At 42.4% G+C, this 72,089-nt stretch overlaps 13 non-coding genes across 13 annotated transcripts; 1 reads left to right on the top strand and 12 right to left on the bottom strand.

Moving 5' to 3' along the window:
- Nucleotides 1–33,283: 33,283 nt before the first annotated feature.
- trnal-caa (transfer RNA leucine (anticodon CAA)) lies at nucleotides 33,284–33,398 on the bottom strand. The gene is made up of 2 exons: nucleotides 33,361–33,398; nucleotides 33,284–33,329 (listed from the first exon to the last, which is right to left on the bottom strand). It is a non-coding gene; the product is annotated as a tRNA-Leu (tRNA).
- Nucleotides 33,399–34,608: 1,210 nt separating this feature from the next.
- Nucleotides 34,609–34,723, bottom strand: trnal-caa (transfer RNA leucine (anticodon CAA)). Its single transcript has 2 exons — nucleotides 34,686–34,723; nucleotides 34,609–34,654 (listed from the first exon to the last, which is right to left on the bottom strand). It is a non-coding gene; the product is annotated as a tRNA-Leu (tRNA).
- Nucleotides 34,724–36,094: 1,371 nt separating this feature from the next.
- Nucleotides 36,095–36,209, bottom strand: trnal-caa (transfer RNA leucine (anticodon CAA)). The gene is made up of 2 exons: nucleotides 36,172–36,209; nucleotides 36,095–36,140 (listed from the first exon to the last, which is right to left on the bottom strand). It is a non-coding gene; the product is annotated as a tRNA-Leu (tRNA).
- Nucleotides 36,210–37,581: 1,372 nt separating this feature from the next.
- On the bottom strand, nucleotides 37,582–37,696 carry trnal-caa (transfer RNA leucine (anticodon CAA)). Its single transcript has 2 exons — nucleotides 37,659–37,696; nucleotides 37,582–37,627 (listed from the first exon to the last, which is right to left on the bottom strand). It is a non-coding gene; the product is annotated as a tRNA-Leu (tRNA).
- Nucleotides 37,697–39,067: 1,371 nt separating this feature from the next.
- trnal-caa (transfer RNA leucine (anticodon CAA)) lies at nucleotides 39,068–39,182 on the bottom strand. Its single transcript has 2 exons — nucleotides 39,145–39,182; nucleotides 39,068–39,113 (listed from the first exon to the last, which is right to left on the bottom strand). It is a non-coding gene; the product is annotated as a tRNA-Leu (tRNA).
- A 1,371-nt stretch (nucleotides 39,183–40,553) lies between these two features.
- On the bottom strand, nucleotides 40,554–40,668 carry trnal-caa (transfer RNA leucine (anticodon CAA)). The gene is made up of 2 exons: nucleotides 40,631–40,668; nucleotides 40,554–40,599 (listed from the first exon to the last, which is right to left on the bottom strand). It is a non-coding gene; the product is annotated as a tRNA-Leu (tRNA).
- Nucleotides 40,669–42,039: 1,371 nt separating this feature from the next.
- On the bottom strand, nucleotides 42,040–42,154 carry trnal-caa (transfer RNA leucine (anticodon CAA)). The gene is made up of 2 exons: nucleotides 42,117–42,154; nucleotides 42,040–42,085 (listed from the first exon to the last, which is right to left on the bottom strand). It is a non-coding gene; the product is annotated as a tRNA-Leu (tRNA).
- Nucleotides 42,155–43,526: 1,372 nt separating this feature from the next.
- trnal-caa (transfer RNA leucine (anticodon CAA)) lies at nucleotides 43,527–43,641 on the bottom strand. The gene is made up of 2 exons: nucleotides 43,604–43,641; nucleotides 43,527–43,572 (listed from the first exon to the last, which is right to left on the bottom strand). It is a non-coding gene; the product is annotated as a tRNA-Leu (tRNA).
- A 1,371-nt stretch (nucleotides 43,642–45,012) lies between these two features.
- trnal-caa (transfer RNA leucine (anticodon CAA)) lies at nucleotides 45,013–45,127 on the bottom strand. Its single transcript has 2 exons — nucleotides 45,090–45,127; nucleotides 45,013–45,058 (listed from the first exon to the last, which is right to left on the bottom strand). It is a non-coding gene; the product is annotated as a tRNA-Leu (tRNA).
- Nucleotides 45,128–46,498: 1,371 nt separating this feature from the next.
- trnal-caa (transfer RNA leucine (anticodon CAA)) lies at nucleotides 46,499–46,613 on the bottom strand. Its single transcript has 2 exons — nucleotides 46,576–46,613; nucleotides 46,499–46,544 (listed from the first exon to the last, which is right to left on the bottom strand). It is a non-coding gene; the product is annotated as a tRNA-Leu (tRNA).
- A 1,372-nt stretch (nucleotides 46,614–47,985) lies between these two features.
- trnal-caa (transfer RNA leucine (anticodon CAA)) lies at nucleotides 47,986–48,100 on the bottom strand. Its single transcript has 2 exons — nucleotides 48,063–48,100; nucleotides 47,986–48,031 (listed from the first exon to the last, which is right to left on the bottom strand). It is a non-coding gene; the product is annotated as a tRNA-Leu (tRNA).
- Nucleotides 48,101–49,334: 1,234 nt separating this feature from the next.
- Nucleotides 49,335–49,408, bottom strand: trnai-aau (transfer RNA isoleucine (anticodon AAU)). The gene has a single exon. It is a non-coding gene; the product is annotated as a tRNA-Ile (tRNA).
- A 6,036-nt stretch (nucleotides 49,409–55,444) lies between these two features.
- Nucleotides 55,445–55,535, top strand: trnar-ucu (transfer RNA arginine (anticodon UCU)). The gene is given in 2 exon segments: nucleotides 55,445–55,481; nucleotides 55,500–55,535. It is a non-coding gene; the product is annotated as a tRNA-Arg (tRNA).
- Nucleotides 55,536–72,089: the final 16,554 nt, after the last annotated feature.

Here is a 72,089-nt window from a genome sequence, read left to right as displayed (position 1 = left end):
GAGGTATCTTGCAGTCAAGTGCCTCGCTGACGCCTTCACTTCTTACTTTTCTGGAATGCCAACTTTGTCCCAAATCCTTGCTTGACTATCAAGACCTCATACCCTGCTTCTTTTCCTAGCCACTGTCACTGTACCAGTCCCCCTCCGTGTCAGTTGCATCTCCGGGAACAGCTGGATCAGGTGGCCTTGTACTTAAGGCCATGGACTACTAAGCCGTTGTGTTTTGCACACGTGGCTTTCTATCCCACCTTCGTCGTGGGCATTCCTTGATTGACATTTCTTGACGAGTGACGCCGTGTACGTCCAATGGACAGTTCCAAGATTCACAAGACAGAGCTACTTGTGCATTATTGCCCGCTTAACCTGGCTGCCTCTCGAGTGAGCAAAGCATGGAAAGTGGCTGCAACAGAAATCAAGACGGTGGAATCGGACAGAGTATACACCACGCTCGTCGGGAGGGATGGGCCTGCAAGATCTTGCCTAACCCTGCAGGGACAGGCTGGAAAGCATACCCATTGCACTTGCTTGCAAGCTGAAGACTCAAGTCAACATGAGCCGCTTGTACCAAATAGAAGAACCCATCATTTCCATCCGTCTCAATATCAATGAGACAGGGATTTAAAAAACACAGCTGTAAATGCTACTTGTCAAATCACACTGAGACACCCGGTCATCTGCAGGCATGCAGAAGAGTACCTTCGTCGTACAGTTTTGTGGTTCTGTGCCACAATGGATAGTGTGCTGGACTTCTAGTGACACACACACACACACACACACACACACACACACACACACACACACACACACACACACACACACACACACACACACACACACACACACACACAGCAATTAAATATTCAATGTGCAAACAAGTTTAACCTTAAGATACAGAACTCTCTCAATCAAGAAATCATGAATATACATTATAAATCGATTCAGAATTTGCATAATACCATTGTATATTTACTGCGTTCCCATCTCTGCACTCTCTCATTCATCCAATCTTGCCCAGTCAGCGAGAGAAGCCACGTACATGCTTTGCCTTCCTCTCCCTCTCCCTTCACTGCCAGTTCAGCGATGACATCTCAGAACTCTCTCACAGCTGACTTCTATGACTTCACAGAGCGCATAAATTCCGTGGCTTCCCGTCTCTCGCCACACTGTCAGGGTTGACTTTCTCACTCACTATGCCAGCTTTCCCAGAAACACTGCAATACGTGGATGAGTTTGTACCACTTTTGGAGGTTTTGCCCACCTGGGGCGAGGCTGTGATCCAGCTGAAAAGCAATTCGGGCATGTGGGCAGGGAAAGATGTATTTGTGATGAAGAGAAACCCAGGTCGATGATGTTTCCAACCAGCCCCAACGGTCCAGCCACAGACACACACACAGACAGCCACAAGCACAGACTGCAACAGACACACAGACAGCCACAGATAGACACACAGACAGACACACACACACAGACAGACTGCCACAGACACAAAGACAGCCACAGATAAACAGACAAACACACAGTGTGCCTGACAAATACTTCCCCTCACAGTCAAGTCAACATGAGTCGCATTATCTAAAAGAAGAACCATTCATTTCCTTTCGTCTCAATATCAGCGAGACAGGGATTAAAAAAACACATCTGTAAATGCTACTTGTACAAGCACGCTGAGATGCCCCGTCATCAGTAGGCGTGCAGAACAGTATGGCGATAAATGTCTTGTGGGGCTCTGTGGCGCAATGGATAGCGCATTGGACTTCTAGTGAAAAGGGCAGTGGTCATTCAAAGGTTGTGGGTTTGAGTCCGACCAGAGTCAGTGCTCACTTCATGAAACTTACAGCTTGCTGGGCTTCCTTGTGACAGCCAGAGGTATCTTGCAGTCAAGTGCCTCGCTGACGCCTTCACTTCTTACTTTTCTGGAATGCCAACTTTGTCCCAAATCCTTGCTTGACTATCAAGACCTCATACCCTGCTTCTTTTCCTAGCCACTGTCACTGTACCAGTCCCCCTCCGTGTCAGTTGCATCTCCGGGAACAGCTGGATCAGGTGGCCTTGTACTTAAGGCCATGGACTACTAAGCCGTTGTGTTTTGCACACGTGGCTTTCTATCCCACGTGTCGGTTAAAGTGGAGAGTTTCCCCAGCAGCGGCAATGATGACAATAACTAAGGAAGTGACGAGTGCCACAGAGAAGGTGACCTCAGACTACCACTCGGGCTCCACCTCGGTCTAAGAGAGCAGCACCTGGGACGCCCAGCACGCCCCCCCCACCCTGGATCCAGCGATAATATAGAGAGCACAGAATTAAAGCGAGAAAAGTAAATTCGGATACTTGTGAAAGTCTACAGAAGCCCCCGCACTGCGACTGTCTGTTTACTCTGATGGTGCTCAATTCATGTTGCCGTTCTAGACAAGCGGCCTGTGTCATTAATGCTGGCTGAACACGGCTGATCGTGGCACAGAGCGCCAGCAATTGTGAAAAGGCACATTAAATCGGTTATGGTTCCTTTCATCACTTAGCTGGCTTGCCCTGTGTGATAAATGTCTGAGCTTTTATCGAGATCATGTATTCTACAATTTATGACAGTTGAGCAATAACATATAAACTGTTTTGCAGGTGCCTGATTTTGTGTGCCAGCCTGTTCCAGCATGGCAGCAGCTACCCAGGAATAAGTGTGTTCTGTACATAGCATAGTGCTTTGCCAAACATAGTGCATTGTTTCTCTGACAGCAGATGGTGAAAGTTATCTAATATGTAAACATTGGTACAGGATTAAGTTAGTAACTCAAAGGTGTTGCCCTTTGGGTCAGATTGCAACACATGTGGAGGATACGCACTAAATTGCAGCCTAGTATATAATTTCCTGGGGGATTGTACGCACCTGGGGAGCCCTGTGAGCACATTCTGCTTCTTATTTTGAAAATGGAAATGGAAAGCTTGTTAAGCTTGTGAAGAGCTCTGTTGAGGTGCACCACTACACAGTTAACATGTTTATGCTGTCAAAGACTCTCCATTTAGCAATCTACACAACATTACTGAGAGGGTATCGAATTTCTGTAGCAAATTAACTGAACCACCAGTTTTTTTTTAAAAAGGACAAATTAATAAAATCGTCTTGAATGGTTCAAAAACTGTACTCCTTGGTTATAGTACATTTGAAGAAAGTACTAAGAGCAACAGGTGACCAAGTCTTGGATGGATATCATATGTATAATCACCAAATATGTATTATCAATAAACAAATGGTTCTTTCATTAGAATATAAAAACGTGACTCTTCAGAGCACCGGTCGGGCTGCAGCCTCGCAGTCCTACACTGCAGTCTGCCTGAACTCCCAGCATAACCTGACCCCGATCGTAGATCCATGCCTGGGGGCATCGAATAAATCACATAATCCTGAAATTGAATCTTATACAAACAAAATGAATAGTTATCCTATTAAAACAGTAATTTTTCATTGGCTTGGAGAGACCTGGTTAAGACCAGACGACACTATTCCATTAGTAGAAGCCTCCCCTATTGACTTCTCTTAATGCCAGAAGGCCCGTACAACAGGCTGTGGGGGGGGCCTAGCCACCATCTACCGCACAGACTACTAAGCCATTTGACAGCTTCACATCTTTTGAAATTCACCAGGTTTAGGCTTAATCCACCTTCAGCTTATAGCTGTTTATAGGCCATCAGGCCCCTATTCCTGTATTATGACCGAATTTAGCGATCTCTTATCTGACTTAGCCATTCACCATGGTAAACTCTGGTAAAATGTTTTGGGGGACTTTAACATACATATTGACATTAAAGACGACCCCCTCAGTGTTAGTTTCTTGTCCCTATTGGAGTCTGTAGGCTTCACTCAGCATGTGTCAGGACCCACACATCATCACAATCACACACTGGATCTAGTTATTAGCCATGGGGTACAGATTCACAACTTAATAATATCACCCCAGAACCAGATGATTTCTGACCACTGCCTTATTACATTTGAGCTGCCTGGAGTAGAATCAGACACACAGGAGAGGAACATAGAAACTTGCTGCCTAAATCCTACTGCTATTCATAAGTGTACTACTCTGTTGCCAAATGCTAGCTTTATCAAAACGGGATCTGTAGATGAATTATTAAATAATTTCAACAATACACTAAGCACTGCTTTAGATACAGTAGCTCCATTAAGGACACGACAGATTAAAGCAACAAACCACTCACCATGGTTTAACGAACACACTCGCTCACTTTAAACAGGATGCCGTAGATATGAACGTAAATGGAGAGCAACAAAACTTCCATATGGCATTATAAAAAGATACAAGCAAGCCCTGTCCTCTGCTAGGTCTGCCTACTACTCTAATTGAATAGAGACGCATAAGAATAACCCGCGTTTTCTTTTTAATACAATATCGACACTTACTAATCAGCATTTAAAGCCTTCAGAGGTTATCCCCCCCAATATTACCTGCAATGACTTCATGGATCATTTCAATAGCAAAGTTAACGGCATTAGAAAACAGACAGAAGTGGAAGCACACACAAATGCTATAGCCGATGTCTGCAGTCCTTCACAGCCCCTGCCTACCTTGGACTCATTTAACGCAGTAAATCACCAGGAATTGGTCTCCTTAATTACTAAAATGAATACTACAACCTGCGCACTAGACCCTATATCCACTAAACTGCTAAAACAATCTCTGCCATTCATTATTCACATAATACACAATATTATTAATTCATTATTAGTTTTTGGTTTTTCTCTCCTCCGTGCCTAAATGGTTTATTTATTTAAATGTTCACTTACTTTATTTTAGATCATGTAAACTGTTTACAGGTCTATATTTATTTTACTTATTTTACTTGTATTTACGTATTATTTTATTTTGCTGTACATTTGTTGTGTTTACCACTCTGTAAAGCACTCTGTGGCTACCCTGTGATTATTGATTGAATAAACTAAACCAAAAGAAGTCCAATGACACTGGTGCTTTAGTATAGGATGGCACAATTGGTGAAGTCAGCATATGTTTGCTTCGAACGTGTCCAGTGCAGAGAGTTTCTTTTACAGACTTTACTATATTTTCTGGATTGTCTGTTACATAACCAAGCTATACATATGGCTTGATTTTGTTTTCCCTTGCCTTGCCTTATACCATTTCCTAATATTTTGGTTAGGTACTGTGTTATTTTATGAGGGGTAAAAAATACATTACATTTCCTATTAAAAGTAAGATAAGACAGAGTTGAGAAAATAAAGTAAAATTAAATGTAATTTGTATATTTTGTTTAATTGTGAATGTATTGTATACAAATTACAGATTGTTTTGTTGAATTTTGTAACTTTCGGTGACAATCATGTTACACAGTTAATTTGTTTTATTTAAACTATTTGAATTCTTCTGATTAAAATATAAAAATGTAATTCTAGTAGTCCCACAGTTGGTTAGTACAATTCCTAACAGAAACTACATCATTAAATCAAATCCGGAATAAGGTTCTTTAAAAGCACCAATCAGGGGTAGGAAATAAGAACGTTTCCAAGGCATTGAATATCCCCTGGAACACAGTAAAGGCCATTATTAAGAAATGGAGATAAAATGTCAAGACTGTGAATCTGCCTAGATCAGGTCATCCTCAAAAACTGAGTATCTGGGCGAGAAGGGCACTAGTCACAGAGGCCACCAAGAGTTACAGTCTTCCACGGCTGAGCTGGGAGACACAGTGCAGACTGCAGCAATAGCCTGGGTGCTTCACAAAAGTGGCCTTCATGGGAGAGTGGCAAAACGAAAGCCATTGTTGAAACAAACTCACATCAAATCTCGGCTAGATGAGTCTGATAAGACCAAAATAGAGCTTTTTGGCCTCAACGCCAAGCACTATGTTTAGCGCAAGCCTAACACTGCACATCATCCTGAGAACACCATCCCTACCGTGAAGCATGGTGCTGGCAGCATCATGCTATGGGGATGCTCTGCATCAGGACAAATACAGGGCAAAATGGATGCAGCAAAGTACAGAGAAACCCTGGAAGAAAACCTGCTGGAGTCTGCAAGAGACCTAGGACTTGGGAGAAGATTCACCTTCCAGCAGGACAATGACCCCAAACATACAGTCAAAGCCACACTGGAGTGACTTAAAAACAAAAAGGTGAATGTCCTGGAATGGCCCAGTCAAAGCCAGGGCCTCAATCCAATTGAGAATATGTGGAAAGATTTGAACATTGATGTTCACCAAAGGTCCCCATCCAACTTGATGGAGCTTGAGCAATTTTACAAACAATGGGCAAACATTGCTGTTTCCAGATGTGCAAAGCTGGTAGAGACTTATCCACATAGACTCATGGCTGTAATTGCTGCCAAAGGTGCCTCTACCAAATATTGACTGAAGTGGGTGATTACTTATGCATTCAATTATTTTCTGTTTTGTATTTGTAATTCATTTAGAACAATTTGCAGTTTTCACTTTGACATTATGGACATTTTCTGTGTTGATCAGTGGCAAAAACTACAAAAACTGATTTCCTGTTGTAACACAAGGAAATGTGGAAAAGTCCAAGGGGAGTGAATACTTTTGAGAGCCACTGTATACAGTGTATATATATGTGTGTGTGTGTTTGTGTGTGTGTGTATATATATATATATATATATATATATATATATATATATATACACACACACAAGTTAAATATAAAAACAATAGCACTAGTCAGCAACTTACAACCTACTTTTATTTTTCTATTTGCAGGGTTCACACAAACATATATATATATATATATATATATATATATATATATATATATATATATATATATAATCGTTTAATTCTATAATATTTAAATATAATAGCCTACATTTAAAAATAAAATAAAAATATGACTTACCTGTACTACTCACCCATTCCCAGTCACCTCTCCCAGCTCCCTTCATTCAATCATTCAATCACATTTCTGAAACCCATGTGCACTTCCACAATGCCCCTCTGCTGCCATTCACCCTGCACCTCCCAACCTGGTTTTCTGTTCCACTTATAAACCCCTCACTGTCTCTCACACATTCTGAAGTTCTGTCAGCTCTTTCTACAATTCCAAGCATTCTTTCTTGTTTAGCATTGTCTCAGCCTTGCTTCCTTGACTTCCCGACCACGACCTTGCTCTTCCCCTGTTTGCCTGATCGCCTGACTCTTGCCTGTGACCACGACCACGTCTTTGCCTTGCCCTTGATTGCCCTGATCTGATCGTATCTGACCCACGACTGTCTGACCACTTCTACCACGCACTGCAATTGGTTCCCGTGTTCCTGTGCCCCACGGTACGTTACAGAAACTTTACCTGCTTCTTAGAGATTTGAAACGCTCTTCATTGTAACGCGTGCAGGTTACCTGCAGGTGACGGCGAGTAGTTAAGAGAAATAACCCACACGCTGGGTTGAGATCTCAGAGCAGTAAGAAACTAGACTCAACACACAACCCAATGATTGGGTTCAAATTATTACCCAGCACATTTCAGAGTGTAGACTCAGGGTAGAAAAGGCTACTCTCCATGCATGCTGGGAGAGGCTTAGAGCAAGGAGTGCTGTTTTACTCTTCTGTGTTCAACTCTCAATAAAGGAATTTAATTAAAAAACATAACATTTTGTATTTATATATTTTATTATTATTTTTAAATGACAATGCTGGAGATTTATGGGAATTTGCATATCAAATACACAAGAAAACATGAGCTATAACACAGGGAATAAAGGCTATTTAAGATTGTGGAGAACAATAATAGCAGATTATAAAATAATTGGGATTTTAAACCTGACTCTCGTGTATTATTGATAAGTGCATGCAACTTCATAATTGATCACTAATAACCACCTTGAGCATACATTGCTTTAGATCTTGATCAAGGCTGAAAGAAAGATCATCTCATTGCCAGTTTAGCTGGTCACTTTAGCCAGGTTTAGCCAGGTTACATGGTCAACCAACCAGCTTGACCAAGTTGGTCTTTCAAATGACCATCTCCCAGCATCATATTGTCATTTACCAGCTTTACCAGCATCAAACCAGCTAAACCAACTTGGACCAGCAATAGACCAGCATTGCCCATCATGAACCACCTTAGACCATCTTGGAATTGAAGCTGGTCTGAGCTGATTTTCTCAGCAGGGCAGGGAGACAGTAGACAGGTGAAATTGATAATTAAATTATTAGAAGGGAAACCACAAAACTTGAGACAGGGGTGACAGCTAGCGGTGATCTGGGGAATCCATGCAGCAGGTCCGACAACGAGACACTTGGCACCGGCAGCACATGCTTCAGTGCTCTGGGAGTGTTTATAGCCTGTGAGTTTAACACTTCATGACTGACAGCTGCCCTTCATGCCAACACAATACACATCAACAATGACTTTCATCACCATGTTAATCTGGACACTCTGCACTCAGGGTGGGAATTATTTTGATTTTATTATTTCCATTTTGTATGTATTTCTTTGTAATATCTAAACAGGCACACATCAAACTCATAGACCAAATCAGATTGTTTTCATGTATATTACATATATATGTAAGCATTATTTTTATTCTTCGTTTCCAGAATCCAGCGGACAGTATACTGTGACTCAGACTCCATCAGTGAAATCTGTTCAGCCAGGAGAGACACTCACTGTGACCTGTAAACCCAGCAGTGCAGTGTATATTAACAACATCCTACACTGAGACCAACAGAAAACTATTTTGCCACTACCCGTCAGTCTGGGATCCCCATTATAGTGTTGGGCTGTGGTGAATGAGGGCCCAGAGTGTGAGCCATCTCTGAGTGACTGTGCTACACTGCTCCACAATATCACAATATGTACTGCTGGTCATAGCAATACAACAATAACAATACCCTGCACACAACACATGCCCTTAATAAGCTCCTTCTCTGTCAGAGGGCAGCCTGAGACACGTCTTGGAATCCAGCATGACTTCACTATTGACAAATAGTACATAGATTAAAAAAAAAAAGTTTCTACCTACTTTAGTCAGCTAATGTGTCACCTCACCCCTTTCTAGAAAATAAAATGATATTTGTTACATCAGTAATACTTGCATATCATATGAAAGAGGCAGACTGGGACACAGATTAATGTGATTAGACATTAGTATTAAACTGGGATCTCTGAAAGGGGTAAAAATAGAAGAAAACCAGGAAAGTGTCCCACCCCTATCAAGTCCCACCTGTGTTCACAGCTCCCAACTCATCTAACTGTCTGTGACAGGATTTGGATGAAGGAAGCTGCTCTGCATACCTGTCCTCCCCGAGGTAACTGTATTTAAACTGCATTTTAGGTAACTTTTGTTTAATCATTCTGACAATGGATTTTATGTATTTTTTGCTTTGTTTTTATCCATCTTTAAACTACTGTTATATTATGATTTGTAACGTACAATAGTTTTAAAAGTCATCTGTCTAATTGCCACTTGGTGAACGGGTAGTTGGGGTTTCTTATTTGAATGGTTTCTTTTTTGGAGTTGAGTTGTTACAATGATTACGATTTGTTTTCACATTGAGAGTTTGGTTTTTAGTGTGGTTTATTTGTTAATTTTACTTCACTAACCCCAGTTCGCCTGTGGCATTTAAGATGAATAATTATTGAATCGTTTATTGCATATCCTGCTTTTATTCTTGGATTTTTCCTTGTAATAAACTGTTAAACATTTTGTACAATTTATTCCGGTCTCTGCTTACTTTTATTTGATTAAAAAGATCTTGTAGGGGGAAACCTGAGTTGTGCGCATTATATCTAAAACTATTTGGGTGAAACGAGTGGCATGGTCAGTAATTTAGCCAAGGGTAAATTATTATGATGCACAAGACAATATGCATTATTGTGAAAAAATATATATAGAGAGAGAGTCTGCCCATGATGACATCTGTCTAGGTCACTCACAGCAATAATTGCCCTCATAGAAATCTTGCACAGCGTCAGGGGCGGCGGCGGGGTATGGCTTGGTTAGGCTACAGCCCCACCTTAGCACCACCATGGAACAACCAAGAATATCACCGAGCAGAAAAAGTGCCAGCCAGTTCCATTTGCGTCACTGCGTCATTGCTGCGTGAAACTGCGGGCGTTAGCATGCAGTGTAGTGATGCAGCGCATCACACATTACACTGATCTGAGTCAAATTAGTTAACGCTAGCTAGCTAAGTAATTTGGGAAATTGGAACATTGTTAGCATTATTATGGATCGATCCAACCACGACAACCGGCAGATTGTGCTCCTTTGAAAACGTAAATGCCGAGTTTGAATATATTTTAAATAATAGGGTCGATTTGGAAACTGTGCTGACTTTGTCGTGTTTTGTGTGGCCTCGGCGGCCACCTCTCGTGCTCCGTTAATTACTGTAGCGCTCTCTCTCTCTATCTGTCTCTCTCGGTGTCTCTCTATCTCTTACTTTGTGTGCGTGTGTGTGAGGGGAGTGTGACGCGTGATGTACAATCCGCTGGGTTTGACAGACAATGTGAACGACTTTAAATAGCATGCATAGTAATTATTGCCTGAACTCAGTAGTAGTGACCGTCCACGTCTGTTGCTCTCGATGTAATTTTGCGTGTGAAAAAAGGAGTCAGTGCAATCGTCTAACCCAGTGGTTTTCAAACCGGTCCTGGAGTACCCCCTGCCCTGCTGGTTTTTGTTCCAACTGCAGCGTACATTTTGTTGTCTCAAATTTGCATAGCAGTTATGCTAATCAAATATAATTTTGCTTAGCAACACCAGTTGCTTGATTAGCAACTTAAATTGGTCTACCAATTATCAAAAGTGGTGATTATGATTTGTTCTCATGACATATGATATGTGCATTCGTATCTACATTACTTTGCATGCATTTTAGATTGTGAAATGCATTTTACAGATATTTGCATTGTTGTTTAATGATTGCATGTTGCAGGTGTGTGACTGTAGATAATATCCTGCCCTATGCTCATCCCTGTACCCAAGTTATACCACCAAGACTTCCATGCTTCTCCTGTAGTATGTAGTCAAGCCTTTCCAGAATCCTGCACAGTACTATCCATCTCTGCTCACAGACTCTGACTGCATTGTCTACTTATTAAATAATGCCTGCATTCACCATTGCATAGGAGAGGAACTGGTGTGCTAATACAAGTTTGAAACTCTATAGATGCATAACATTCAGCATCAGACTGAATGCAGATCATAATATCTGTCTTGACTAATACAGTTATGCAATTGACTTTCAATACAACTTCTTTATTTAACCCACTGAGGCCCCACATTTTTGCCTGATTTTACTGTTGTCATATAACTCTGTAACTACAAGGGCTAGAGGCAAGTATCTTATATGGAAACACTCAGCACAAAATGGAAATTCGGAAAATAACAAATAATTGTGTTTGCCCCACCAGAGTTAATACAGAACTCACAAAAGTGAAGAAAATCAAAAGCGCTTATAAGAAAAAATTAATTTATTGTAAATATAACACTTTTTTAGTACTCCAGGTAGACTTTTGACACTGGACAGTGAAACTTCGAAGTCTTATGAACTTGTGTAAAAATAACTACTCAAATCTGACCTCCAGAACAGAAATTACAGCCATTTATATTAGACTACCACCAGCCGGAATAACTATATACAAGTACATAAGAATGCTAAACAGGGAAACAGAATTCCAAACATCTGGCTTTTGAATATTGTCACTTCAGGCCTTACATAGACACAGGCTATTCTTTACAAGAGCTCCTATCTATGTTGATGCAGTAACTCATCCCAGCTACCACGCCGCCCTGGCGTTTTATTCTTGCAAACAACACACTGTCAGTGGCTTTCATAGTGCTGTAAACAGACTCCGCATGTATGATTTGTTTCTGAAAGCTGATTTGTTTTATTTATTTTGTCAGATTGCATTTTTTCTATTTGTATTTGTTTTTTCGTGCTGTATGGCGTCTTTCTGCTGTCTGTGAATCGCCTCTATTCTGTGTGCGCCCCGTCTTCCCCATGTGCGCTCTGTGCCTCTCACACAAACACGCAGCGCAGCCAAGTGCTCGGATATGGGCGTGTCTGGTGTAATTGGAAAGCTACAGCCCTGCCCTGTATGAGTGACAGACCCGCTGGCCAATGAGGGACGGGATTCGGGTAACAGGGCACGGAGTGCGGGCCGCCTCTCGGGCGTCACAATAAAAAAATAAAAAACGCGTTTCTTAAAGGGGAGGTACCTCAGCATTGCTTATAAGCATTTTCGATGCTTGATTTGGGTCGGAAAAACGTATTTTAATGCATCGTAGAATCAACGAATCGATGAAGAAAATACATCGCAAATGGAGGTGAATTTGTCTCACTTTTTGCGATGTGAACCCTGACAAAATGTTCACTGCAACTGGGGTCTTAAATTGCTTAATTGAATCCTTAATTGACCTAACAAAGCAATATACCATTCAATTAAGTAATTAAAACCTAAATTGGAACAAAAACCAGCAGGGCAGGGGGTACTCCAGGACCGGTTTGAAAACCCATGATCTAACTCATAGCAGCCTAATGCGTGGTATTTCTAGCTACTGGGAAGGGTGCTATTTTATTGTATATGTATTCACACTGAAATTCAGACGATGCATTACGGGTTCGCCATCCCTGCCATAGTGTGTGTGTGTGTGTGTGTGTGTGTGTGTGTGTGTGTGTGTGTGTGTGTGTGTGTGTGTGTGTGTGTGTGTGTGTGTGTGTGTGTGTGTGTCTGTCAGTCCGACAGAGCAGAGCAGCGGCTGCAGCTGCGTGATTTCCAATGACACCGACACGTTCAAAAGAACCGTAACGTCGGAGCTCATCAATACTACAGTCTTTAATCATTTAGCACCGGGGCCCGTTTAATACCGGGTTGGTACACAGCCCTTCTCATGGCCAGTGAAGCAGTGTTTTTTTTTTCTTATCTAGTGAAGTGAATGTGCTAACGTTACTTAAAGGTTAAGCTTTCTAGCTGACGTTTTATTTGCTAGTCTACCAGCTCCTCACTTTTGCCATGTTCAGCTTCGCCTATCATACCTGGTGTTCATGCTTTGCAAGAAATGTGGCCATTGCCTCTCTGCTTCTTTCGATTCCTTTTCCTCTCTGTCCCCTGATTTTTGCCTTTGGTGAGGCATTTTGACTCGCTAGTCAGTTTCCGCTTTGCTGAGCTGCAAAATGCACATCAGTGTGTTCCGCACATCTGACTGGCCAAGTGTTTCGACCGCACCATTTTCACAATAACAGCGGGGGAGTGGGGTATCAGATGTCCCGCTGCGTGAGGCTTCCTCTAGTTCAACTGCGTGTTGAGCTTTCTTTTCATACTTTCCCTGCCATGGAAGATACTCTCAAAAAGTGGATACAAAATATTTGGTGTGAGCAGTTCAGCATAACCCCTCATACTAGCGTCTGCAGTCGCCACTTTCAAGAGGAAGATTTGAGTGAGCCTAAGCTCCAGCCTAAACGGTCCCGAATTAATAAATTGGACAGTTTACTGTACAACCATGATAATAAGAAATCAATTCTGTACAACATGAAAAACAGGACAAAAACAATTTCACTGATGAACAGGGGTGATTTCTAGGATTTTGAAAATGGGGTGGGGGCCATAAGGAGGCCATGATTATTACAGAGAGGTCTGCTAGGGGGGTCTGGGGGCATGCTTTTAAAATTGATTTTAAAAACTCAGTTTGTAAGTCAAGATTGAAGCAAATTACAAGGATAGCTGAGCTATTCATAACAATCCAGCATTAATGTACCACCATATTTGCTACCATTTGCTAGTGACAAATGTATTTTAAAATGAACACAATAGACAACGGTGATGCCTTCTTGCCATGAACACAAGACAATACAGACAACTTTTCCACCCGCCTCACCCCCAAAAGTGCTTCAATATGGACACATTCCTTGAGCATGTGTTCAGTGCAAGAGGGAATGGTATTAGTGAACAAAATAGGGTCCCCTTAATATGCAAAAACAAAGAAAATGCCTGACTGGAGAGAATGGGTACACAACTCCCCCCAACATCACTAGAATGCATCTTTAACACTGTATGTTAAGAAGTCCCTTTTACAACAAAGTGTTATGACCTCAAACAAGTATTTACATGCAAAACAAAATCTATGTATTAATGTCTGAACAATAAGTTATGAGTGTAACATTCAATCCCTGGACCCTTATGTAACATTATATACTGTGCAAATATATACAAATAGGTCAAATACAAAACAGCACTTCTTTGTTCAATACATGGCAAAAAGGTGCTAAAATGCTTTACCAAGAAAAGAACACAAAAACTTGTGAGCTAAAACATATTTTTTTAACAATCAATAACAAACAATAAATAACATTAACGATTAGTATTATTTTTACTAAAAAGAATATCATATTTGTTTTAGTTAATATGATTAATGTATATAAAAATTATTTACTTTGAAAAACCACACTATTAAATGAAAATACATTTTAACACTATAACAAGGTAATATAGTACAAATATAACTGAAGAAACAGTAACAGCTAAACACTCAAAGATAGAGGAGGAGCAACCTCCTCTGCCTCTGTGGACCAGCCTCCTCTGATGTATGGTAACCCTAAACTAGCTATCACCATTCATCAAATTGTCAGTGTCATAGCAGAAATAAAATCCAGCACAGCAAGAGTATTTCAATGGTCAACTTACTGCGCACTGTCTGGTTCTGAGACTGACCTGCAGTGCGCATTGGAGAGCAGAGCGCAGCAGCAGGTGTGTTTGATCCAGAACTGCTCTCTCGCACCTCTATGCACCAGCCTCCTCTGGTATGTAGGAAGGTAGCAGTGGCCACACTGAACACAGGGCCCGATCTGTAATCAATGTATACCAGTGATGGCACCAGTGACTTTTATAGTCTTAAACCCCCCCACCAAGAATTGGGTCTGAGTTCATGGTCATTGTGCCTGTACATTAGTTGAACTAGTTTAAGTGTATGCGTACAGTTACAATGTTACAGTATCCTTGTATGTACTCGCTTTGCTTTGTGGAATGATGTTCTTTGCTTTATTGTTGTGTGTTTCAGATGATCATTTTATCATTTTCAGAGTTAGCATAACTAAAGTTTCAGCAATAGTTTGGTGTTCATATGTGTGTAGTGTTATCGCTTTTCAATATAGTGTGCCCAGTGTGCATAATGAGAAACATGTTCAGCTCATCTGCTGTGATGTTACGGATATCAAAAATGTCAACCCTCCACAGACACACACACACAGAGACACAGACACAGACGCACTGATAGGGACAAATTTTACTCCCTTAATAAACAGGCGGACAAGGAATAATCAGGACCTGATTTAACTGAAATAATACCAAAAAAGTTTATTGAGCTACAACGAAGCGCTCCGGAGATGGTCACTGGGCAAGACACATCTAAAGTTTTTCTAAAGAACTTGCTATCATATACAAAAGGACTCCCTTTGGTTTCTGGGCAACTAGATGATGGTAATGAGGTACCTCAAACTTTAACACACACGTCTCCTGTGTCTTACATTATGTTCTTTCTATGTCCTTGGATGAAAATGTTTTTCTAAAAATCACCTGCACAGAACTACTGTACCTGTCCTCTCCGGAGCCATACACAAAGCTTAAATTCATATATGGGTTACACAATCTTGCTGCAACAATGGTGGGAATATAATATATTTGGCACTCAGACAGGGCACTGTCCCACATCACACACAGAGACACACACACACAAGCACAGACACACACAGACAGCCACAGATAGACAGACAGACACACAGACAGTGTGCTTGACAAATACTTCCCCTCACAGTCAAGTCAACATGAGCCGCATAATCTAAAAGAAGAACCCATCATTTCCTTTTGTGTCAATATCAGCGAGACAGGGATTGAAAAACACATCTGAAAATGCTACTTGTACAAGCACGCTGAGATGCCCCGTCATCAGTAGGCGTGCAGAAGAGCATCATCACCAGTTGTTCATGTGGCTCTGTGGTGCAATGTATAGTGTGTTGGACAGCCAGAAGTATCTTGCAGTCAAGTGCCTTGCTGAGACCTTCACTTCTTACTTTTCTGGAATGCTGACTTTGTCCCAAATCCTTGCCTGACTCTCAAGACCTCATACGCTGCTTCTTTTCCTAGCCAATGTCACTGTACCAGTCCCCCTCCGTGTCAGTTGCATCTCCGGGAACAGCTGGATCAGGTGGCCTTGTACTTAAGGCCATGGACTACTAAGCCGTTGTGTTTTGCACACGTGGCTTTCTATCCCACCTTCGTCGTGGGCATTCCTTGTTTGACATTTCTTGACGACTGACGCCGTGTACGTCCAATGGACAGTTCCAAGATTCGCAAGACAGAGCTACTTGTGCATTATTGCCCGCTTAACCTGGCTGCCTCTCGAGTGAGCAAAGCATGGAAAGTGGCTGCAACAGAAATCAAGACGGTGGAATCGGACAGAGTATAAACCATGCTTGTCGGGAGGGATGGGCTTGCAAGATCTTGCCTAACCCTGCTGGCACGGGCTGGAAAGCATACCCATTGCACTTGCTTGCAAGCTGAAGACTCAAGTCAACATGAGCCGCTTTTACCAAATAGAAGAACCCATCATTTCCATTCGTCTCAATATCAGCGAGACAGGGATTAAAAAAACACAGCTGTAAATGCTACTTGTCAAATCACGCTGAGACGCCCGGTCATCTGCAGGCATGCAGAAGAGAATCTTCGTCGTACAGTTTTGTGGTTCTGTGCCACAATGGATAGTGTGCTGGACTTCTAGTGACACACACACACACACACACACACACACACACACACACACACACACACACACACACACACACACACACACACACACACACACACACACACACACACACACTACAATTCAATATTCAATGTACAAACAAGTTTAGCCAGAAGAAACAGAACTCTTTCAATCAATAAATCATTAATATACATTACATATCGATTCAGAATATGCATAATACAATGTAAAAGCCAGACACAGGGAGGGAGAGAATCTCTGGTTCCGTTGGTGTCCGGGCTTTATTGTGGTTCACAGGGTAAACGGGACAAAATACAAGGGGTAAAAACAACCAAAACGAAACGTCCACACAAAACAGGGTGCTCCGGGCAGTCAGGGTTGGGAGTGTCAGTCATCCTTCTCGGCGGGTTAGCTGCCTCCGTCTGGGAAGGAGAGGGATTAAATAGAGAAGGCACAGCTGCCACTGACGTCACAATGGCCTCGGTGCTCATTGTCCGCAACCGTGAGTCCACAGCCTGTTAGCGAGGCAGCGACAACACAGCTGTGGCACATGAGCACCTCATCAGTAGACGTCAGCAGCAGCCGTGCCGTGACAGACAGCGGCCTGTCACATACAATTGTATATTTCCTGCGTTCCGTTCCTGCACTCTCTCATTCACCCATTCCAGCTGAGGCAGCCAGTGAGCCCACATACGTGCTATCCCTTCCTCTTCCTCTCACTTCACTGCTATATCAGCGATGACATAATAGAAATCGAAAGATGTATTCGTAATGAAGAGAAACCCAGGTCCAACCCTCCGGTCCAGCCACAGACAGCCACAGAAGTAGTATAGATGGCGGCATCACTTATTGTGACAGCTGGAAGTCTCGCCCTCCCTATGTACCTTTGAACCGAAACTCCTCTCTCCTTCCCAGCACCCCCCTTAGGTTATCATTTGACCCTCCCTTGTCAGCCATCTTGGATGATATTGGCTATTTTGGATGTCAGCCATCTTGGCTGACATCGGCCATTTGTAAGGTCATAGGTCATCTGGTAAGATGGTAGCTATTTTGTTAGGGTGACATCCATCATGGTGAGTGTCCAAGTGCACCTCACCCTGCTGGTGTGGAGATGTAATGTTTAATAGCGTAAACTGTGTTTTTAAGGTTATATTGTTTTATGATACTGTGTTGGAAGATTAAGAAATAAGAAAATAAAAGTTTTAAATATTTTAGGTTATAATGTTTTATGATACTGTTTAAGTAAATAAAAAGAATAAGAAAAGTTATATATATATACACTCACCTAAAGGATTATTAGGAACACCTGTTCAATTTCTCATTAATGCAATTATCTAACCAACCAATCACATGGCAGTTGCTTCAATGCATTTAGGGGTGTGGTCCTGGTCAAGACAATCTCCTGAACTCCAAACTGAATGTCTGAATGGGAAAGAAAGGTGATTTAAGCAATTTTGAGCGTGGCATGGTTGTTGGTGCCAGGTGGGCCGGTCTGAGTATTTCACAATCTGCTCAGTTACTGGGATTTTCACGCACAACCATTTCTAGGGTTTACAAAGAATGGTGTGAAAAGGGAAAAACATCCAGTATGCGGCAGTCCTGTGGGCGAAAATGCCTTGTTGATGCTAGAGGTCAGAGGAGAATGGGCCGACTGATTCAAGCTGATAGAAGAGCAACTTTGACTGAAATAACCACTCGTTACAACCGAGGTATGCAGCAAAGCATTTGTGAAGCCACAACACCTACAACCTTGAGGCGGATGGGCTACAACAGCAGAAGACCCCACCGGGTACCACTCATCTCCACTACAAATAGGAAAAAGAGGCTACAATTTGCACAAGCTCACCAAAATTGGACAGTTGAAGACTGGAAAAATGTTGCCTGGTCTGATGAGTCTCGATTTCTGTTGAGACATTCAGATAGTAGAGTCAGAATTTGGCGTAAACAGAATGAGAACATGGATGCATCATGCCTTGTTACCACTGTGCAGGCTGGTGGTGGTGGTGTAATGGTGTGGGGGATGTTTTCTTGGCACACTTTAGGCCCCTTAGTGCCAATTGGGCATCGTTTAAATGCCACGGCCTACCTGAGCATTGTTTCTGACCATGTCAATCCCTTTATGACCACCATGTACCCATCCTCTGATGGCTACTTCCAGCAGGATAATGCACCATGTCACAAAGGTCGAATCATTTCAAATTGGTTTCTTGAACATGACAATGAGTTCACTGTACTAAACTGGCCCCCACAGTCACCAGATCTCAACCCAATAGAGCATCTTTGGGATGTGGTGGAACGGGAGCTTCGTGCCCTGGATGTGCATCCCACAAATCTCCATCAACTGCAAGATGCTATCCTATCAATATGGGCCAACATTTCTAAAGAATGCTTTCAGCACCTTGTTGAATCAATGCCACATAGACTTAAGGCAGTTCTGAAGGCGAAAGGGGGTCAAACACAGTATTAGTATGGTGTTCCTAATAATCCTTTAGGTGAGTGTATATATTAGGTTATATTGTTTTATTAAACTGTTTTGGTAAATTAAAAAATAAGAAAAGTTTTAAATACATATATATATATATATATTTAAGGTTATATAGAGAATAAGAAAATAAAAGTTTTATATTTTATTTTAGGTTATAATGTTTTATGATTCGTTTTAGTAAATTAAAAAATAAGAAAAATAAAAGTTTTATATATATACAAGGTTATATTGTATACATTTGAGAAAAATAAAAGTTGTAAATACACATATACATTTTATTTTAGATTATGTTTGATTATACTGTTTTAGTAAATTAAAAAATAAGAAAAATAAACGTTGTATATATATTTAAGGTTATACTGTTTTATGATACTGTTTTAGTAAATTAAAAAAGAAACATGAATATTTACCCAGAGTGGGATTTGAACCCACATGTGTTTTTAGTTTATATGTTTTATGATTAGGCTTAGGATGATACTGTGTTGGCAAAATAAAAAGGTAAGAAAAAATCAATTAAGAAATGTATAGACTTACATATATTGCATGTCATTACATATATATTTAAGCAAACACAGATAAACACACATACCTATATGTCTTTAGTTTATATTTATCAATAGACAATAGAGAACAACAGTGAAATGTATAGAATTATTTCTGTACATTCTGACCAGCCCTGTACTTATTATATTTGTTACATTAGTGAATGCTCAAACGTAGCCTTAACATGTATCATATTTAAGAATATACTGCATTTCATTCCATTACACACACACACACACACAAACATATATATATATATATATATATATATATATATATATATATATATATATATCTTGTAAGGTTTTATTTATCAATAGACACTAAAGACATGCACACCACTTTTCTTACAGAGACACAGTGAAGCACTATTTGTGAATACTCATATGTAATAAATAATATATGTATATATGATTTGTTTGTGCTCAAATGTATAGAATTAATAAAATACACACACACACACACACACACAATGGTGACTTTTATTGTGACAAACAAGCATTTTACAACATGGAACATAGTCAGAAGTAGAAAAAGATACTCCATGAAATGTTGTATAGATACTTGTAATCATTAATTTCTGGTTCACAACACCAACATTGGACAGAAAGAAACACTGACCTGTACGGAGTCATGTCATTTCCAGCATATTCCATATATATTCTATTAAGTCTTTCACTCTTGGCTTCTTTTTCAAAGTTATACCAGGTTCTGGCGACAAAGTACATCAGGTATCTATTGTAAATAAAGTGAGAAACACTTAAGTTTCTATTCCTTTGGAAATACCTTATTTTTCAAACCTACAAATACATGGTGACAACTGCAAGCATGACACACATACAAAACACAGAAATAGGGACCACATTGCAAGGATATAATAAGCACAGATGGTATTTTACTGCAAATTTTAAGTTTTGTAAAATTATTTATATAACTTCTAGGAATAATCTGCAAACTACATAGTGAAAATGCAATCAGTCTTCAGGAAACACACACAGCAGACTGAAATAAGCACAACGTCATATTTATATGAACCAAAACTGCATTCTACTAAACCCTGAAACTCTGAAAAATCACTACAAACTCTATGTTTTGTAAAATGGCTTATTTCACAGACACAGAAACAAATAGGCTCACCCTCAACATATTCCAACACTTACAAAAATTATGATGTAAACTTAAAGGTTTACCAGTAGTACAGGGGTATTATTAATCTATTCATGCAACTTTTAGACACTTGTCTAATACAGAGCTAACAACTGCATTGATAACGGGTAGCAGGGCTTTGACAATGCTGTGCAGTGGGGTTTAAAATGACTTTGTAGGCCAGGGCTTCAAAACCTTACCCCATTTTAACATTGTCAAATTAGCCTCCAACCCCTAAAATACTAAGACATGTTTTTTGTATCATATGTATCATGTTGTATTACTATGTACATTAATGTGGTTTATAATTTTGATTTAATTTGACATAATTGTATCATATTTTTAATTACAAATTCATATATATAAATAACAAATACTATATAATAATAGTAATAATAATGCAAAAACATATTAAGCAATCATATTTTTACTTACAAAATAATATATATAAAATAACAATATAATAATTTAATAATAATAATAATAATAATTTAAAAACATATTAAACAAAACTCACCCTGACTTTGTCACAACCTCAGGATGGGGAACCTCTGCTGTAGACCCTCATCCACTCTGTCAACAGTTTGTAGGTGACATGTGCAGAAACATGAAAACTCAGTCTTGGTGGGGTGTTTCTGTCCAGTGGTCTGATCTGATACAACTTTCTACTACATTTCATATTCTATTAAAATAGAACAAATTAGTAGTTCATAAAAAAGTGTTAAATCTGCTACTCTTATGAGTGTCTCTACAGCCCCTCATTGCTCCCTTGCATTACAGAGCATGACACGTGCTCTTCACATTGAAATTCACATTCATGTTGATGTAGGACTCGTCAACACAAAACTGTACAAAAATACATGAAATACGTAAACAATACAAACATTAAGAACAGAAACCACTTTCAATCTGACATTTCACAGTATAGAAATTAAATAAGTTTGAATTACCTCATGGTTTTCCTCAGGCTCGGAGCCAGGCCCCATGTTGCCATCAGCGTCAGAAGCTGAGCGCTCTGTGTAAGATTCAGAATAACGTTCAGCTGTGTGCGGTGGAGAGGGGAAATGGAGATGCAGAGCAGGCAGAGTGTCTGTGAGACGGGTCTCTGTCCTGCTTGTCCTGCAGAGCCTCTCTTATCTGAAATGGCACTGGACACAACCAAAGCAGCAACGTCCCACAGGCAACAGGTCCTTAAGAGAGAACACTGTCAAATTTAACATTCAATAAAAGTCCACAGTTTTGACCATTTTCAGTTGAATTAATCCTCCGCATCAAATGCATTGAGACCATACACAGCTTTCAGATGCCTTGTACTTTAAGATATGTTGTATATTTAGGCTACCCTGTTATTGCTTGAATAAAATGTTATTTTAAGAGAGCAGTAAGAAAAAGGGGGAACAAAGATATATAATTCAATTAATAATTTTAAGCACTCTTGCTATTAGAAATAACTAAGATGAAGGCCTAAACTGGCTATCTAGTAACTGTTTAAAAAATAAATGGTTTTCCGTGAGTGTGCTAAAGAAATGAACTTCTCATTTCTGTCATTACAGTGAACTAACTGGAATACGTACAGCATACACCTAACAATTGCTAAGAATTAAATGCTTTTCTTTATGAAATGTAAGATTAGTGCTCAAAATAATTAGACATCTATATTTCTACCTGGGCTTGATTATGTTGACAGTTTATGGCTGTGCTTTGCCATTAATCCAGATTTCACCTTGTTCTCTATGGGTTGGTTTCAGAGCATGATTAGCACTAGTTTAAGTACATTACTCAGAATATGTCACTCACCATTGTTTGGTATACAAAATGATTTAGCCTAGGCTAGCAAAAGTAATTTACCCATGTACATAAACAACCTACAGTCTGAATTCAACCTTCTTGGCTCTGTCTCACATGTACCAACTTTTAAAATCTCAATTTGACTTACTAGTAAAAGTTACAAAGTGAGAGGGATTTAACCATAGACAAAGAATGATAGGTTGCATATGCAACCCCGGTTATCTGAGAAAAGAAGGACTTCCCAAGGGGGAGGGGTTTTCAGCGTGCATCGCTGGAACGCATCAAAGACTTTTGTCTATCAAAGCTGCCATTGGCCCTTGTGCCCGTCACTCAAACAGGACCCTTCCACTTCCTGTTTGTATAAAAGGTGATGGCTGACCGGAGTGCTCGCTGCGCGCGTACGTTGCAGTGCACGAGCGTGGTATTGACGGTATGGAGAGACCCCGTTCCTTCTCCTCCCGTCCCCGCTGCTGTGCCACGTGTGGCCACCGCATGCTACCGGCTTGGAGTGGTGACGTGATCTGCCCCCTCTGTCAGGGACCGGGGGTCCTAGTCACGTCCTGAAAGACAGGGGGCGAGATGCTGCTCCAGGATGGACCAGATCTGTGCCCTACTGGCTGCTCAAGGTTTATTTAGCCGCCCTCTCCTCATGTCATGTCAGGATTGATGGCGAGCCTCCGGGCCCTCATTTTTTAGCAGCGCAGTTTCTGAAAGGTGCACGCAGGCAGAGGCCTACCCGCGCTCCTTCTTTGCCCGCATGGCGCCTTGATGTAGTGCTGGACGCGCTTTCCAAGGCCCCATTTGAGCCCTTGCTCATATGACTTAAGGTTTGCGTCACTGAAGACGGCGTTTTTGCTGGCAATCACGTCAGCAAAACGTGTGAGCAAGTTACATGCCCTGTCTGTTCACCCTGTGTGTGTGCGTTTTGCAGGAGATGGTTCCAGGGTTACACTTTGGCCTAATCCTGCATTCCTCCCGAAGGATATGTCTCCTTTCCATATCAACAGGCCTATTGAGTTAATGGCTTTCCATCCTCCACCCTTCTCTTCGGAGGAGGAGAGTAGGCTACACCTGTTGTGCCTGCTGCGGGCTCTCAGGTGCTATTTGAAGCGCACCAAGGACATTCGATGCTCGGACCAATTGTTTGTGGCCGGGCGCTTTCAAAGCAGCGCCTCTCGCACTGGATTGTGGACACCATTACCACGGCTTATGAGTCAACTGGAGCCCCAGTGCCTGAACACCTGCTGGCCTACTCGACTCAAGGTGTAGCCACGTCGTGGGCCCTTTTTCCAAGGCGCCCCACTGGCAGACATCTGTGCGGCTGCGAGTTGGGTCTCACCGCACACCTTTGTTCGGTTCTACAGGCTGGACGTGACAGGCCCAGTTCCTTCTATTGGGAATCCGGTGTTGGCTTCAGCTGAGTCGCAGTAGCCTGTTAGGCACTGGCTCCTGGCTTTTCTATCCCTGTCTGCCCCTGTTGAGCATGCTTGGGAAAAGCAATGCAGAACCGTTATCCCTTCCTACCGGACTGTGACTTGTATACAGTTCATTCTATAGGTGGGAGTGCATGTGTTTTTTACACGTGTACCCCGCCATTGTACATAGTTCCTTTGTCAGCAGGCCTTGGCCCCTCCCTAGCTATACTAGCTGTGCTGAGGGCCGCTGCTGCTGTATTCAGCAGTAGGCTTTGAGTTTGCTCTTGTGCCCCGTTGTGTATATAGTTCATTTATTGACATCAGTAGAGCATCTGTTGCCGCTAGCTGCCGCAGTGGGTAACCTGCTCCTGTGTCTTGTGTGTGGTGCATGAACTGGCTCCTGCGCCCCGCAGTGTATATAGTTCTTTAGAATATACAGTTGAGCTTGTCCGCTCCTTATTAAGTTTAGCATGGACAACTGCTCCTGTTGTTAGCGAGGGCACTTGTGCTTCGCTATGTATATAGTTCCTTTGCCAGCAGTCTGTGGCCCCGCCCTAGCTATGCTAGTACTGAGGCCACTGCTGTGGTGTCCAGCGGAAGGCACTTGAGTTGGTTCTTGTTGGTCCACTGTGTATATTGTTCCATTATTCATAATTGAACTATCCAGCAGTGGCTATCTAGTCTGGTTAGCCCGCTGTATGTTGAGCACGGGCTGCGACACTACGCCCTGTGCTTATATGGTGTGGTCTGGGTATTGGCCCTGCTCCTAGCCCTGCTAGTAGAGCAGGAGGCTGCTATTACTAGGCTTCATGGTAGGCACAAGGTCTTGTTGCCTGTGGATACACCATTGCTTATTTCTTCCCAGTTCAGCGTGACTGTGGTCTTCGCGTCTGAGCAGCACAGATGTGGCCCAAGGGGCCCCTGTGGTTCTATCATAGAGTTGGTACGGCTCCTAGTAGGTTCGCCTCGGGGCAGGCTCTCTTACCAGCTCGCTGCCTCCTCCCTTGCGACGGTTTGGTTATACTGTAACCCCTCCCCCTTGGGCAGTGCTTCTGACTCGAAAGATAACGATAGGTTGCGTATGAAACCCCGGTTATCTGAGAAAAGAAGCACTGCCCAAGGGTTGCAAGCTCGCGCGGGAGTTCAAGCTCCCAGCAAAAAGAGGAAGTCCTTTTGCAGACGTCACCTTTTATACAAACAGGAAGTGGAAGGGTCCTGTTTGAGTGACGGGCACAAGGGCCAATGGCAGCTTTGATAGACAAAAGTCTTCGATGCGTTCCAGCGATGCACGCTGAAAACCCCTCCCCCTTGGGCAGTCCTTCATTTCTCAGATAACCGGGGTTGCATATGCAACCTATTGTTCTTTGTCTATGGTTAAATCCCTCTCACTTTGTAACTTTTACTAGTAAGTCAAATTGAGATTTTAAAAGTTGGTACATGTGAGACAGAGCCAAGAAGGTTGAATTCAGACTGTAGGTTGTTTATGTACATGGGTAAATTACTTTTGCTAGCCTAGTATAGTACTATATACCAATGCTTTATTGTCCTTCAGGCTAAATCATTTTGTATACCAAACAATGGTGAGTGACATATTCTGAGTAATGTACTTAAACTAGTGCTAATCATGCTCTGAAACCAACCCATAGAGAACAAGGTGAAATCTGGATTAATGGCAAAGCACAGCCATAAACTGTCAACATAATCAAGCCCAGGTAGAAATATAGATGTCTAATTATTTTGAGCACTAATCTTACATTTCATAAAGAAAAGCATTTAATTCTTAGCAATTGTTAGGTGTATGCTGTACGTATTCTAGTTAGTTCACTGTAATGACAGAAATGAGAAGTTCATTTCTTTAGCACACTCACGGAAAACCATTTATTTTTTAAACAGTTACTAGATAGCCAGTTTAGGCCTTCATCTTAGTTATTTCTAATAGCAAGAGTGCTTAAAATTATTAATTGAATTATATATCTTTGTTCCCCCTTTTTCTTACTGCTCTCTTAAAATAACATTTTATTCAAGCAATAACAGGGTAGCCTAAATATACAACATATCTTAAAGTACAAGGCATCTGAAAGCTGTGTATGGTCTCAATGCATTTGATGCGGAGGATTAATTCAACTGAAAATGGTCAAAACTGTGGACTTTTATTGAATGTTAAATTTGACAGTGTTCTCTCTTAAGGACCTGTTGCCTGTGGGACGTTGCTGCTTTGGTTGTGTCCAGTGCCATTTCAGATAAGAGAGGCTCTGCAGGACAAGCAGGACAGAGACCCGTCTCACAGACACTCTGCCTGCTCTGCATCGCCATTTCCCCTCTCCACCGCACACAGCTGAACGTTATTCTGAATCTTACACAGAGCGCTCAGCTTCTGACGCTGATGGCAACATGGGGCCTGGCTCCGAGCCTGAGGAAAACCATGAGGTAATTCAAACTTATTTAATTTCTATACTGTGAAATGTCAGATTGAAAGTGGTTTCTGTTCTTAATGTTTGTATTGTTTACGTATTTCATGTATTTTTGTACAGTTTTGTGTTGACGAGTCCTACATCAACATGAATGTGAATTTCAATGTGAAGAGCACGTGTCATGCTCTGTAATGCAAGGGAGCAATGAGGGGCTGTAGAGACACTCATAAGAGTAGCAGATTTAACACTTTTTTATGAACTACTAATTTGTTCTATTTTAATAGAATATGAAATGTAGTAGAAAGTTGTATCAGATCAGACCACTGGACAGAAACACCCCACCAAGACTGAGTTTTCATGTTTCTGCACATGTCACCTACAAACTGTTGACAGAGTGGATGAGGGTCTACAGCAGAGGTTCCCCATCCTGAGGTTGTGACAAAGTCAGGGTGAGTTTTGTTTAATATGTTTTTAAATTATTATTATTATTATTAAATTATTATATTGTTATTTTATATATATTATTTTGTAAGTAAAAATATGATTGCTTAATATGTTTTTGCATTATTATTACTATTATTATATAGTATTTGTTATTTATATATATGAATTTGTATTTAAAAATATGATACAATTATGTCAAATTAAATCAAAATTATAAACCACATTAATGTACATAGTAATACAACATGATACATATGATACAAAAAACATAGTCTTAGTATTTTAGGGGTTGGAGGCTAATTTGACAATGTTAAAATGGGGTAAGGTTTTGAAGCCCTGGCCTACAAAGTCATTTTAAACCCCACTGCACAGCATTGTCAAAGCCCTGCTACCTGTTATCAATGCAGTTGTTAGCTCTGTATTAGACAAGTGTCTAAAAGTTGCATGAATAGATTAATAATACCCCTGTACTACTGGTAAACCTTTAAGTTTACATCATAATTTTTGTAAGTGTTGGAATATGTTGAGGGTGAGCCTATTTGTTTCTGTGTCTGTGAAATAAGCCATTTTACAAAACATAGAGTTTGTAGTGATTTTTCAGAGTTTCAGGGTTTAGTAGAATGCAGTTTTGGTTCATATAAATATGACGTTGTGCTTATTTCAGTCTGCTGTGTGTGTTTCCTGAAGACTGATTGCATTTTCACTATGTAGTTTGCAGATTATTCCTAGAAGTTATATAAGTTATGTACTTTGTCGCCAGAACCTGGTATAACTTTGAAAAAGAAGCCAAGAGTGAAAGACTTAATAGAATATATATGGAATATGCTGGAAATGACATGACTCCGTACAGGTCAGTGTTTCTTTCTGTCCAATGTTGGTGTTGTGAACCAGAAATTAATGATTACAAGTATCTATACAACATTTCATGGAGTATCTTTTTCTACTTCTGACTATGTTCCATGTTGTAAAATGCTTGTTTGTCACAATAAAAGTCACCATTGTGTGTGTGTGTGTGTGTGTGTGTGTGTGTGTATTTTATTAATTCTATACATTTGAGCACAAACAAATCATATATACATATATTATTTATTACATATGAGTATTCACAAATAGTGCTTCACTGTGTCTCTGTAAGAAAAGTGGTGTGCATGTCTTTAGTGTCTATTGATAAATAAAACCTAACAAGATATATATATGTTTGTGTGTGTGTGTGTAATGGAATGAAATGCAGTATATTCTTAAATATGATACATGTTAAGGCTACGTTTGAGCATTCACTAATGTAACAAATATAATAAGTACAGGACTGGTCAAAATGTACAGAAATAATTCTATACATTTCACTGTTGTTCTCTATTGTCTATTGATAAATATAAACTAAAGAGATATAGGTATGTGTGTTTATCAGTGTTTGCTTAAATATATATGTAATGACATGCAATATATGTAAGTCTATACATTTCTTAATTGATTTTTTCTTACCTTTTTATTTTGCCAACACAGTATCATCCTAAGCCTAATCATAAAACATATAAACTAAAAACACATGTGGGTTCAAATCCCACTCTGGGTAAATATTCATGTTTCTTTTTTAATTTACTAAAACAGTATCATAAAACAGTATAACCTTAAATATATATACAACGTTTATTTTTCTTATTTTTTAATTTACTAAAACGAATCATAAAACAATATAACCTATTGTTATATATATATATATATATATATATATATATATATATATATATATATATATATATATATATATGTATATATATATTAAACTTTAATTTTTCTTATTTTTTAATTCACTAAAACAGTATCATAAAACAATATAAACTAAAATATATATATATATATATATATATATATATATATATATATATCTGTATTTAAAACTTTTATTCTCTTTTTATTTACTAAAACAGTATCATAAAACAATATAACTTTAAATATATATATGTATTTAAAACTTTTCTTATTCTCTTTTTATTTACTTAAACAGTATCATAAAACAATATAACCTAAAATATATTAAACTTTAATTTTCTTATTTTTTAATTTACCAACACAGTAACATAAAACAATATAACCTTAAAAACACAGTTTATGCTATTAAACATTACACCTCCACACCAGCAGGGTGAGGTGCCCTTGGACATTCACCATGATGGATGTCACCCTAACAAAATGGCTACCATCTTACCAGATGACCTATGACCTTACAAATGGTCGATATCAGCCAAAATGGCTGATATCATCCAAGATGGCTGACAAGGGAGGGTCAAATGGTAACCCTGGGGGGTGCTGGGAAGGAGAGAGGAGTTCCGGTTCAATGGTACATAAGGAGGGAGGGTCAAAGGGTAACCCAGGGTGGTGCTGGGAAGGAGAGAGGAGTTCCAGTTCAAAGGTACATAGGGAGGGCGGGACTTCCGGCTGTCAAAATAAGTGATGCTGCCATCTATACTACTCACAGACACAGTTAGCCACAGCCACGGCTTCTTCCAATTCTCGTCAGTGTTCCAGATTCAATGTTTTTTTTCTTCAGTGACGTTGTAAACACGCACGTGGGGAGCACATCAAAACCCAGTTTTGTGATTCAGTTACAGCAACAACTGACACAGCGGAGCAGTAGGGGTTGTAGCATTTTTTGGTCCAAGGTCTGGATCACAGCGACTGAGTGGTCCGGACCTCGGCACTGTGGTCCACGGAGTGGTCCCGATCACGTAACGCAAATTGGGATGGGTTTTTGTTTTGTTTTTTTGGACACAACGTATAAAACCCATTTACTGTCAAATATATTATCGACATATCCAAACTACAAACATAATGATCATAAATGTACAATATTAATAGTATAATTCTCATTTGTAACATAGCCGATAGCTGATTTCTTTTTTAATCTTATCTATCAGACAATTTGTAGGAAGCTGTGCTAACGTTACTCTGAAAAATGCGCTTACATTGAGCAACTTTGTCATTCTGAATGAAATTATTCAAGTTATTAATTTTTCCTCATCATGACTGAAGAGAAAAGATAGCTTATTTAGAATCTTATCTTTAATTTAATGTCAGCCTATTTACATGTCCTCTGTTTGCGCTCTGCCAAGAAATGTTTTATCAACTTTGGTTAAACCATATCTTCCTTATTTTATCACTGTGAGATCTAGCAACATTAAAAACAAAAGCATAGGTTGTTTTGTTTATGTATGGTTAACATTGTAATAGTTGGTATTTTAAAGAGAGATTATAAGAGATGTATTAACGTATTGATCATCTGATGCCCTTTGTCTTTTCTTGAAGGATAATGTCATTATGAAGAAGATAAAACTTTTTTTTTTTAAACACCTCCCCCCACCAGGATTAGGGTCGCCTCCGCACTGTTTCTACTGAAACAAAAAAACAAGTGTCAATCTCTGCAGGAATCTACTCCGGCTCCCCCTTCTGGTGATGAAGAGGAACCCGAGTCCAAGATGCTTCCAACCAGCCCTCAGGCGCTCCCTTCGGCTGTAGGTCACGCTCCAGGGGGCCGGGGGAGTTAAGAGGGAGTCACTGGACGGGGACGACAAACGCCTCCAGTGACAGACGGACGCACACAGAGAGAGAAAGAGACAGAGAGAGAGAGTTGCACTTCCTCCTGCAATGCAATAAATATGCCCAAAATAAGGGACACATTCCTTAACAAAATAATGAATGCCACCCTACCTTTGACAAAACTGAGAAAAAATTAAAATGGTCAGTCCTCCTGGAGGAGGGACACACAGCCTCCCTGGCTGCCCAATATGTCACCACCTGCCACAGCCTGAGGGGCACAGTGACACATGAGCACCAGCTGTAAATAAAATGTAAATACTCATTTGTAATGCATGTCATTGTATTTCCAAAAAGGAATCTGTAAACACTAAACCTATTTTCTTTAGTTCTATGTATTAAAGATCATTTATAGTTTATTACATTTTGTTTTTCTGTACTTTTATACATCTTATTGTGATTTTGGCAGGACGCTGTCTGTCACGGCATGGCTGCTGCTGACGCACACTAATTAGGTGCTCATGTGTTGCAGCCGTGTTGTCCGCTGCTTCGCAGACAGCTTGTGAGCTCACGGCTGCATGCAATGAGCACTGAGGCGACTGTGACGTCATTGGCAGGTGTGCTTCATCTATTTAATCCCTCTCCTTCCCCGAGGGAGACAGCTAACCATTGAGAAGGAGGACTGGTGATCCTACCTCTGACTGCCCGGAGCACCCTGTTTATGTGGATGTTTTGTGTGCTGGTTTTGCCTTGTTTTCCCCTTTTTGTGTTTTTTTCTGTTGGACTATTGTGAACCCCAATAAAGCTCGGACACCGCCGGAACCCGAGACTCTCTCCGTTTATTGTGTCCGGCATTTACAATTGGTGGCCAATGTGGGGAAGCTTTGTGACATACTTACCCTGAACTCTGTACCCGGAAGGACAGCTATGGAGGCGTCTCCAGTGGAACAGTTGTTGGCCCCAGTGGTGAAGCTGCAGGCTCAAAAACAACAAACTCTCGAGACGCTTGTCCAGCAACTTCAAGTACCAACTCCTGCACCTAACCCTGCTGTGGCCGCAGCAAACCCAGCTTGGGCAGGTCTGCAGGTTCCAAAGATGGGACCGGAGGACGACCCAGAGGCTTTCTTCATCATCTTTGAACGTACTGCCCGGTGTTGCGGCTGCTCTGAATTTCTGTCCAATATTAAATTTCCTAGGCTCTCATTGTCTGATTTGGCTGGGGCACAATTGGGACATGTCTCTTGGGACCGATCACCATTAGTGACTGCAGGTGATGAGCGGGGCAGGGACAGCCTTCCCTCTGACTCCAGTCGTGTAGCAGCCAACAGTACCCTGTTGGACCCAGGGGAAGGAACGAGTTCTGGGACTCACCTCCTCTCTCCTTCTTCCCGTGGAAGGCCCAATACTGGATCCCACCTTCAACAGGTTTTCCGATTTCGCTATGGACCAGACACAGGATGATGCCCTGGGACGTATATATGACCAGGTCAGAGTTGTTGATGGTTGCATAGTGAATACACAGAGGGCACTTTGTGTTTCTCTCCAAACCAGCAGCCAAACCGGTCATGCTGGATGATGTTGCAGGCAGAATGACGTTCACCACGGTGCCTCCAGACTCTTTCACGAATACCAATCGAGCTGCACGGTGCTGGGCTGTGAGCACAGGTCCCACTAGAGGATGACGGGCCCTCATGCTACCCTCATAGAGTCTGTTTCCTCCTGTTCCTCCTCGCACAAAGAAGCAGATACTGGTCCTTCTGGTTCTTCTGATAGCACGTATGGATGTGACATCCTGGAGGAGCTGGACTTCCTACTCTACATTAATTGGGCTGCAGGGAGCACCTCATAATACCAGTAGTGACAAGGACACTAGCAAAAGGCAAAACTAGAGAAGAATCAGTCAGGAAGGATAAGGAGAGAGCAATCGTCCGTGGCCACCACCTGCAAAACCATTCCCTTATTGGGGTGGTCTTGCTGTTTCCTCTCTCCGGTGCACCTGCTGTCACTTTCATTTGCACCAAAAAAGGAGACAGTGATTCACAACCGCTTAGGCTTCCTAACTGTACAGATTAATATGCCTGAAGTGTAACTGACTTGGTGTTATGCTGTGATGATTACTTGTTCCCTTATTTTTTTGAGTGGTGTATTATAGAAGATAGCCTTGAGAATGAGGCCACAGAATTGCGGGATTCCGTGACTTTCAACACTTATGAAACCGAGTCGAGGTGACGAAAAGCTAAATGTTTGGTTGGCAACATGGCTTAGATGTGCCATTCATGACACTTGTGTTGATTCTTGAAGCCATTGGCTTTGCTTCCCTCTCCAAGTCTGTGTAATTAAGAATTGGCAGGAGCCCACGAGTTGAAACAATCAGAGGACAGAATGCAAATGAAGTGTTCTGAGAAAAGCAAAGCAGAGAAAGGACATTTTCCCGTGTGCATGTAGATGACCGACTTTGACACGGCTTGATGAAGTCTTGAGGATCCTACCACTGCTTAAGTGCACTACTACGCTTGCCTTCAGGGAGTGTCGTCTATAACTTTCAAAAAATAGGACTCGAACTAGGCAGACGAGCACCTTGGATTGGCCTGGGTCGATGTGAGGATCGAACCCAAGATCTTGTAGTTATTAACGCCATGCTCTAACCAACTCAGCTAACCAGCCAGCAAAAGCAATCTCTCTGCCAGGCATTTGCTCATGTTTATGTAAAATGGCTGCAAAATGCATTACACACAAGTGTGAAAAGAACACTTTTGCAATTCCTAGCATTGGTGATGCTATAAACCAATCTGTCAGAAGTGGGATTTGAACCCACGCCTCCATCAGGAGACCAGAAAACCCTTCTACACTCTTCAAGGGAACAACACCTTGAGTCTGGCGCCTTAGACCGCTCGGCCATTCTGACAGGAGGTACGTGTCCACCGGGAGATTAAATAGTGCTGAAGAAAACTGCGGGGACACTTAAATCACACATCGGATCTCCGTGATCGAAGTCTAGGAAACCTCAAAATCTTCACCGTACATTGCAAAATTCGTAACTCTCCCACCTTCATGCTTTTGAGACTGTACTGGGAGACACAGCAAACTTTCTTCAAGCGCCACGTATGGATGTGCCATACTGGAGGAGCTGGACTACCTGTGTAACCTGAATGGGCTGCAGGGAGTGCCTCATATTACCAGTAGTTACAAGGACACTAGCAAAAGGCAAAACGAGAGAAGAATCAGTCAGGAAGGATAAGGAGAGAGCAATCGTCTGTGGCCACCACCTGCAAAACCATTCCCTTTTTGGGGTTGTCCTGCTGTTGCCTCTCTCCGGTGCACCTGCTGTCACTTTCATTTGCACCAAAAATGGAGACAGTGATTCACAACCACTTAGGCTTCCTAACTGTAAAGATTGATATGCCTGAAGTGTATCTGACTTGGTGTTATGCTGTGATGATTACTTGTTCCCTTATTTTTTTGAGTGGTGTATTATAGAAGATAGCCTTGAGAATGAGGCAACGGAATTGCAGGATTCCGTGACTTTCAACACTTATGAAACCGAGTCGAGGTGACCAACAGCTAAATGTCTGGTTGGCAACATGGCTTAGATGTGCCATTCATGAAACTTGCGTTGATTCTTGAAGCCACTGGCTTTGCTTCCCTCTCCAAGTCTGTGTAATAAGGAATTGGTAGGAGCCCACGAGTTGAAACAATCAGAGGACAGAATGCAAATGAAGTGTTCTGAGAAAAGCAATGCAGAGAAAGGACATTTTCCCATGTGCATGTAGATGGCTGACATTGACACGGCTTGATGAAGTCTTGTGGATCCTACCACTGCTTAAGTGCACTACTACGCTTGCCTTCAGGGAGTGTCGTCTATAACTTTCAAAAAACAGGACTTGAACTAGGCAGACGAGCACCTTGGATTGGCCTTTGTCAATGTGAGGATCGAACCCAAGACCTTGTAGTTATTAACGCCATGCTCTAACCAACTCAGCTAACCAGCCAGCAAAAGCAATCTCTCTGCCAGGCATTTGCTCATGTTTATGTAAAATGGCTGCAAAATGCATTACACACAAGTGTGAAAAGAACACTTTTGCAATTCCTAGCATTGGTGATGCTATAAACCAATCTGTCAGAAGTGGGATTTGAACCCACGCCTCCATCAGGAGACCAGAAAACCCTTCTACACTCTTCAAGGGAACAACACCTTGAGTCTGGCGCCTTAGACCGCTCGGCCATTCTGACAGGAGGTACATGTCCACCGGGAGATTAAATAGTGCTGAAGAAAACTGCGGGGACACTTAAATCACACATCGGATCTCCGTGATCGAAGTCTAGGAAACCTCAAAATCTTCACCGTACAATGCAAAATTCGTAACTCTCCCACCTTCATGCTTTTGAGACTGTACTGTGAGACACAGCAAACTTTCTTCAAGCGCCACGTATGGATGTGCCATACTGGAGGAGCCGGACTACCTGTGCAACCTGAATAGGCTGCAGGGAGCGCCTCATATTACCAGTAGTGACAAGGACACTAGCAAAAGGCAAAACGAGAGAAGAATCAGTCAGGAAGGATAAGGAGAGAGCAATCGTCAGACGGCACGTATTGATGTGCCATACTGGAGGAGCTGGACTACCTGTGCAACCTGAATGGGCTGCAGGGAGCGCCTCATAATACCAGTAGTGACAAGGACACTAGCAAAAGGCAAAACGAGAGAAGAATCAGTCGGGAAGGATAAGGAGAGAGCAATCGTCTGTGGCCACCACCTGCAAAACCATTCCCTTTTTGGGGTTGTCTTGCTGTTGCCTCTCTCCGGTGCACCTGCTGTCACTTTCAATTGCACCAAAAATGGAGACAGTGATTCACAACCGCTTAGGCTTCCTAACTGTAAAGATTGATATGCCTGAAGTGTATCTGACTTGGTGTTATGCTGTGATGATTACTTGTTCCCTTATTTTTTTGAGAGGTGTATTATAGAAGATAGCCTTGAGAATGAGGCCACAGAATTGCAGGATTCCGTGATTTTCAACACTTATGAAACCGAGTCGAGGTGACGAAAAGCTAAATGTTTGGTTGGCAACATGGCTTAGATGTGCAATTCATGAAACTTGCGTTGATTCTTGAAGTCATTGGCTTTGCTTCCCTCTCAAATTCTGTGTAATAAGGAATTGGTAGGAGCCCACGAGTTGAAACAATGAGAGGACAGAATGCAAATGAAGTGTTCTGAGAAAAGCAAAGCAGAGAAAGGACATTTTCCCGTGTGCATGTAGATTGCCGACTTTGACACGGCTTGATGAAGTCTTGTGGATCCTACCACTGCTTAAGTGCACTACTACGCTTGCCTTCAGGGAGTGTCGTCTATAACTTTCAAAAAATAGGACTCGTACTAGACAGACGAGCACCTTGGATTGGCCTTGGTCGATGTGAGGATCGAACCCAAGACCTTGTAGTTATTAACGCCATGCTCTAACCAACTCAGCTAACCAGCCAGCAAAAGCAATCTCTCTGCCAGGCATTTGCTCATGTTTATGTAAAATGGCTGCAAAATGCATTACACACAAGTGTGAAAAGAACACTTTTGCAATTCCTAGCATCGGTGATGCTATAAATCAATCTGTCAGAAGTGGGATTTGAACCCACGCCTCCATCAGGAGACCAGAAAACCCTTCTACACTCTTCGAGGGAACAACACCTTGAGTCTGGCGCCTTAGACCACTCGGCCATTCTGACAGGATGTACATGTCCACCGGGAGATTATATAGTGCTCAAGAAAACTGCGGGGACACTTAAATCACACATCCGATCTCCGTGATCGAAGTCTAGGAAACCTCAAAATCTTCACCGTACATTGCAAAATTCGTAACTCTCCCACCTTCATGTTTTTGAGACTGTACTGGGAGACACAGCAAACTTTCTTCAAGCGCCACGTATGGATGTGCCATACTGGAGGAGCTGGACTACCTGTGCAACCTGAATGGGCTGCAGGGAGCGCCTCATATTACCAGTAGTGACAAGGACACTAGCAAAAGGCAAAACGAGAGAAGAATCAGTCAGGAAGGATAAGGAGAGAGCAATCGTCAGACGGCATGTATGGATGTGCCATACTGGAGGAGCTGGACTACCTGTGCAACCTGAATGGACTGCAGGGAGCGCCTCATATTACCAGTAGTGACAAGGACACTAGCAAAAGGCAAAACTAGAGAAGAATCAGTCGGGAAGGATAAGGAGAGAGCAATCGTCTGTGGCCACCACCTGCAAAACCATTCCCTTTTTGGGGTTGTCTTGCTGTTGCCTCTCTCCGGTGCACCTGCTGTCACTTTCATTTGCACCAAAAATGGAGACAGTGATTCACAACCGCTTAGGCTTCCTAACTGTAAAGAATGATATGCCTGAAGTGTATCTGACTTGGTGTTATGCTGTGATGATTACTTGTTCCCTTATTTTTTTGAGAGGTGTATTATAAATGATAGCCTTGAGAATGAGGCCACAGAATTGCAGGATTCCTTGACTTTCAACACATTATGAAACCGAGTCGAGGTGACGAAAAGCTAAATGTTTGGTTGGCAACATGGCTTAGATGTGCCATTCATGAAACTTGCGTTGATTCTTGAAGCCATTGGCTTTGCTTCCCTCTCCAAGTCTGTGTAATTAAGAATTGGCAGGAGCCCACGAGTTGAAACAATCAGAGGACAGAATGCAAATGAAGTGTTCTGAGAAAAGCAAAGCAGAGAAAGAACATTTTCCCGTGTGCATGTAGATGGCCGACTTTGACACGGCTTGATGAAGTCTTGTGGATCCTACCACTGCTTAAGTGCACTACTACGCTTGCCGTCAGGAAGTGTTGTCTATAACTTTCAAATAATAGGACTCGTATTAGACAGACAAGCACCTTGGATTGGCCTTGGTCGATGTGAGGATCGAACCCAAGACCTTGTAGTTATTAACGCCATGCTCTAACCAACTGAGCTAACCAGCCAGCAAAAGCAATCTCTCTGCCAGGCATTTGCTCATGTTTATGTAAAATGGCTGAAAAATGCATTTCACACAAGTGTGAAAAGAACACTTTTGCAGTTCCTAGCATTGGTGATGCTATATATCAATCTGTCAGAAGTGGGATTTGAACCCACGCCTCCATCAGGAGACCAGAAAACCCTTCTACACTCTTCGAGGGAACAACACCTTGAGTCTGGCGCCTTAGACCACTCGGCCATTCTGACAGGATGTACGTGTCCACCGGGAGATTATATAGTGCTCAAGAAAACTGCGGGGACACTTAAATCACACATCGGATCTCCGTGATCGAAGTCTAGGAAACCTCAAAATCTTCACCGTACATTGCAAAATTCATAACTCTCCCACCTTCATGCTTTTGAGACTGTACTGGGAGACACAGCAAACTTTCTTCAAGCGCCACGTATGGATGTGCCATACTGGAGGAGCTGGACTACCTGTGCAACCTGAATGGGCTGCAGGGAGCGCCTCATGTTACCAGTAGTGACAAGGACACTAGCAAAAGGCAAAACGAGAGAAGAATCAGTCAGGAAGGATAAGGAGAGAGCAATCGTCAGACGGCATGTATGGATGTGCCATACTGGAGGAGCTGGACTACCTGTGCAACCTGAATGGGCTGCAGGGAGCGCCTCATAATACCAGTAGTGACAAGGACACTAGCAAAAGGCAAAACTAGAGAAGAATCAGTCGGGAAGGATAAGGAGAGAGCAATCGTCTGTGGCCACCACCTGCAAAACCATTCCCTTTTTGGGGTTGTCTTGCTGTTGCCTCTCTCCGGTGCACCTGCTGTCACTTTCAATTGCACCAAAAATGGAGACAGTGATTCACAACCGCTTAGGCTTCCTAACTGTAAAGATTGATATGCCTGAAGTGTATCTGACTTGGTGTTATGCTGTGATGATTACTTGTTCCCTTATTTTTTTGAGTGGTGTATTATAGAAGATAGCCTTGAGAATGAGGCCACAGAATTGCAGGATTCCGTGATTTTCAACACTTATGAAACCGAGTCGAGGTGACGAAAAGCTAAATGTTTGGTTGGCAACATGGCTTAGATGTGCCATTCATGAAACTTGCGTTGATTCTTGAAGCCATTGGCTTTGCTTCCCTCTCCAAGTCTGTGTAATTAAGAATTGGCAGGAGCCCACGAGTTGAAACAATCAGAGGACAGAATGCAAATGAAGTGTTCTGAGAAAAGCAAAGCAGAGAAAGAACATTTTCCCGTGTGCATGTAGATGGCCGACTTTGACACGGCTTGATGAAGTCTTGTGGATCCTACCACTGCTTAAGTGCACTACTACGCTTGCCGTCAGGAAGTGTTGTCTATAACTTTCAAATAATAGGACTCGTATTAGACAGACAAGCACCTTGGATTGGCCTTGGTCGATGTGAGGATCGAACCCAAGACCTTGTAGTTATTAACGCCATGCTCTAACCAACTGAGCTAACCAGCCAGCAAAAGCAATCTCTCTGCCAGGCATTTGCTCATGTTTATGTAAAATGGCTGCAAAATGCATTTCACACAAGTGTGAAAAGAACACTTTTGCAGTTCCTAGCATTGGTGATGCTATAAATCAATCTGTCAGAAGTGGGATTTGAACCCACGCCTCCATCAGGAGACCAGAAAACCCTTCTACACTCTTCGAGGGAACAACACCTTGAGTCTGGCGCCTTAGACCACTCGGCCATTCTGACAGGATGTACGTGTCCACCGGGAGATTATATAGTGCTCAAGAAAACTGCGGGGACACTTAAATCACACATCGGATCTCCGTGATCGAAGTCTAGGAAACCTCAAAATCTTCACCGTACATTGCAAAATTCATAACTCTCCCACCTTCATGCTTTTGAGACTGTACTGGGAGACACAGCAAACTTTCTTCAAGCGCCACGTATGGATGTGCCATACTGGAGGAGCTGGACTACCTGTGCAACCTGAATGGGCTGCAGGGAGCGCCTCATGTTACCAGTAGTGACAAGGACACTAGCAAAAGGCAAAACGAGAGAAGAATCAGTCAGGAAGGATAAGGAGAGAGCAATCGTCAGACGGCATGTATGGATGTGCCATACTGGAGGAGCTGGACTACCTGTGCAACCTGAATGGGCTGCAGGGAGCGCCTCATAATACCAGTAGTGACAAGGACACTAGCAAAAGGCAAAACTAGAGAAGAATCAGTCGGGAAGGATAAGGAGAGAGCAATCGTCTGTGGCCACCACCTGCAAAACCATTCCCTTTTTGGGGTTGTCTTGCTGTTGCCTCTCTCCGGTGCACCTGCTGTCACTTTCAATTGCACCAAAAATGGAGACAGTGATTCACAACCGCTTAGGCTTCCTAACTGTAAAGATTGATATGCCTGAAGTGTATCTGACTTGGTGTTATGCTGTGATGATTACTTGTTCCCTTATTTTTTTGAGTGGTGTATTATAGAAGATAGCCTTGAGAATGAGGCCACAGAATTGCAGGATTCCGTGATTTTCAACACTTATGAAACCGAGTCGAGGTGACGAAAAGCTAAATGTTTGGTTGGCAACATGGCTTAGATGTGCAATTCATGAAACTTGCGTTGATTCTTGAAGCCATTGGCTTTGCTTCCCTCTCAAATTCTGTGTAATAAGGAATTGGTAGGAGCCCACGAGTTGAAACAATGAGAGGACAGAATGCAAATGAAGTGTTCTGAGAAAAGCAAAGCAGAGAAAGAACATTTTCCCGTGTGCATGTAGATGGCCGACTTTGACACGGCTTGATGAAGTCTTGTGGATCCTACCACTGCTTAAGTGCACTACTACGCTTGCCGTCAGGAAGTGTTGTCTATAACTTTCAAATAATAGGACTCGTATTAGACAGACAAGCACCTTGGATTGGCCTTGGTCGATGTGAGGATCGAACCCAAGACCTTGTAGTTATTAACGCCATGCTCTAACCAACTGAGCTAACCAGCCAGCAAAAGCAATCTCTCTGCCAGGCATTTGCTCATGTTTATGTAAAATGGCTGCAAAATGCATTTCACACAAGTGTGAAAAGAACACTTTTGCAGTTCCTAGCATTGGTGATGCTATATATCAATCTGTCAGAAGTGGGATTTGAACCCACGCCTCCATCAGGAGACCAGAAAACCCTTCTACACTCTTCGAGGGAACAACACCTTGAGTCTGGCGCCTTAGACCACTCGGCCATTCTGACAGGATGTACGTGTCCACCGGGAGATTATATAGTGCTCAAGAAAACTGCGGGGACACTTAAATCACACATCGGATCTCCGTGATCGAAGTCTAGGAAACCTCAAAATCTTCACCGTACATTGCAAAATTCATAACTCTCCCACCTTCATGCTTTTGAGACTGTACTGGGAGACACAGCAAACTTTCTTCAAGCGCCACGTATGGATGTGCCATACTGGAGGAGCTGGACTACCTGTGCAACCTGAATGGGCTGCAGGGAGCGCCTCATGTTACCAGTAGTGACAAGGACACTAGCAAAAGGCAAAACGAGAGAAGAATCAGTCAGGAAGGATAAGGAGAGAGCAATCGTCAGACGGCATGTATGGATGTGCCATACTGGAGGAGCTGGACTACCTGTGCAACCTGAATGGGCTGCAGGGAGCGCCTCATAATACCAGTAGTGACAAGGACACTAGCAAAAGGCAAAACTAGAGAAGAATCAGTCGGGAAGGATAAGGAGAGAGCAATCGTCTGTGGCCACCACCTGCAAAACCATTCCCTTTTTGGGGTTGTCTTGCTGTTGCCTCTCTCCGGTGCACCTGCTGTCACTTTCAATTGCACCAAAAATGGAGACAGTGATTCACAACCGCTTAGGCTTCCTAACTGTAAAGATTGATATGCCTGAAGTGTATCTGACTTGGTGTTATGCTGTGATGATTACTTGTTCCCTTATTTTTTTGAGTGGTGTATTATAGAAGATAGCCTTGAGAATGAGGCCACAGAATTGCAGGATTCCGTGATTTTCAACACTTATGAAACCGAGTCGAGGTGACGAAAAGCTAAATGTTTGGTTGGCAACATGGCTTAGATGTGCCATTCATGAAACTTGCGTTGATTCTTGAAGCCATTGGCTTTGCTTCCCTCTCCAAGTCTGTGTAATTAAGAATTGGCAGGAGCCCACGAGTTGAAACAATCAGAGGACAGAATGCAAATGAAGTGTTCTGAGAAAAGCAAAGCAGAGAAAGAACATTTTCCCGTGTGCATGTAGATGGCCGACTTTGACACGGCTTGATGAAGTCTTGTGGATCCTACCACTGCTTAAGTGCACTACTACGCTTGCCGTCAGGAAGTGTTGTCTATAACTTTCAAATAATAGGACTCGTATTAGACAGACAAGCACCTTGGATTGGCCTTGGTCGATGTGAGGATCGAACCCAAGACCTTGTAGTTATTAACGCCATGCTCTAACCAACTGAGCTAACCAGCCAGCAAAAGCAATCTCTCTGCCAGGCATTTGCTCATGTTTATGTAAAATGGCTGCAAAATGCATTTCACACAAGTGTGAAAGGAACACTTTTGCAGTTCCTAGCATTGGTGATGCTATAAATCAATCTGTCAGAAGTGGGATTTGAACCCACGCCTCCATCAGGAGACCAGAAAACCCTTCTACACTCTTCGAGGGAACAACACCTTGAGTCTGGCGCCTTAGACCACTCGGCCATTCTGACAGGATGTACATGTCCACCGGGAGATTATATAGTGCTCAAGAAAACTGCGGGGACACTTAAATCACACATCGGATCTCCGTGATCGAAGTCTAGGAAACCTCAAAATCCTCACCGTACATTGCAAAATTCGTAACTCTCCCACCTTCATGTTTTTGAGACTGTACTGGGAGACACAGCAAACTTTCTTCAAGCGCCACGTATGGATGTGCCATACTGGAGGAGCTGGACTACCTGTGCAACCTGAATGGGCTGCAGGGAGCGCCTCATGTTACCAGTAGTGACAAGGACACTAGCAAAAGGCAAAACGAGAGAAGAATCAGTCAGGAAGGATAAGGAGAGAGCAATCGTCAGACGGCACGTATGGATGTGCCATACTGGAGGAGCTGGACTACCTGTGCAACCTGAATGGACTGCAGGGAGCGCCTCATATTACCAGTACTGACAAGGACACTAGCAAAAGGCAAAACTAGAGAAGAATCAGTCGGGAAGGATAAGGAGAGAGCAATCGTCTGTGGCCACCACCTGCAAAACCATTCCCTTTTTGGGGTTGTCTTGCTGTTGCCTCTCTCCGGTGCACCTGCTGTCACTTTCATTTGCACCAAAAATGGAGACAGTGATTCACAACCGCTTAGGCTTCCTAACTGTAAAGAATGATATGCCTGAAGTGTATCTGACTTGGTGTTATGCTGTGATGATTACTTGTTCCCTTATTTTTTTGAGAGGTGTATTATAAATGATAGCCTTGAGAATGAGGCCACAGAATTGCAGGATTCCTTGACTTTCAACACATTATGAAACCGAGTCGAGGTGACGAAAAGCTAAATGTTTGGTTGGCAACATGGCTTAGATGTGCCATTCATGAAACTTGCGTTGATTCTTGAAGCCATTGGCTTTGCTTCCCTCTCCAAGTCTGTGTAATTAAGAATTGGCAGGAGCCCACGAGTTGAAACAATCAGAGGACAGAATGCAAATGAAGTGTTCTGAGAAAAGCAAAGCAGAGAAAGAACATTTTCCCGTGTGCATGTAGATGGCCGACTTTGACACGGCTTGATGAAGTCTTGTGGATCCTACCACTGCTTAAGTGCACTACTACGCTTGCCGTCAGGAAGTGTTGTCTATAACTTTCAAATAATAGGACTCGTATTAGACAGACAAGCACCTTGGATTGGCCTTGGTCGATGTGAGGATCGAACCCAAGACCTTGTAGTTATTAACGCCATGCTCTAACCAACTGAGCTAACCAGCCAGCAAAAGCAATCTCTCTGCCAGGCATTTGCTCATGTTTATGTAAAATGGCTGCAAAATGCATTTCACACAAGTGTGAAAAGAACACTTTTGCAGTTCCTAGCATTGGTGATGCTATAAATCAATCTGTCAGAAGTGGGATTTGAACCCACGCCTCCATCAGGAGACCAGAAAACCCTTCTACACTCTTCGAGGGAACAACACCTTGAGTCTGGCGCCTTAGACCACTCGGCCATTCTGACAGGATGTACGTGTCCACCGGGAGATTATATAGTGCTCAAGAAAACTGCGGGGACACTTAAATCACACATCGGATCTCCGTGATCGAAGTCTAGGAAACCTCAAAATCTTCACCGTACATTGCAAAATTCATAACTCTCCCACCTTCATGCTTTTGAGACTGTACTGGGAGACACAGCAAACTTTCTTCAAGCGCCACGTATGGATGTGCCATACTGGAGGAGCTGGACTACCTGTGCAACCTGAATGGGCTGCAGGGAGCGCCTCATGTTACCAGTAGTGACAAGGACACTAGCAAAAGGCAAAACGAGAGAAGAATCAGTCAGGAAGGATAAGGAGAGAGCAATCGTCAGACGGCATGTATGGATGTGCCATACTGGAGGAGCTGGACTACCTGTGCAACCTGAATGGGCTGCAGGGAGCGCCTCATAATACCAGTAGTGACAAGGACACTAGCAAAAGGCAAAACTAGAGAAGAATCAGTCGGGAAGGATAAGGAGAGAGCAATCGTCTGTGGCCACCACCTGCAAAACCATTCCCTTTTTGGGGTTGTCTTGCTGTTGCCTCTCTCCGGTGCACCTGCTGTCACTTTCAATTGCACCAAAAATGGAGACAGTGATTCACAACCGCTTAGGCTTCCTAACTGTAAAGATTGATATGCCTGAAGTGTATCTGACTTGGTGTTATGCTGTGATGATTACTTGTTCCCTTATTTTTTTGAGTGGTGTATTATAGAAGATAGCCTTGAGAATGAGGCCACAGAATTGCAGGATTCCGTGATTTTCAACACTTATGAAACCGAGTCGAGGTGACGAAAAGCTAAATGTTTGGTTGGCAACATGGCTTAGATGTGCAATTCATGAAACTTGCGTTGATTCTTGAAGCCATTGGCTTTGCTTCCCTCTCAAATTCTGTGTAATAAGGAATTGGTAGGAGCCCACGAGTTGAAACAATGAGAGGACAGAATGCAAATGAAGTGTTCTGAGAAAAGCAAAGCAGAGAAAGAACATTTTCCCGTGTGCATGTAGATGGCCGACTTTGACACGGCTTGATGAAGTCTTGTGGATCCTACCACTGCTTAAGTGCACTACTACGCTTGCCGTCAGGAAGTGTTGTCTATAACTTTCAAATAATAGGACTCGTATTAGACAGACAAGCACCTTGGATTGGCCTTGGTCGATGTGAGGATCGAACCCAAGACCTTGTAGTTATTAACGCCATGCTCTAACCAACTGAGCTAACCAGCCAGCAAAAGCAATCTCTCTGCCAGGCATTTGCTCATGTTTATGTAAAATGGCTGCAAAATGCATTTCACACAAGTGTGAAAAGAACACTTTTGCAGTTCCTAGCATTGGTGATGCTATATATCAATCTGTCAGAAGTGGGATTTGAACCCACGCCTCCATCAGGAGACCAGAAAACCCTTCTACACTCTTCGAGGGAACAACACCTTGAGTCTGGCGCCTTAGACCACTCGGCCATTCTGACAGGATGTACGTGTCCACCGGGAGATTATATAGTGCTCAAGAAAACTGCGGGGACACTTAAATCACACATCGGATCTCCGTGATCGAAGTCTAGGAAACCTCAAAATCTTCACCGTACATTGCAAAATTCATAACTCTCCCACCTTCATGCTTTTGAGACTGTACTGGGAGACACAGCAAACTTTCTTCAAGCGCCACGTATGGATGTGCCATACTGGAGGAGCTGGACTACCTGTGCAACCTGAATGGGCTGCAGGGAGCGCCTCATGTTACCAGTAGTGACAAGGACACTAGCAAAAGGCAAAACGAGAGAAGAATCAGTCAGGAAGGATAAGGAGAGAGCAATCGTCAGACGGCATGTATGGATGTGCCATACTGGAGGAGCTGGACTACCTGTGCAACCTGAATGGGCTGCAGGGAGCGCCTCATAATACCAGTAGTGACAAGGACACTAGCAAAAGGCAAAACTAGAGAAGAATCAGTCGGGAAGGATAAGGAGAGAGCAATCGTCTGTGGCCACCACCTGCAAAACCATTCCCTTTTTGGGGTTGTCTTGCTGTTGCCTCTCTCCGGTGCACCTGCTGTCACTTTCAATTGCACCAAAAATGGAGACAGTGATTCACAACCGCTTAGGCTTCCTAACTGTAAAGATTGATATGCCTGAAGTGTATCTGACTTGGTGTTATGCTGTGATGATTACTTGTTCCCTTATTTTTTTGAGTGGTGTATTATAGAAGATAGCCTTGAGAATGAGGCCACAGAATTGCAGGATTCCGTGATTTTCAACACTTATGAAACCGAGTCGAGGTGACGAAAAGCTAAATGTTTGGTTGGCAACATGGCTTAGATGTGCCATTCATGAAACTTGCGTTGATTCTTGAAGCCATTGGCTTTGCTTCCCTCTCCAAGTCTGTGTAATTAAGAATTGGCAGGAGCCCACGAGTTGAAACAATCAGAGGACAGAATGCAAATGAAGTGTTCTGAGAAAAGCAAAGCAGAGAAAGAACATTTTCCCGTGTGCATGTAGATGGCCGACTTTGACACGGCTTGATGAAGTCTTGTGGATCCTACCACTGCTTAAGTGCACTACTACGCTTGCCGTCAGGAAGTGTTGTCTATAACTTTCAAATAATAGGACTCGTATTAGACAGACAAGCACCTTGGATTGGCCTTGGTCGATGTGAGGATCGAACCCAAGACCTTGTAGTTATTAACGCCATGCTCTAACCAACTGAGCTAACCAGCCAGCAAAAGCAATCTCTCTGCCAGGCATTTGCTCATGTTTATGTAAAATGGCTGCAAAATGCATTTCACACAAGTGTGAAAAGAACACTTTTGCAGTTCCTAGCATTGGTGATGCTATAAATCAATCTGTCAGAAGTGGGATTTGAACCCACGCCTCCATCAGGAGACCAGAAAACCCTTCTACACTCTTCGAGGGAACAACACCTTGAGTCTGGCGCCTTAGACCACTCGGCCATTCTGACAGGATGTACATGTCCACCGGGAGATTATATAGTGCTCAAGAAAACTGCGGGGACACTTAAATCACACATCGGATCTCCGTGATCGAAGTCTAGGAAACCTCAAAATCCTCACCGTACATTGCAAAATTCGTAACTCTCCCACCTTCATGTTTTTGAGACTGTACTGGGAGACACAGCAAACTTTCTTCAAGCGCCACGTATGGATGTGCCATACTGGAGGAGCTGGACTACCTGTGCAACCTGAATGGGCTGCAGGGAGCGCCTCATATTACCAGTAGTGACAAGGACACTAGCAAAAGGCAAAACGAGAGAAGAATCAGTCAGGAAGGATAAGGAGAGAGCAATCGTCAGACGGCACGTATGGATGTGCCATACTGGAGGAGCTGGACTACCTGTGCAACCTGAATGGACTGCAGGGAGCGCCTCATATTACCAGTACTGACAAGGACACTAGCAAAAGGCAAAACTAGAGAAGAATCAGTCGGGAAGGATAAGGAGAGAGCAATCGTCTGTGGCCACCACCTGCAAAACCATTCCCTTTTTGGGGTTGTCTTGCTGTTGCCTCTCTCCGGTGCACCTGCTGTCACTTTCATTTGCACCAGAAATGGAGACAGTGATTCACAACCGCTTAGGCTTCCTAACTGTAAAGAATGATATGCCTGAAGTGTATCTGACTTGGTGTTATGCTGTGATGATTACTTGTTCCCTTATTTTTTTGAGAGGTGTATTATAAATGATAGCCTTGAGAATGAGGCCACAGAATTGCAGGATTCCTTGACTTTCAACACATTATGAAACCGAGTCGAGGTGACGAAAAGCTAAATGTTTGGTTGGCAACATGGCTTAGATGTGCCATTCATGAAACTTGCGTTGATTCTTGAAGCCATTGGCTTTGCTTCCCTCTCCAAGTCTGTGTAATTAAGAATTGGCAGGAGCCCACGAGTTGAAACAATCAGAGGACAGAATGCAAATGAAGTGTTCTGAGAAAAGCAAAGCAGAGAAAGAACATTTTCCCGTGTGCATGTAGATGGCCGACTTTGACACGGCTTGATGAAGTCTTGTGGATCCTACCACTGCTTAAGTGCACTACTACGCTTGCCGTCAGGAAGTGTTGTCTATAACTTTCAAATAATAGGACTCGTATTAGACAGACAAGCACCTTGGATTGGCCTTGGTCGATGTGAGGATCGAACCCAAGACCTTGTAGTTATTAACGCCATGCTCTAACCAACTGAGCTAACCAGCCAGCAAAAGCAATCTCTCTGCCAGGCATTTGCTCATGTTTATGTAAAATGGCTGCAGAATGCATTACACACAAGTGTGAAAAGAACACTTTTGCAATTCCTAGCATTGGTGATGCTATAAATCAATCTGTCAGAAGTGGGATTTGAACCCACGCCTCCATCAGGAGACCAGAAAACCCTTCTACACTCTTCGAGGGAACAACACCTTGAGTCTGGCGCCTTAGACCACTCGGCCATTCTGACAGGATGTACATGTCCACCGGGAGATTATATAGTGCTCAAGAAAACTGCGGGGACACTTAAATCACACATCGGATCTCCGTGATCGAAGACTAGGAAACCTCAAAATCTTCACCGTACATTGCAAAATTCGTAACTCTCCCACCTTCATGCTTTTGAGACTGTACTGGGAGACACAGCAAACTTTCTTCAAGCGCCACGTATGGATGTGCCATACTGGAGGAGCTGGACTACCTGTGCAACCTGAATGGGCTGCAGGGAGCGCCTCATAATACCAGTAGTGACAAGGACACTAGCAAAAGGCAAAACGAGAGAAGAATCAGTCAGGAAGGAAAAGGAGAGAGCAATCGTCAGACGGCATGTATGGATGTGCCATACTGGAGGAGCTGGACTACCTGTGCAACCTGAATGGGCTGCAGGGAGCGCCTCATAATACCAGTAGTGACAAGGACACTAGCAAAAGGCAAAACTAGAGAAGAATCAGTCGGGAAGGATAAGGAGAGAGCAATCGTCAGACGGCACGTATGGATGTGCCATACTGGAGGAGCTGGACTATCTGTGCAACCTGAATGGGCTGCAGGGAGCACCTCATAATACCAGTAGTGACAAGGACACTAGCAAAAGGCAAAACTAGAGAAGAATCAGTCGGGAAGGATAAGGAGAGAGCAATCGTCTGTGGCCACCACCTGCAAAACCATTCCCTTTTTGGGGTTGTCTTGCTGTTGCCTCTCTCCGGTGCACCTGCTGTCACTTTCATTTGCACCAAAAATGGAGACAGTGATTCACAACCGCTTAGGCTTCCTAACTGTAAAGATCGATATGCCAGAATTGCTGGATTCCGTGACTTTCAACACTTATGAAACCGAGTCGAGGTGACCAACAGCTAAATGTCTGGTTGGCAACATGGCTTAGATGTGCCATTCATGAAACTTGCGTTGATTCTTGAAGCCATTGGCTTTGATTCCCTCTCCAAGTTTGTGTAATTAGGATTTGGCAGGAGCCCACGAGTTGAAACAATCAGAGGACAGAATGCAAATGAAGTGTTCTGAGAAAAGCAAAGCAGAGAAAGGACATTTTCCCGTGTGCATGTAGATGGGCGACTTTGACACGGCTTGATGAAGTCTTGTGGATCCTACCACTGCTTAAGTGCACTACTACGCTTGCCTTCAGGGAGTTTCATCTATAACTTGCAAAAAACATGACTCTTACTGGACGAACGAGCACCTTGGATTGGCATTGGCTGATGTGGGGATTGAACCCAAGATCTTGGCGTTATTAGCACCACGCTGTAACCAACTGAGCTAACCGGCCAGCAAAAGCAATCTATCTGCCAGGCATTTGCTCATGTTTATGTAATATGGCTGCAAAATGCATTACACACAAGTGTGAAAAGAACACTTTTGTAATTCCTAGCATTGGTGATGTTATAAATCAGTGTTTTAGAAGTGGGATTTGAACACACGCCTCCATCCATCCGTCAGACGGCCAGCACTGAAAGCTCAGAAGCCTGCGGTTTGAACCTGGCTTCCGGCGCCTGCCACCGCTGGCTCAAGCCGGAGGAGCACTCCGCCACGGAAGTTGCCGACCTGGTGGCCTTGGAGCAGTTCATCTGCCATCTCCCACGTCCTCACGTCCAACCCGAAGACCTGGAGGAGGTCTCCAGGCTGGCACAGAACCATCATTGCCTGGGACGATGCCACCTTCTGATGCCCGATGGCAGGCACCCTCCCTTCCGTTCCCAAGACCCCGACTGTCCTGGATACCAGCACGTTGCCAAACACCACACCTAAACATGTTTCTCCCCAACCCACTTCCCCTTCTTGCCTTACCCGTCCCAAAAACAAATCTGTCTCCTTAGCTCCTTCTTTTTCTCTCTCTCCCGGCAGTGTGCGGTCCCCTGGAAAAACCACGGTGATGTGCCGGCGTTGCGGGCAGCCTGGACATCGCCCGGCCGGGTGCTCGCTAGTGAAAACTATCTATCTAATATTAAGGATCATAGGCTCTCATCTGATTTGGCTGGGGCAGGTCACCTGGGTCGTGACAAGACCTTAAGCCGGATAATGGACCGATTCTTCTGGCCAGGCATCAAAAAGGTGGTAGAAAGATGGTGTGCTGCCTGTCCGGAGTGCCAGAAGACCAATGCCAGTGCAGTACCGCGGGCTCCGCTGGTACCGCTGCCTCTCATGGAGATAACATTTGAGCGCATTGGGATGGATTTGATCGGTCCGTTGGAGAAAAGCTCCCCGGGGTATCAATTTGTGCTGGTCATAGTAGACTATGCCACTCGGTACCTGGAGGCAATTCATCTACGGACAATGTCAGCGACTAGGATCGCCGAGGAGCTGTTTAAGGTCTTCACTCGGGTGGGGATCCCAAAGGAAATCCTGACAGATCAGGGCTCTCCATTCATGTCAAGCGTGATGCGAGACCTCTGTAGGCTGCTGGGGATAAAGTCCATCAGGACCTCAATCTATCATCCCCAGACAGACGCCCTAGTGGAGCGCTTTAATAAAACCCTAAAGAACATGATCTGTAAGTTTGTGAGCACAGACGCTCGGGACTGGGACAAGTTATTGCCACCCCTGCTGTTCGCTGTACGCGAGGTGCCCCAGATGTCCACCGGCTTCTCTCCCTTCGAGCTGCTGTACGGGAGGCGGCTGAGGGGCATCCTCGACTTAATAAAGGAGGACTGGGAGGCGACCGCCCCCTCCCAGACCTCTATGGTACAGCACATCCTGCACCTGAGAGATCGGCTATCGGCACTGGGGAAACTTGCACAGTCGCATCTCTTACAGGCCCAGGAGCGACAACAGCGCATGTACAACAGGAGAGCCCGGTTACGATCGTTCACCCAAGGACAAGGTACTGGTGTTATTCCCAAATTCAACATCTAAACTGCTGGCTAAGTGGTAGGAACCCTTTGTGGTCACACGCCGCTTAGGGGATGTTGATTATGAGGTGTGTCGCCCGGATCGTCGGTGGGAAAAGCAGATCTATCATCTGAACATGCTGAAGAAGTGGCGAGAGGAGGAAGCATTGGGTGCTTCTAGTTCCCCCCACAACAAAGAGTCTGAAGCCGCTGTTTCTGAGGTTCGCACTGAACTCAATTTAACAAACGCCCATTTAACAAACGCCCAGAAACAGCAGGTTCGCTCTTTATTGTGCCACTTCCAGCATGTCTTTTCTCACCGACCCGGGCTCACACCTCTCATTGAACACCACATCCACACGGCACTGGACACCTGCGTGCGTGTCAAACCCTATCGCACCCCTTATTACAAAAAGTAGGCTGTCAATGAAGAGGTGCAGAAGATGTTGGAGCTGGGAGTCATTGAAAAGTCACAATCGGAATGGTGTAGCCCTATAGTCTTGGTGCCAAAGCCTGACGGCAGCACTAGATTCTGCGTTGATTATAGGGAGCTCAATGCAGTGTCTAGGTTTGATGCCTATCCGATGCCCCGTGTGGATGAGTTGCTGGATCGGCTGGGCGCTGCTCACGGAAAACCCGGGCAAGTGAACAGTTGGGAGGAGGGAGACCAAGTATCTGGGGTACCTCTTAGGAGGGGGGCAGGTACGGCCAGTCGTTGACAAAGTGACCGCTATTGCCTCCTGTCCGCCTCCTAAGTCCAAAAAGGAAGTTCGGCAGTTTTGGGGGTTTTCCGGGTATTATCGCCAGTTTCTGCCGGACTTTGCCACCCTGGCTTACCCCCTGACCGAAGTGACGCGAAAAGGTGCTCCAGATACGGTCCAGTGGACGGAGCAGTGCCAGGTGGCTTTCCAGGCGATTAAGGACCGCCTCTGCCAACACCCTTTTTTTAAATGCCTTGACTTCTCTCTCCCTTTCATTCTACAGACCGACGCCTCAGAAGTTGGAGTGGGCGCGGTCCTGTCCCAGAGTGTTGGGGGTCAGGAACACCCCGTCCTCTATCTAAGCAAACAATTATCGCCCAGGAGCGTAAATATAGCACCATTGAAAAGGAGTGTCTCGCTATAAAGTGGGCTGTGCCCTGTTTATTTAATCCCTCTCCCTTCCCGACGGAAGCAGCTAACCGACAAGAAGGTGGACTGAGTCTATTACCCCTGTCTGCCCGGAGCACCCCGATTGTGGACACTTTTTGCTTTTGCTTTTGCTTTTGATTTTGTTTTTGTTTTGTATCTCCGCCCTTTTTTGACATACCTGAACTCAATAAAGCCCGGACACAACCGAAACCGGAGACTCTCCCTCTCTCTCTCCCCGTTATTTGTGTCCGGCTTTCACAGTAGGCTATTCAAGAAGGGGGGCTCAAAGATGGCCAGATATAAATGTATCTATTTTATTTTATTTTATTTATTGTGCTTTGTTGGCACAGTGTTTAATGTTCAGTCTTAAATATATATTTTTTAATTGTAGTTTTGTAATTGATTTTGTCTTTGAAAAGCAAGACAAAATAATAAAAAGCACATTTTAGACTATTTAATTTATGCAATGGTGAAAAAATTGTCAAAATAACTGAAATGTAAAAAACAACAAACAAAAAAAAACTATCAAAACAATCTGATGCATTTAAAAGAACAATAACGGTCAATGCATTTGACAAATAAAAAAACCATCAAAACATTCACAAACCAGTGCTATTTAGAAATAATTAATACAATCATTTCCATAATTTCTTTACGTACTGTTGGAAATACCATCTGGCCCAGGTGATTTGTTTGTTTTTAATTCTGCTAGTCCCTTTACTACCTCCTCCTCATTTATCCTGATCTCTCTTAGGGTTTGACTGGACTGGTTGTTAACCTGTGGCATGTTATCTGTTTTTTCTTTAGTAAAAACCTCAATATCGTCAGCTCAGCATACCTTAGTATAACTTAATATAAGCAACAGAGATGCTGCTGTGAAGGAGTGCAATAGTCTCTATAGCTGCTCTGTCACAGCCACCTCAATAAATACATCAATTCATTAATCATTGTATTGACTTCAACCATTTAAACACATGTAATGTTTTGCTTTATGCTAGGGGTGGCTAACCCTGGTCCTGGATTTGAGCCCCCACCTCCCCAGGGATCTGTATTGGCAAACTGCTGAGCTGATGATATTGACTGCAAAGGGGAATCTCTCTGGAATGGTCCATTATACAGGGGAGCTAAAGACCTCCAGGAAAGCACTAACCTGTGGCCCTGGGGCCCTGGGGTTTGTCTGCCTAACGCTCGTCCTCTGTTCTTTGGGTCTGCACTGGTTCTGGTCCTATCTGACCAACCTGTTCTGAATAGGGCAGTGGTTCTCGACCTGCGGCCCGTCACACATGGAAGTGCGGCCCACGATATGACACCCACATTTAACACTACAAGCGCAGAGCCGGTCAATTTGACCGTTTTGGTTATTCAAATTTGAATTATACTGTGTTCCAAAATACACTGCGCATATACCCATTCGTGACTATTCCTAACTATATGTATTAAACATGCCTACAGCGTTTTAGCTGCATAAACACGAAAATAAATAAGTTATAAACACATTTACCTAGAATAGCCAAAATCGGGTTATTTTGACTGGTCATTTAAATACATAATAAATCAAATATAACACATAATCCTGCCTTCCCTTTACAATAGAGTCAGTCTGGCACTCAAGTGGCGATCTCTACCTGTCTACAATCTTTCATGTGCTTGAAAAACACATGCATTGTACAGCATTACAGGTGTTTTCTTACAAATGTAGTAAGATTGAGTGGATACAGTGATTACCCGCAAATCAACATGGATTTGAAACGGAGATTGAAGAGAGCTCGTTTTGGAAATTGGACAAGTAAAATCATGTTCTGTGAAATTGCAGTGTCTCACCACACAATAAGATGAGTTACAACAACCTCAACTTGAACAGAATTGTAAAACTTTAAATAACGTGTTCAGGTAACCACAAAACATATGTTCTATGAACGTTTTGTTTAATGCGCATGTGCCAAAACCATCACGTCATGATGACATACTACTTTACCGGAGTTGAGACATTTTTTGTATTAATTAGCATGGGATAAAGTTGCTGATCATGCAAGAAAAGATGAAGTAGCCCGCGTTTGAATGATTATAGATGGACTTTGTGGATTGCAAATAATGAAATTAATAAGTACAGTGGGGGAAAAAAGTATTTGATCCCCTGCTGATTTTGTACGTTTGCCCACTGACAATTAAATGATCAGTCTATAGTTTTAATGGTAGGTGTATTTTAGCAGTGAGAGACAGAATAACAACAAGAAAATCCAGAAAAATGCATTTCAAAAGTTATAAATTGATTTGCATGTTAATGAGGGAAATAAGTATTTGACCCCTTCGACTTAGTACTTGGTGGCAAAACCCTTGTTGGCAATCACAGAGGTCAGACGTTTCTTGTAGTTGGCCACCAGGTTTGCACACATCTCAGGAGGGATTTTGTCCCACTCCTCTTTGCAGATCCTCTCCAAGTCATTAAGGGTTCGAGGCTGACGTTTGGTAACTCGAACCTTCAGCTCCCTCCACAGATTTTCTATGGGATTAAGATCTGGAGAACTGGCTAGGCCACCCCTGGACCTTAATGTGCTTCTTTTTGAGCCACTCCTGTGTGTTTTGGGTCATTGTCATGCTGGAATACCCATCCACGACCCATTTTCAATGCCCTGGCTGAGGGAAGGAGGTTCTCACCCAAGATTTGACGGTACATGGCCCCGTCCATCGTCCCTTTGATGCGGTGCAGTTGTCCTGTCCCCTTAGCAGAAAAACACCCCCAAAGCATAATGTTTCCACCTCCATGTTTGATGGTGGGGATGGTGTTCTTGGGGTCATAGGCAGCATTCCTCCTCCTCCAAACACGGCGAGTTGAGTTGATGCCAAAGAGCTCGATTTTGGTCTCATCTGACCACAACACTTTCACCCAGTTCTCCTCTGAATCATTCAGATGTTCATTGGCAAACTTAAGACGGGCCTGTACATGTGCTTTCTTGAGAAGGGGGACCTTGCGATGTTTCCAACCAGCCCCAACGGTCCAGCCACAGACACACACACAAGACAACCACAAGCACAGACTGCCACAGACACACAGACAGCCACAGATAGACACACAGACAGACACACACACACACAGACAGACTGCCACAGACACAAAGACAGCCACAGATAAACAGACAAACACACAGTGTGCCTGACAAATACTTCCCCTCATAGTCAAGTCAACATGAGTCGCATTATCTAAAAGAAGAACCATTCATTTCCTTTCGTCTCAATATCAGCGAGACAGGGATTAAAAAAACACATCTGTAAATGCTACTTGTACAAGCACGCTGAGATGCCCCGTCATCAGTAGGCGTGCAGAACAGTATGGCGATAAATGTCTTGTGGGGCTCTGTGGCGCAATGGATAGCGTGTTGGACTTCTAGTGAAAAGGACAGTGGTCATTCAAAGGTTGTGGGTTCAAGTCCCACCAGAGTCAGTGCTCACTTCATGAAGCTTACAGCTTGCTGGGCTTCCTTGTGACAGCCAGAGGTATCTTGCAGTCAAGTGCCTCGCTGACGCCTTCACTTCTTACTTTTCTGGAATGCCAACTTTGTCCCAAATCCTTGCTTGACTATCAAGACCTCATACCCTGCTTCTTTTCCTAGCCACTGTCACTGTACCAGTCCCCCTCCGTGTCAGTTGCATCTCCGGGAACAGCTGGATCAGGTGGCCTTGTACTTAAGGCCATGGACTACTAAGCCGTTGTGTTTTGCACACGTGGCTTTCTATCCCACGTGTCGGTTAAAGTGGAGAGTTTCCCCAGCAGCGGCAATGATGACAATAACTAAGGAAGTGACGAGTGCCACAGAGAAGGTGACCTCAGACTACCACTCGGGCTCCACCTCGGTCTAAGAGAGCAGCACCTGGGACGCCCAGCACGCCCCCCCCACCCTGGATCCAGCGATAATATAGAGAGCACAGAATTAAAGCGAGAAAAGTAAATTCGGATACTTGTGAAAGTCTACAGAAGCCCCCGCACTGCGACTGTCTGTTTACTCTGATGGTGCTCAATTCATGTTGCCGTTCTAGATAAGCAGCCTGTGTCATTAATGCTGGCTGAACACGGCTGATCGTGGCACAGAGCGCCAGCAATTGTGAAAAGGCACATTAAATCGGTTATGGTTCCTTTCATCACTTAGCTGGCTTGCCCTGTGTGATAAATGTCTGAGCTTTTATCGAGATCATGTATTCTACAATTTATGACAGTTGAGCAATAACATATAAACTGTTTTGCAGGTGCCTGATTTTGTGTGCCAGCCTGTTCCAGCATGGCAGCAGCTACCCAGGAATAAGTGTGTTCTGTACATAGCGTAGTGCTTTGCCAAACATAGTGCATTGTTTCTCTGACAGCAGATGGTGAAAGTTATCTAATATGTAAACATTGGTACAGGATTAAGTTAGTAACTCAAAGGTGTTGCCCTTTGGGTCAGATTGCAACACAAGTGGAGGATACGCACTAAATTGCAGCCTAGTATATAATTTCCTGGGGGATTGTACGCACCTGGGGAGCCCTGTGAGCACATTCTGCTTCTTATTTTGAAAATGGAAATGGAAAGCTTGTTAAGCTTGTGAAGAGCTCTGTTGAGGTGCACCACTACACAGTTAATATGTTTATGCTGTCAAAGACTCTCCATTTAGCAATCTACACAACATTACTGAGAGGGTATCGAATTTCTGTAGCAAATTAACTGAACCACCAGTTTTTTTTTAAAAAGGACAAATTAATAAAATCGTCTTGAATGGTTCAAAAACTGTACTCCTTGGTTTAAGTACATTTGAAGAAAGTACTAAGAGCAACAGGTGACCAAGTATTGGATGGATATCATATGTATAATCACCAAATATGTATTATCAATAAACAAATGGTTCTTTCATTAGAATATAAAAACGTGACTCTTCAGAGCACCGGTCGGGCTGCAGCCTCGCAGTCCTACACTGCAGTCTGCCTGAACTCCCAGCATAACCTGACCCCGATCGTAGATCCATGCCTGGGGGCATCGAATAAATCACATAATCCTGAAATTGAATCTTATACAAACAAAATGAATAGTTATCCTATTAAAACAGTAATTTTTCATTGGCTTGGAGAGACCTGGTTAAGACCAGACGACACTATTCCATTAGTAGAAGCCTCCCCTATTGACTTCTCTTAATGCCAGAAGGCCCGTACAACAGGCTGTGGGGGGGGCCTAGCCACCATCTACCGCACAGACTACTAAGCCATTTGACAGCTTCACATCTTTTGAAATTCACCAGGTTTAGGCTTAATCCACCTTCAGCTTATAGCTGTTTATAGGCCATCAGGCCCCTATTCCTGTATTATGACCGAATTTAGCGATCTCTTATCTGACTTAGCCATTCACCATGGTAAACTCTGGTAAAATGTTTTGGGGGACTTTAACATACATATTGACATTAAAGACGACCCCCTCAGTGTTAGTTTCTTGTCCCTATTGGAGTCTGTAGGCTTCACTCAGCATGTGTCAGGACCCACACATCATCACAATCACACACTGGATCTAGTTATTAGCCATGGGGTACAGATTCACAACTTAATAATATCACCCCAGAACCAGATGATTTCTGACCACTGCCTTATTACATTTGAGCTGCCTGGAGTAGAATCAGACACACAGGAGAGGAACATAGAAACTTGCTGCCTAAATCCTACTGCTATTCATAAGTGTACTACTCTGTTGCCAAATGCTAGCTTTATCAAAACGGGATCTGTAGATGAATTATTAAATAATTTCAACAATACACTAAGCACTGCTTTAGATACAGTAGCTCCATTAAGGACACGACAGATTAAAGCAACAAACCACTCACCATGGTTTAACGAACACACTCGCTCACTTTAAACAGGATGCCGTAGATATGAACGTAAATGGAGAGCAACAAAACTTCCATATGGTCTTCCATATGGCATTATAAAAAGATACAAGCAAGCCCTGTCCTCTGCTAGGTCTGCCTACTACTCTAATTGAATAGAGACGCATAAGAATAACCCGCGTTTTCTTTTTAATACAATATCGACACTTACTAATCAGCATTTAAAGCCTTCAGAGGTTATCCCCCCCAATATTATCTGCAATGACTTCATGGATCATTTCAATAGCAAAGTTAACGGCATTAGAAAACAGACAGAAGTGGAAACACACACAAATGCTATAGCCGATGTCTGCAGTCCTTCACAGCCCCTGCCTACCTTGGACTCATTTAACGCAGTAAATCACCAGGAATTGGTCTCCTTAATTACTAAAATGAATACTACAACCTGCGCACTAGACCCTATATCCACTAAACTGCTAAAACAATCTCTGCCATTCATTATTCACATAATGCACAATATTATTAATTCATTATTAGTTTTTGGTTTTTCTCTCCTCCGTGCCTAAATGGTTTATTTATTTAAATGTTCACTTACTTTATTTTAGATCATGTAAACTGTTTACAGGTCTATATTTATTTTACTTATTTTACTTGTATTTACGTATTATTTTATTTTGCTGTACATTTGTTGTGTTTACCACTCTGTAAAGCACTCTGTGGCTACCCTGTGATTATTGATTGAATAAACTAAACCAAAAGAAGTCCAATGACACTGGTGCTTTAGTATAGGATGGCACAATTGGTGAAGTCAGCATATGTTTGCTTCGAACGTGTCCAGTGCAGAGAGTTTCTTTTACAGACTTTACTATATTTTCTGGATTGTCTGTTACATAACCAAGCTATACATATGGCTTGATTTTGTTTTCCCTTGCCTTGCCTTATACCATTTCCTAATATTTTGGTTAGGTACTGTGTTATTTTATGAGGGGTAAAAAATACATTACATTTCCTATTAAAAGTAAGATAAGACAGAGTTGAGAAAATAAAGTAAAATTAAATGTAATTTGTATATTTTGTTTAATTGTGAATGTATTGTATACAAATTACAGATTGTTTTGTTGAATTTTGTAACTTTTGGTGACAATCATGTTACACAGTTAATTTGTTTTATTTAAACTATTTGAATTCTTCTGATTAAAATATAAAAATGTAATTCTAGTAGTCCCACAGTTGGTTAGTACAATTCCTAACAGAAACTACATCATTAAATCAAATCCGGAATAAGGTTCTTTAAAAGCACCAATCAGGGGTAGGAAATAAGAACGTTTCCAAGGCATTGAATATCCCCTGGAACACAGTAAAGGCCATTATTAAGAAATGGAGATAAAATGTGAAGACTGTGAATCTGCCTAGATCAGGTCATCCTCAAAAACTGAGTATCTGGGCAAGAAGGGCACTAGTCACAGAGGCCACCAAGAGTTACAGTCTTCCACGGCTGAGTTGGGGGAGACAGTGCAGACTGCAGCAATAGCCTGGGTGCTTCACAAAAGTGGCCTTCATGGGAGAGTGGCAAAACGAAAGCTATTGTTGAAACAAACTCACATCAAATCTCGGCTAGATGAGTCTGATAAGACCAAAATAGAGCTTTTTGGCCTCAACGCCAAGCACTATGTTTAGCGCAAGCCTAACACTGCACATCATCCTGAGAACACCATCCCTACCGTGAAGCATGGTGCTGGCAGCATCATGCTATGGGGATGCTCTGCATCAGGACAAATACAGGGCAAAATGGATGCAGCAAAGTACAAAGAAACCCTGGAAGAAAACCTGCTGGAATCTGCAAGAGACCTGGGACTTGGGAGAAGATTCACCTTCCAGCAGGACAATGACCCCAAACATACAGTCAAAGCCACACTGGAGTGACTTAAAAACAAAAAGGTGAATGTCCTGGAGTGGCCCAGTCAAAGCCAGGGCCTCAATCCAATTGAGAATATGTGGAAAGATTTGAACATTGCTGTTCACCAAAGGTCCCCATCCAACTTGATGGAGCTTGAGCAATTTTACAAACAATGGGCAAACATTGCTGTTTCCAGATGTGCAAAGCTGGTAGAGACTTATCCACATAGACTCATGGCTATAATTGCTGCCAAAGGTGCCTCTACCAAATATTGACTGAAGTGGGTGATTACTTATGCATTCAATTATTTTCTGTTTTGTATTTGTAATTCATTTAGAACAATTTGCAGTTTTCACTTTGACATTATGGACATTTTCTGTGTTGATCAGTGGCAAAAACTACAAAAACTGATTTCCTGTTGTAACACAAGGAAATGTGGAAAAGTCCAAGGGGAGTGAATACTTTTGAGAGCCACTGTATACAGTGTATATATATGTGTGTTTGTGTTTGTGTGTGTGTATATATATATATATATATATATATATATATATATATATATATATATATATACACACACACACGTTAAATATAAAAACATTAGCACTAGTCAGCAACTTACAACCTATTTTTATTTTTCTATTTGCAGGGTTCACACACACACACACACACACACACACATATATATATATAAATATATATATAGTTTAATTCTATAATATTTAAATATAATAGCCTACATTTAAAAATAAAATAAAAATATGACTTACCTGTACTACTCACCCATTCCCAGTCACCTCTCCCAGCTCCCTTCATTCAATCATTCAATCACATTCCTGAAACCCATGTGCACTTCCACAATGCCCCTCTGCTGCCATTCACCCTGCACCTCCCAACCTGGTTTTCTGTTCCACTTATAAACCCCTCACTGTCTCTCACACATTGTGAAGTTCTGTCAGCTCTTTCTACAATTCCAAGCATTCTTTCTTGTTTAGCATTGTCTCAGCCTTGCTTCCTTGACTTCCCGACCACGACCTTGCTCTTCCCCTGTTTGCCTGATCGCCTGACTCTTGCCTGTGACCACGACCACGTCTTTGCCTTGCCCTTGATTGCCCTGATCTGATCGTATCTGACCCACGACTGTCTGACCACTTCTACCACGCACTGCAATTGGTTCCCGTGTTCCTGTGCCCCACGGTACGTTACAGAAACTTTACCTGCTTCTTAGAGATTTGAAACGCTCTTCATTGTAACGCGTGCAGGTTACCTGCAGGTGACGGCGAGTAGTTAAGAGAAATAACCCACACGCTGGGTTGAGATCTCAGAGCAGTAAGAAACTAGACTCAACACACAACCCAATGATTGGGTTCAAATTATTACCCAGCACATTTCAGAGTGTAGACTCAGGGTAGAAAAGGCTACTCTCCATGCATGCTGGGAGAGGCTTAGAGCAAGGAGTGCTGTTTTACTCTTCTGTGTTCAACTCTCAATAAAGGAATTTAATTAAAAAACATAACATTTTGTATTTATATATTTTATTATTATTTTTAAATGACAATGCTGGAGATTTATGGGAATTTGCATATCAAATACACAAGAAAACATGAGCTATAACACAGGGAATTAAGGCTATTTAAGATTGTGGAGAACAATAATAGCAGATTATAAAATAATTGGGATTTTAAACCTGACTCTCGTGTATTATTGATAAGTGCATGCAACTTCATAATTGATCACTAATAACCACCTTGAGCATACATTGCTTTAGATCTTGATCAAGGCTGAAAGAAAGATCATCTCATTGCCAGTTTAGCTGGTCACTTTAGCCAGGTTTAGCCAGGTTACATGGTCAACCAACCAGCTTGACCAAGTTGGTCTTTCAAATGACCATCTCCCAGCATCATATTGTCATTTACCAGCTTTACCAGCATCAAACCAGCTAAACCAACTTGGACCAGCAATAGACCAGCATTGCCCATCATGAACCACCTTGGCCCTCTTGGAATTGAAGCTGGTCTGAGCTGATTTTCTCAGCAGGGCAGGGAGACAGTAGACAGGTGAAATTGATAATTAAATTATTAGAAGGGAAACCACAAAACTTGAGACAGGGGTGACAGCTAGCGGTGATCTGGGGAATCCATGCAGCAGGTCCGACAACGAGACACTTGGCACCGGCAGCACATGCTTCAGTGCTCTGGGAGTGTTTATAGCCTGTGAGTTTAACACTTCATGACTGACAGCTGCCCTTCATGCCAACACAATACACATCAACAATGACTTTCATCACCATGTTAATCTGGACACTCTGCACTCAGGGTGGGAATTATTTTGATTTTATTATTTCCATTTTGTATGTATTTCTTTGTAATATCTAAACAGGCACACATCAAACTCATAGACCAAATCAGATTGTTTTCATGTATATTACATATATATGTAAGCATTGTTTTTATTCTTCGTTTCCAGAATCCAGCGGACAGTATACTGTGACTCAGACTCCATCAGTGAAATCTGTTCAGCCAGGAGAGACACTCACTGTGACCTGTAAACCCAGCAGTGCAGTGTATATTAACAACATCCTACACTGAGACCAACAGAAAACTATTTTGCCACTACCCGTCAGTCTGGGATCCCCATTATAGTGTTGGGCTGTGGTGAATGAGGGCCCAGAGTGTGAGCCATCTCTGAGTGACTGTGCTACACTGCTCCACAATATCACAATATGTACTGCTGGTCATAGCAATACAACAATAACAATACCCTGCACACAACACATGCCCTTAATAAGCTCCTTCTCTGTCAGAGGGCAGCCTGAGACACGTCTTGGAATCCAGCATGACTTCACTATTGACAAATAGTACATAGATTAAAAAAAAAAAGTTTCTACCTACATTAGTCAGCTAATGTGTCACCTCACCCCTTTCTAGAAAATAAAATGATATTTGTTACATCAGTAATACTTGCATATCATATGAAAGAGGCAGACTGGGACACAGATTAATGTGATTAGACATTAGTATTAAACTGGGATCTCTGAAAGGGGTAAAAATAGAAGAAAACCAGGAAAGTGTCCCACCCCTATCAAGTCCCACCTGTGTTCACAGCTCCCAACTCATCTAACTGTCTGTGACAAGATTTGGATGAAGGAAGCTGCTCTGCATACCTGTCCTCCCCGAGGTAACTGTATTTAAACTGCATTTTAGGTAACTTTTGTTTAATCATTCTGACAATGGATTTTATGTATTTTTTGCTTTGTTTTTATCCATCTTTAAACTACTGTTATATTATGATTTGTAACGTACAATAGTTTTAAAAGTCATCTGTCTAATTGCCACTTGGTGAACGGGTAGTTGGGGTTTCTTATTTGAATGGTTTCTTTTTTGGAGTTGAGTTGTTACAATGATTACGATTTGTTTTCACATTGAGAGTTTGGTTTTTAGTGTGGTTTATTTGTTTATTTTACTTCACTAACCCCAGTTCGCCTGTGGCATTTAAGATGAATAATTATTGAATCGTTTATTGCATATCCTGCTTTTATTCTTGGATTTTTCCTTGTAATAAACTGTTAAACATTTTGTACAATTTATTCCGGTCTCTGCTTACTTTTATTTGATTAAAAAGATCTTGTAGGGGGAAACCTGAGTTGTGTGCATTATATCTAAAACTATTTGGGCGAAACGAGTGGCATGGTCAGTAATTTAGCCAAGGGTAAATTATTATGATGCACAAGACAATATGCATTATTGTGAAAAAAAATATATAGAGAGAGAGTCTGCCCATGATGACATCTGTCTAGGTCACTCACAGCAATAATTGCCCTCATAGAAATCTTGCACAGCGTCAGGGGCGGCAGCGGGGTATGGCTTGGTTAGGCTACAGCCCCACCTTAGCACCACCATGGAACAACCAAGAATATCACCGAGCAGAATAAGTGCCAGCCAGTTCCATTTGCGTCACTGCGTCATTGCTGCGTGAAACTGCGGGCGTTAGCATGCAGTGTAGTGATGCAGCGCATCACACATTACACTGATCTGAGTCAAATTAGTTAACGCTAGCTAGCTAAGTAATTTGGGAAATTGGAACATTGTTAGCATTATTATGGATCGATCCAACCACGACAACCGGCAGATTGTGCTCCTTTGAAAACGTAAATGCCGAGTTTGAATATATTTTAAATAATAGGGTCGATTTGGAAACTGTGCTGACTTTGTCGTGTTTTGTGTGGCCTCGGCGGCCACCTCTTGTGCTCCGTTAATTACTGTAGCGCTCTCTCTCTCTATCTGTCTCTCTCGGTGTCTCTCTATCTCTTACTTTGTGTGCGTGTGTGTGAGGGGAGTGTGACGCGTGATGTACAATCCGCTGGGTTTGACAGACAATGTGAACGACTTTAAATAGCATGCATAGTAATTATTGCCTGAACTCAGTAGTAGTGACCGTCCATGTCTGTTGCTCTCGATGTAATTTTGCGTGTGAAAAAAGGAGTCAGTGCAATCGTCTAACCCAGTGGTTTTCAAACCGGTCCTGGAGTACCCCCTGCCCTGCTGGTTTTTGTTCCAACTGCAGCGTACATTTTGTTGTCTCAAATTTGCATAGCAGTTATGCTAATCAAATATAATTTTGCTTAGCAACACGAGTTGCTTGATTAGCAACTTAAATTGGTCTACCAATTATCAAAAGTGGTGATTATGATTTGTTCTCATGACATATGATATGTGCATTCGTATCTACATTACTTTGCATGCATTTTAGATTGTGAAATGCATTTTACAGATATTTGCATTGTTGTTTAATGATTGCATGTTGCAGGTGTGTGACTGTAGATAATATCCTGCCCTATGCTCATCCCTGTACCCAAGTTATACCACCAAGACTTCCATGCTTCTCCTGTAGTATGTAGTCAAGCCTTTCCAGAATCCTGCACAGTACTATCCATCTCTGCTCACAGACTCTGACTGCATTGTCTACTTATTAAATAATGCCTGCATTCACCATTGCATAGGAGAGGAACTGGTGTGCTAATACAAGTTTGAAACTCTATAGATGCATAACATTCAGCATCAGACTGAATGCAGATCATAATATCTGTCTTGACTAATACAGTTATGCAATTGACTTTCAATACAACTTCTTTATTTAACCCACTGAGGCCCCACATTTTTGCCTGATTTTACTGTTGTCATATAACTCTGTAACTACAAGGGCTAGAGGCAAGTATCTTATATGGAAACACTCAGCACAAAATGGAAATTCGGAAAATAACAAATAATTGTGTTTGCCCCACCAGAGTTAATACAGAACTCACAAAAGTGAAGAAAATCAAAAGCGCTTATAAGAAAAAATGAATTTATTGTAAATATAACACTTTTTTAGTGCTCCAGGTAGACTTTTGACACTGGACAGTGAAACTTCGAAGTCTTATGAACTTGTGTAAAAATAACTACTCAAATCTGACCTCCAGAACAGAAATTACAGCCATTTATATTAGACTACCACCAGCCGGAATAACTATATACAAGTACATAAGAATGCTAAACAGGGAAACAGAATTCCAAACATCTGGCTTTTGAATATTGTCACTTCAGGCCTTACATAGACACAGGCTATTCTTTACAAGAGCTCCTATCTATGTTGATGCAGTAACTCATCCCAGCTACCACGCCGCCCTGGCGTTTTATTCTTGCAAACAACACACTGTCAGTGGCTTTCATAGTGCTGTAAACAGACTCCGCATGTATGATTTGTTTCTGAAAGCTGATTTGTTTTATTTATTTTGTCAGATTGCATTTTTTCTACTTTGTATTTGTTTTTTCGTGCTGTATGGCGTCTTTGTGCTGTCTGTGAATCGCCTCTATTCTGTGTGCGCCCCGTCTTCCCCATGTGCGCTCTGTGCCTCTCACACAAACACGCAGCGCAGCCAAGTGCTCGGATATGGGCGTGTCTGGTGTAATTGGAAAGCTACAGCCCTGCCCTGTATGAGTGACAGACCCGCTGGCCAATGAGGGACGGGATTCGGGTAACAGGGCACGGAGTGCGGGCCGCCTCTCGGGCGTCACAATTAAAAAATTAAAAACGCGCTTCTTAAAGGGGAGGTACCTCAGCATTGCTTATAAGCATTTTCGATGCTTGATTTGGGTCGGAAAAACGTATTTTAATGCATCGTAGAATCAACGAATCGATGAAGAAAATACATCGCAAATGGAGGTGAATTTGTCTCACTTTTTGCGATGTGAACCCTGACAAAATGTTCACTGCAACTGGGGTCTTAAATTGCTTAATTGAATCCTTAATTGACCTAACAAAGCAATATACCATTCAATTAAGTAATTAAAACCTAAATTGGAACAAAAACCAGCAGGGCAGGGGGTACTCCAGGACCGGTTTGAAAACCCATGATCTAACTCATAGCAGCCTAATGCGTGGTATTTCTAGCTACTGGGAAGGGTGCTATTTTATTGTATATGTATTCACACTGAAATTCAGACGTTGCATTACGGGTTCGCCATCCCTGCCATAGTGTGTGTGTGTGTGTGTGTGTGTGTGTGTGTGTGTGTGTGTGTGTGTGTGTGTGTGTGTGTGTGTGTGTGTGTGTGTGTGTGTGTGTGTGTGTGTGTGTGTGTGTGTGTGTGTGTGTGTGTGTGTGTGTGTGTGTGTGTGTCTGTCAGTCCGACAGAGCAGAGCAGCGGCTGCAGCTGCGTGATTTCCAATGACACCGACACGTTCAAAAGAACCGTAACGTCGGAGCTCATCAATACTACAGTCTTTAATCATTTAGCACCGGGGCCCGTTTAATACCGGGTTGGTACACAGCCCTTCTCATGGCCAGTGAAGCAGTGTTTTTTTTTTTCTTATCTAGTGAAGTGAATGTGCTAACGTTACTTAAAGGTTAAGCTTTCTAGCTGACGTTTTATTTGCTAGTCTACCAGCTCCTCACTTTTGCCATGTTCAGCTTCGCCTATCATACCTGGTGTTCATGCTTTGCAAGAAATGTGGCCATTGCCTCTCTGCTTCTTTCGATTCCTTTTCCTCTCTGTCCCCTGATTTTTGCCTTTGGTGAGGCATTTTGACTCGCTAGTCAGTTTCCGCTTTGCTGAGCTGCAAAATGCACATCAGTGTGTTCCGCACATCTGACTGGCCAAGTGTTTCGACCGCACCATTTTCACAATAACAGCGGGGGAGTGGGGTATCAGATGTCCCGCTGCGTGAGGCTTCCTCTAGTTCAACTGCGTGTTGAGCTTTCTTTTCATACTTTCCCTGCCATGGAAGATACTCTCAAAAAGTGGATACAAAATATTTGGTGTGAGCAGTTCAGCATAACCCCTCATACTAGCGTCTGCAGTCGCCACTTTCAAGAGGAAGATTTGAGTGAGCCTAAGCTCCAGCCTAAACGGTCCCGAATTAATAAATTGGACAGTTTACTGTACAACCATGATAATAAGAAATCAATTCTGTACAACATGAAAAACAGGACAAAAACAATTTCACTGATGAACAGGGGTGATTTCTAGGATTTTGAAAATGGGGTGGGGGCCATAAGGAGGCCATGATTATTACAGAGAGGTCTGCTAGGGGGGTCTGGGGGCATGCTTTTAAAATTGATTTTAAAAACTCAGTTTGTAAGTCAAGATTGAAGCAAATTACAAGGATAAGCTGAGCTATTCATAACAATCCAGCATTAATGTACCACCATATTTGCTACCATTTGCTAGTGACAAATGTATTTTAAAATGAACACAATAGACAACGGTGATGCCTTCTTGCCATGAACACAAGACAATACAGACAACTTTTCCACCCGCCTCACCCCCAAAAGTGCTTCAATATGGTGCAAGAGGGAATGGTATTAGTGAACAAAATAGGGTCCCCTTAATATGCAAAAACAAAGAAAATGCCTGACTGGAGAGAATGGGTACACAACTCCCCCCAACATCACTAGAATGCATCTTTAACACTGTATGTTAAGAAGTCCCTTTTACAACAAAGTGTTATGACCTCAAACAAGTATTTACATGCAAAACAAAATCTATGTATTAATGTCTGAACAATAAGTTATGAGTGTAACATTCAATCCCTGGACCCTTATGTAACATTATATACTGTGCAAATATATACAAATAGGTCAAATACAAAACAGCACTTCTTTGTTCAATACATGGCAAAAAGGTGCTAAAATGCTTTACCAAGAAAAGAACACAAAAACTTGTGAGCTAAAACATATTTTTTAACAATCAATAACAAACAATAAATAACATTAACGATTAGTATTATTTTTACTAAAAAGAATATCATATTTGTTTTAGTTAATATGATTAATGTATATAAAAATTATTTACTTTGAAAAACCACACTATTAAATGAAAATACATTTTAACACTATAACAAGGTAATATAGTACAAATATAACTGAAGAAACAGTAACAGCTAAACACTCAAAGATAGAGGAGGAGCAACCTCCTCTGCCTCTGTGGACCAGCCTCCTCTGATGTATGGTAACCCTAAACTAGCTATCACCATTCATCAAATTGTCAGTGTCATAGCAGAAATAAAATCCAGCACAGCAAGAGTATTTCAATGGTCAACTTACTGCGCACTGTCTGGTTCTGAGACTGACCTGCAGTGCGCATTGGAGAGCAGAGCGCAGCAGCAGGTGTGTTTGATCCAGAACTGCTCTCTCGCACCTCTATGCACCAGCCTCCTCTGGTATGTAGGAAGGTAGCAGTGGCCACACTGAACACAGGGCCCGATCTGTAATCAATGTATACCAGTGATGGCACCAGTGACTTTTATAGTCTTAAACCCCCCCACCAAGAATTGGGTCTGAGTTCATGGTCATTGTGCCTGTACATTAGTTGAACTAGTTTAAGTGTATGCGTACAGTTACAATGTTACAGTATCCTTGTATGTACTCGCTTTGCTTTGTGGAATGATGTTCTTTGCTTTATTGTTGTGTGTTTCAGATGATCATTTTATCATTTTCAGAGTTAGCATAACTAAAGTTTCAGCAATAGTTTGGTGTTCATATGTGTGTAGTGTTATCGCTTTTCAATATAGTGTGCCCAGTGTGCATAATGAGAAACATGTTCAGCTCATCTGCTGTGATGTTACGGATATCAAAAATGTCAACCCTCCACAGACACACACACACAGAGACACAGACACAGACGCACTGATAGGGACAAATTTTACTCCCTTAATAAACAGGCGGACAAGGAATAATCAGGACCTGATTTAACTGAAATAATACCAAAAAAGTTTATTGAGCTACAACGAAGCGCTCCGGAGATGGTCACTGGGCAAGACACATCTAAAGTTTTTCTAAAGAACTTGCTATCATATACAAAAGGACTCCCTTTGGTTTCTGGGCAACTAGATGATGGTAATGAGGTACCTCAAACTTTAACACACACGTCTCCTGTGTCTTACATTATGTTCTTTCTATGTCCTTGGATGAAAATGTTTTTCTAAAAATCACCTGCACAGAACTACTGTACCTGTCCTCTCCGGAGCTATACACAAAGCTTAAATTCATATATGGGTTACACAATCTTGCTGCAACAATGGTGGGAATATAATATATTTGGCACTCAGACAGGGCACTGTCCCACATCACACACAGAGACACACACACACAAGCACAGACACACACAGACAGCCACAGATAGACAGACAGACACACAGACAGTGTGCTTGACAAATACTTCCCCTCACAGTCAAGTCAACATGAGCCGCATAATCTAAAAGAAGAACCCATCATTTCCTTTTGTGTCAATATCAGCGAGACAGGGATTGAAAAACACATCTGAAAATGCTACTTGTACAAGCACGCTGAGATGCCCCGTCATCAGTAGGCGTGCAGAAGAGCATCATCACCAGTTGTTCATGTGGCTCTGTGGTGCAATGTATAGTGTGTTGGACAGCCAGAGGTATCTTGCAGTCAAGTGCCTCGCTGAGACCTTCACTTCTTACTTTTCTGGAATGCTGACTTTGTCCCAAATCCTTGCCTGACTCTCAAGACCTCATACGCTGCTTCTTTTCCTAGCCAATGTCACTGTACCAGTCCCCCTCCGTGTCAGTTGCATCTCCGGGAACAGCTGGATCAGGTGGCCTTGTACTTAAGGCCATGGACTACTAAGCCGTTGTGTTTTGCACACGTGGCTTTCTATCCCACCTTCGTCGTGGGCATTCCTTGTTTGACATTTCTTGACGACTGACGCCGTGTACGTCCAATGGACAGTTCCAAGATTCGCAAGACAGAGCTACTTGTGCATTATTGCCCGCTTAACCTGGCTGCCTCTCGAGTGAGCAAAGCATGGAAAGTGGCTGCAACAGAAATCAAGACGGTGGAATTGGACAGAGTATAAACCACGCTTGTCGGGAGGGATGGGCTTGCAAGATCTTGCCTAACCCTGCTGGCACGGGCTGAGACGCCCGGTCATCTGCAGGCATGCAGAAGAGAATCTTCGTCGTACAGTTTTGTGGTTCTGTGCCACAATGGATAGTGTGCTGGACTTCTAGTGACACACACACACACACACACACACACACACACACACACACACACACACACACACACACACACACACACACACACACACTACAATTCAATATTCAATGTGCAAACAAGTTTAGCCAGAAGAAACAGAACTCTTTCAATCAATAAATCATTAATATACATTACATATCGATTCAGAATATGCATAATACAATGTAAAAGCCAGACACAGGGAGGGAGAGAATCTCTGGTTCCGTTGGTGTCCGGGCTTTATTGTGGTTCACAGGGTAAACGGGACAAGATACAAGGGGTAAAAACAACCAAAACGAAACGTCCACACAAAACAGGGTGCTCCGGGCAGTCAGGGTTGGGAGTGTCAGTCCTCCTTCTCGGCGCGTTAGCTGCCTCCGTCTGGGAAGGAGAGGGATTAAATAGAGAAGGCACAGCTGCCACTGACGTCACAATGGCCTCGGTGCTCATTGTCCGCAACCGTGAGTCCACAGCCTGTTAGCGAGGCAGCGACAACACAGCTGTGGCACATGAGCACCTCATCAGTAGACGTCAGCAGCAGCCGTGCCGTGACAGACAGCGGCCTGTCACATACAATTGTATATTTCCTGCGTTCCGTTCCTGCACTCTCTCATTCACCCATTCCAGCTGAGGCAGCCAGTGAGCCCACACACGTGCTATCCCTTCCTCTTCCTCTCACTTCACTGCTATATCAGCGATGACATAATAGAAATCGAAAGATGTATTCGTAATGAAGAGAAACCCAGGTCCAACCCTCCGGTCCAGCCACAGACAGCCACAGAAGTAGTATAGATGGCGGCATCACTTATTTTGACAGCTGGAAGTCTCGCCCTCCCTATGTACCTTTGAACCGAAACTCCTCTCTCCTTCCCAGCACCCCCCTTAGGTTATCATTTGACCCTCCCTTGTCAGCCATCTTGGATGATATTGGCTATTTTGGATGTCAGCCATCTTGGCTGACATCGGCCATTTGTAAGGTCATAGGTCATCTGGTAAGATGGTAGCTATTTTGTTAGGGTGACATCCATCATGGTGAGTGTCCAAGTGCACCTCACCCTGCTGGTGTGGAGATGTAATGTTTAATAGCGTAAACTGTGTTTTTAAGGTTATATTGTTTTATGATACTGTGTTGGAAGATTAAGAAATAAGAAAATAAAAGTTTTATATATTTTAGGTTATAATGTTTTATGATACTGTTTAAGTAAATAAAAAGAATAAGAAAAGTTATATATATATATATATATATATTAGGTTATATTGTTTTATGAAACTGTTTTGGTAAATTAAAAAATAAGAAAAGTTTTAAATACATATATATATATATATATATATATATATTTAAGGTTATATAGAGAATAAGAAAATAAAAGTTTTATATTTTATTTTAGGTTATAATGTTTTATGATTCGTTTTAGTAAATTAAAAAATAAGAAAAATAAAAGTTTTATATATATACAAGGTTATATTGTATACATTTGAGAAAAATAAAAGTTGTAAATACACATATACATTTTATTTTAGATTATGTTTGATTATACTGTTTTAGTAAATTAAAAAATAAGAAAAATAAACGTTGTATATATATTTAAGGTTATACTGTTTTATGATACTGTTTTAGTAAATTAAAAAAGAAACATGAATATTTACCCAGAGTGGGATTTGAACCCACATGTGTTTTTAGTTTATATGTTTTATGATTAGGCTTAGGATGATACTGTGTTGGCAAAATAAAAAGGTAAGAAAAA

Source organism: Amia ocellicauda, chromosome 13 (genome assembly GCF_036373705.1).
Source record: "Amia ocellicauda isolate fAmiCal2 chromosome 13, fAmiCal2.hap1, whole genome shotgun sequence".
Taxonomy (NCBI): Eukaryota; Metazoa; Chordata; class Actinopteri; order Amiiformes; family Amiidae; genus Amia; species Amia ocellicauda.
Note: the sequence above shows the minus strand (reverse complement) of the source record. Positions and strands in the feature narration are given on the sequence as shown.